Source organism: Leucoraja erinacea, chromosome 11 (genome assembly GCF_028641065.1).
Source record: "Leucoraja erinacea ecotype New England chromosome 11, Leri_hhj_1, whole genome shotgun sequence".
NCBI lineage: Eukaryota > Metazoa > Chordata > Chondrichthyes > Rajiformes > Rajidae > Leucoraja > Leucoraja erinaceus.
Window position 1 is genome coordinate 7446398 of NC_073387.1, and position 72089 is coordinate 7518486.

The following is a 72089-nucleotide window of genomic DNA, read 5'->3' on the forward strand; positions in this document are numbered from 1 at the left end:
GCTAAGGTTTTAATTTCTGTGTTAAAATATTATTTCCTTTTTAACTGCCGGTTATGCCTTGGGCTTACATGCCGAGTCAGCGCAATTGAGTGGTAGACCGCACACAAAGCTGCAAGGCATTCATAATGCAACTGGCTTAACCTGAAAGTTAATCTAGTGCTGGCTTTGAGCTAAAGACACACCCACATCTTTCGTCACCTTCTTGGTTAGTCCCTTGGATCCAGAGCCATTCTGGATTATCCATTTTGTCCAGTGAAGAGAGGTCACGGTCTCCGAGAGGAATCTAATGTTACTGGAACGGTCCGCAAAGGCCGCACAGGGGCCAAGACCGGCACTCAAAGTCGGTCTCGGAAGTCGGCTATGGGAATGTTTCTGCCGGCTGTGGCTGGGCCGGAGTTCCAGAGCCCTTGCCGCATGGGACAAATGTAACCCACAGACTGGAACGGAAGTCCCGATGAGGTAGAGATTGGCCGCCTCACACAGCCTAGGTGCCACATGTTCGGGGGGAACTTCCAGGGGGCGAGATTTCAAGGGCACTCTAGTAACTTTATTTGGATTAAAGCAGGTGTCAGATCACCAATTTAGTTTAGATTAGATTAGAGATACAGCTCGGAAACATACCTTTCGGCCCACCGGGACCACGCCGACCAGCGATCCCCACACATTAATGCTATCCTGCACACACCAGGGACAATTTTTACAATTACCAAGCCAATCAACCTGCAAACCTGTACGACTTTGGAGTGTGGAAGGAAACCGAAGATCTCAGAGAAAACTCACGCAGGTCACGGGGAGAACGTACAAACTCCATACAAACAGCACCGTAGGTGGGATCGAACCCGGGTCTCTGGTGCTGCAAGCGCTGTAAGGCTGCAACTTTAGCGCTGTGCTAACAAGCCACCACCGTTGCCGGAAAATCGGTGGTAAACCTATACCATTTAACTTTGGAACTGTGCAAAGGAATTTCCCAGCCCTGATCCGAGTCAGCATGGATTTACAAAGGGGAAATCATGCTTGACTAATCTTCTGGAATTTTTTGAAGAGGTAACTCGGAAAATGGACAAGGGAGAGCCAGTGGATGTAGTGTACCTGGACTTTCAGAAAGCATTTGATAAGGTCCCACATAGGAGATTAGTGGGCAAAATTAGGCCACATGGTATTGGGGGTAGAGTGCTGACATGGATAGAGAAGTGGTTGGCACACAGGAAACAAGGAGTAGGGATTAACGGGTCCCTTTCAGAATGGCAGGCAGTGACTAGTGGGGTACCGCAAGGCTCGGTGCAGCTATTTACAATATACATCAATGATTTGGATGGATTCAAAGTAACATTAGCAAATTTGCAGATGACACAAAGCTGGTTGGCAGTGTAAACTATGAGGAGGATGCTATGAGAATGCAGGGTGACTTGGACAGGTTGGGGGAGTGGGCAGATGCATGGCAGATACAGTTTAATGCGGATAAATGTGAGGTTATCCATTTTGGTAGCAAAAATAGGAAGGCAGATTACTATCTAAATGGCATCAAGTTGGGAAAAGGGGAAGTACAACGGGATCTGGGGGTCCTTGTACATCAGTCTATGAAAGTAAGCATGCAGGTACAGCAGGTAGTGAAGAAAGCTAATGGCATGTTGGCCTTTATAACACAAGGAATCGATTATAGGAGCAAAGAGATCCTTCTGCAGTTATACAGAGCCCTAGTGAGATCACACCTGGAGTATTGTGTGCAGTTTGGTCCCCTCATTTGAGGAAGGACATTCTTGCTATTGAGGGAGTGCAGTGTAGGTTTACAAGGTTAATTCCCGGGATGGCGGGACTGTCATATGCTGAGAGAATAGAAACATAGAAACATAGAAATTAGGTGCAGGAGTAGGCCAGTCGGCCCTTCGAGCCTGCACCGCCATTCAATATGATCATGGCTGATCTTCCAACTCAGTATCCTGTACCTGCCTTCTCTCCATACCCCCTGATCCCCTTAGCCACAAGGGCCACATCTAAATCCCTCTTAAATATAGCCAATGAACTGGCATCAACTACCTTCTGTGGCAGAGAATTCCAGAAATTCACCACCCTCTGTGTGGAAAATGTTTTTCTCATCTCGGTCCTAAAAGATTTCCCCCTTATCCTTAAACTGTGACCCCTTGTTCTGGACTTCCCCAACATCTGGAACAATCTTTCTGCATCTAGCCTGTCCAACCCCTTAAGAATTTTGTAAGTTTCTATAAGATCCCCCCTCAATCTTCTAAATTCTAGCGAGTACAAGCCGAATGGAGCAGCTGGGCTTGTACACTCTGGAGTTTAGAAGGATGAGAGGAGATCTCATTGAAAAATATAAGATTGTTAAGGGCTTGGACACACAAGAGGCAGAGGGACTCTATGTTGGGGGACTCCAGAACCAAATGAAAATGTTTCATTTTCTGTGTTAAAATATTATTTCCTTGTTAACTGCCGGTTTTGCCTTGGGCTTACATGGTGAGACAGAGCAATGGAGTGATAGACCATGGCCACGGCTGCACGACACATTCATGATGCAACTAATCTGAAAGTTATTTTCTGTGCTGGCACTGAGCTAAAGACACACCCACATCTTTCGTCACCTTCTTGATTACATCACTTCATAACACTTCCTGGATGCATAGGTGTATTTGTGTGCTAGCCAGTCCTTAATCTTTTCCTTTCGGTTTCTAATCAAAACATTATCAATTGAATTGACACTCCAATGAGACCTTTCTGTATTTCCATGAATATGCCAATCTAAATGTTTAGTTTAGTGTAGAGACACAGCGAGGAAACAGGCCATTTGGCCCATCGATTCCTGGTTTCATTCCTAAGAGGTTAAGATCCAATTTTAAGAATATTTTTTCTTACCCTTGAGGAAATAACACACTTGTATTAATCAAAGCCTTAATCAATGTAAGTAATTCTATTAGATCACTCCGAGGTCTTCCAAAATCAACGTATTCAAGCAAAGTTTCTACAAGATACGAGGAACTGCAAGTGCTGGTTTACAAAAAAGGCACAAAGTGCTGGATTAACTCAGTGGGTCAGGCAGCATCCCTGGAGAACATGGGTATGTGATGTTTTGGGGTGGGACCTTAAGGATCCTAAGTCCCATGAGGGCCCTGACCCATGACATGGTCTAGCCATGTTCTCCAGGAATGCTCCCTGACCTCCAGCACTTTGTGTCAACATTTTGCAATCTCCCCTCGGAATTTGCTAACAGGAATTCGGTAAGAGATTTGGGAATTTTTTAGTGATAACATTTGACGTCTTCATTAAGTATTCAATTTTTCCATAGATTTAACAGTTATTGTGCAATCACGGTGACAATCCATCAAATGCGTGTTGACATGTTATTGAAATTAGCTTTGCTGGTGAACTAGCTAATTTAGTTACAACTCATTCATCAATTAACTTCCTGCTTTGCAACATTCTTGCTGTTAACCTGTAATCTAACACTGCTCAAGCCTCCCCAGTGTGCATGGCATATATGTGTGGGGAAAGAAAAGTTGTGTAATTTGAAAAAAATATATAGAAAAGTGAGCTATTGATTAAATATGAGAGACTGAAAAGTGTTGCTGTTCAGAGGGATCTGTGTGACTTTATATATGAATCACTTAAAGTTAGCGTGCAGGCGATTAGATGGTGCTTATTGCAAAAAGTGTAAGAACAAAAATAATGTCTTATTTTAATTATATGTGGGCATGGTCTGTCTCTGTAATATTATTTACGGTAATGGCTACTCGGGGCTCTCGTGGACATTTTTCATCATGTTGAAAAATCTTCATGAGTCTTCCTGTGCTTACCTGCCATTAGCGAGTCTTCCCAAGTACCTGCCGTTAGCGCTAAGAGATGTCCCCGAGTTCTGACGTACCAGCTACGTTCATTCTCTGTGCTTACCATGAATTTGATTTTTTTTTAACTCGGGAGAGCTCTTGGAATAAACTCGTACTGTGGGACAGGGCTTTTACTTTGAGACTGTAATCCCTGGTCTCAATCCATTCCCTTCAATCAAGGAAAACATCAACCCAACATTTAATCAGTCAAGTCCCATATGAGCTGACTGTGTTTCTCAACATTTTAAAAACCTCTATCAAGTCCCCCCTTAACCTTCTGCGCTCCAGAGAATAAAGCCCTAACTTGTTCAACCTTCCTCTGTAACTTAGTTCTGAAACCCAGGCAACATTCTAGTAAATCTCCTCTGTACTCTCTCTATTTTTGTTTCCTTCCTACTGACCATCGATCCAGTCTGCTTAAATTTTGCTTGTGGGAAATCAACGTGATCACCTCTCATTTTTCTCTTTTCTACTGACCATCGATCCAGTCTGCTTAAATTTTGCTTGTGGGAGAAATCCCCAATTCCAAGTATGAATCTGAATGAATGAATAAACACTTTATTGTCACATGTGATGGGTCACAGTGAAACTCTTTGTTTTGTCTACCCAAGGTATACAAGAGTTGCTACATAAAGGGCATCGACAAAGTTACAAACTATCCTGCGGCAAGTCCTCCTTTGTTCCCCCCCCCCACCCAATTTGACTAGGCAAGGGATGATATCAGGAATCTGGAAAACTGTTAACATGATATGGTTGACTCTGCTTGATCCAGTCACAAAGCGACATCAGAGGTGGTAAAATTACAGTATACCCTCACAATAACAGACCTCTATATAGCGGATTTTGGTTACAGCATACCGAGGATCTTGCTGCCACCCACACGCCCCCCCCACCCCCTACACATCCGCCAGTTACTCCATGAGGTGACGTCACGTGACGTGCTTCCAGTTGCGGGAGCAGAGAGAGCGAGCAGCAGGAAGGAGAACATGAAAGATGCACTGTAGAGAAAGAGCTTTGGAGGCCTTGCTGATTTCCCTGGTGAAGTTGAGAATTTCTCTGTACTAAGTGGAGTGGGAATCAGTTTGCCACAAGTCCATTAGCCCATCCTGGATTTCTTTTATTAACATTTAATATAATGATTAATAATTAGTGCTGGTATTTTTACTCAGTAATATTTGAAAACACATTGAGACAGTTTAAAACCCACGCTCTTGGAGATCAGCAATATTTTAAAAGGTCGGATAGAAATGAAAAGACCTTGTTTTGGTGACACCCAGGTTGAATTTCTTGCTAAAATGAAAATAAGCCTGAGGTAGACGGTGCATCCCAGCATGAAACACGTGAAGCAATGTGAGGTAGTTTGGAAGAAAGGGGAGGTACGTTTTGTTGCAACAGAATATTAGTGCAGGGATTCTACATAATTTATGCAATGGCATATTTTGAGTGTGTTAGGTACAGATTAGGTACAACTGCCTGCAAAAAAACAAACCTCCTGCTGAATGAAAAGATTGCAGATGCTAGAATATTGAGCAAAACACAAAGTGCTGAGGAACTCAATTGGTCAGGCGGCATCTGTGGAGGGAATAGACAAATGACGTTTCGGGTCAGGACCCTTCTTCAGACAGTTAGGAGTAGGGTAGAGAAAGCGGGAAAAGTGAGGTGGGAGTGGGACAAATCCTGGCAAGTGATAAATGGATACAGGTAGACGGGGTGGGTAGATGGGTGAAGTAAGTGACCAAAGCTGAAGGTGATTAAGGCACAAAGGTCTACTAGATAATGAGACAAGAGAAGTAAAGCTGGTGGAAGGGATATGAATGGAACGTGGTGGTGGAAGGGGACAGCAGGGGAGATAAATAGGAAATGTGGGAATCATGGAAAAGGGTTGAATGTGTGAAAGAGGGGAGTGGAAAGGAGCATTGTGACTGGAGGAGTAGGTGAAATTGGGAGAGATATGTGTGCACCTGGATGAGGGGGGTGGGGGGGGGGGGTGTAGAGGGGGGTTTTGGAGGGTTATTATTTGAAATTGGAGAATTCAATGTCCATACAGTTGGGTTGCAAGCCACCCAAGTGGTATATGAGCTTTGCGTGTGGCCTCACTTGTGCAATGAGGAGGCACAGGACAGAAGGTTGGAATGGGAATTAGAAAGGGAGTTACAATGGCTAGCAACTGGGAGCTCGATTTGATCACTGCTCTACCCAAGACTGCAAGGAAGGGACCAAGTAGAGCATCCCTTGTAGCCAAGGTCCGGAGGGCAGCGTAGGGGGAGGAGCGGCTTTGCTGTCAGCGACCGGAGGACTGGTGATGGGATTTAGGGAGTGGGTGGGGCCGAAGATGTCCTGGTTGGGTTGCTCTTAGTCCTGGCCAAGCTGGCCATCTGCAAATCACGACGCCAGGCGGAAGAGGGCCTTGCGCCAGGGTGGTGTTAGATAGGGACATAGTTGTATAGTAGTTATTTAGTACATTTGTAAGGATTGAATATTTAGTGTGGAGGCAATTTGCTGATTTTGTAACATGGTGGTGGGTGTGTTATCACGGTTTTATTTTGTATTGTAGTCATAATTAAACAAATTATTTTTGATTAAAAAAAAAGACTGCCAGGAATTGCAGAGAGTTGTGGATGAAGTCTAGTCCATCACATAAATCAACCTCTCCCCCACTGCGTCCATCCACACTTCCCTCAGGCTTGGGGAAAGCAGCATTCAGGAGCACTCACATCTCCTGTCGAGCAGAAGTTAAAAATAAAACGTGAAAGCATGTGCCACCAGTTTCAAGAACCACCTCTTGTTCACAATACTAAAATGAATCTTTCACAAGCTAAGGATGTATTCCCAAACTCCCATTCTACCTCATAGCGGCCCTTAAAAATCACTATAAATAGAAAAAAGTGACAATGTAAAGAGGAATAATGAGATGAATTCTGGAAAAGTGTCCAACAACACTTTGCAGGACAATGGGTTTCCAGCCCAATGAGGAACAAAGTTGTGGTGGATGAAATAAATGGTGCTGTATTATTCAATGGGAAAACAATACCATTATCAATATGATTGGTAGGGATACTGAGAAGGGTTAAGAAGAATAAGGCCAATCAAATGGAGGACAGACAATAGACAATAGACAATAGACAATAGACAATAGGTGCAGGAGTAGGCCATTCGGCTCTTCGAGCCAGCACCGCCATTCAATGTGATCATGGCTGATCATCCCCAATCAGTACCCCGTTCCTGCCTTCTCCCCGTATCCCCTGACTCTGCTACCTTTAAGAGCCCTATCTACCTCTCTCTTGCAAGTATCCAGAGAACCAGCCTCCACTGCCCTCTGAGGCAGAGAATTCCACAGACTCACCACTCACTGTGAGAAAACGTGTTTCCTCATCTCTGTTCTGAATGGCTAAACCCTTATTCTTAAACTATGGCCCCTGGTTCTAGATTCCCCCAACATCGGGAACATGTTTCCTGCCTCTAGCGTGTCCAAACCCTTAATAATCTTGTATGTTTCAATAAGATCCCTCTCATCCTTCTAAACTCCAGAGTATACAAGCCCAGCCGCTCCATTCTCTCAGCATATGACAGTCCCGCCATCCCGGGAATTAACCTAGTAAACCTGCGCTGCACTCCCTCAATAGCAAGAATGTCCTACCTAAAAAGTAGGGGACCAAAACTGCACACAATACTCCAGGTGTGGTCTCACTCGTGCCCTGTACAACTGCAGAAGGACCTCTTTGCTCCTATACTCAACTGCTCTTGTTATAAAGGCCAACATGCCATTCGCTTTCTTCACTGCCTGCTGTACCTGCATGCTTAGTTTCATTGACTGATGAACAAGGACCCCTCAGATCCCGTTGTACTTCCCCTTTTCCCCAACTTGACACCATTTAGATAGTAATCTGCTAGTGTCACAGAGTTGAAAAAATGTCTGGACCAGGTAGACTGGAATCAAGGGAGGGCTTTGAAATAGAATGGGACTTTCAATGAGGCTAGTCACATTCCCACAGTGGAGAAAAGTAGACATCCAATGTTAGATGTCCCTAACATTAAAATTTATAGAATTAAAAATAAAACAGGATATGCTGCTTATAATCATTGCTGGACTACTGATGCAGGAAATGAAGGTGAATACAGGAAATAAGGGGGGTGGGGGTGGGGAGGGCAGTGAAATTAATGGATATAAAATCTCAAAGATTTTGATTGGTAAGTAATTGAATATTCTCTCCTAAACATGCAAATGTCATAAAAGGTGAGAGTAATATAACCAGATTAGTAACCAAAGAACAAATTTTTGAGTGTTTCTGAAACACATCATGAATACTTTGCAGCTGCCTTCACTAAAGCGGAAGTGAAGAAATTTGGTAGCTTAAAAATAGGCAAGGGGTGTTGAAAATGCAGCAATATTTAAGGTATGAAAGTTGTCAGTCCTAAACTCAGATAGACAAAATACTAGAGTAACTCAGTGGGACAGGCAGCATCCCTGGAGAGAAGGAATGGGTGATATTTTGGATCGAGACCCTTCAGTCTGAGACTCAGGGGGGAGGGAGGCACAGAGACATGGAAGGGTAGTGTGTGAAAACAAGACAAAAGGGAATAGGTGACGCTTCAGGTCGAGACTCTGCTTCAGACAGGTTCTGTCTGTATATAGTCTGTCTTTGGATAGCATGGATTAAAGCTGCAGAAACATTGACCACATTCCTCCTTCAATGAAGATATGCCAAAGGATAGGAGGACACAAAGGGAGTGGGATGAATGTGATGCGTACAGTCTAATCTCTTCGCACTCCATGTGGGGGATGTTTGCGACAAATTTAATTGGCAAGTCATTAAAAATGCAAAGTCAAATCCTCGCTGACTTGATAAATTCTCTGAAGAAGAGTTGATGAGGGAATTGTGGATTTTGAAAAATGTATCCAGCAGAGGAATGTGTGATTTGCAGACTGTGCAATCAATTAATTGCCCTGAAACAAAAATCAAGCTGCTGAAGGAAAGCAGCAGATGAGGCAGACTTCCTCATCCCTCTGGAGGCAGAGAGATGGTCATTGTTTTGGGTTGAGACCTTACATTCATTACTCCAGCATCTATATAGTCTCTTGTGTCTCCATTTAATTACCCATCCCTAATACTTGTTGAGAAGGTGGTGGGTGAGTTGCCTTCCTGAACCTCTGAGGTCCTTGAAGTGCTGATAGACACACAATGTGGGGGGTGGGGGGGGGTGGGGGGGGGGGGGGGGGGGGGGGGGGGGGGGGGGGGGGGGGGGACTTCCAGGATTTTTACTCAATAATGATGAAGGAACAGTGATCTATTTCCAAATCAAGATGGTATGGAAGGTACTTGGAAGGTAACTTCTGCATTCCCTTACTGCTGTGGCCCATGTCCTTCTCACTAGAGGAGCTTGTAGGTTCGGAAGATGCTGCCCAAGGAGTCTTGGCGAGTTGCTGCAGTGTGTCTGTAGATGGTACAAATTACTGCTAGCTTGGAGTGAGTAGATGGTTGTGCATGGGGTGCCTAACAAGTGGGTTACTATCTCTTGTGTGGTGTCCACCAATCTGAGTGCATTGAAGCTGCCTTCACCCATCTATTTATATTGACTTTCAAGTGTTCGAATACAGCTATATCAATGTGCACTGCTCTAGCTCACATGGTCCAGTTCAGTTCAGTTTAGTTTATTGTCACATGCACAGAGGTACAGTGAAAATCTTTTGTTGCGTGCTAACCAGTCAGCAGAAAGACAATACATAATTACAATTGGGCCATTCACAGTGTACAGATACATGATAAGGAAATAACATTTAGTGCAAGGTAAAGCCAGTACCATCCGAATGAAGATAGTCCAAGGGTCACCAATGAGGTAGATAGTAGTTCAGGACTGTGTTGAATGGAACGGCAGATGCTGGTTTAAACCGAAGATAGGTACAAAAAGCTGGAGTAACTCAGCCGGTCAGACAGCTTCTCTTGAGAAAAGAAATAGGTGACGTTTCGGGTCGAGACCCTTCTTCAGGACTGTTTTCTGGTTGAGGTAGGCTAATTCAGTGGCCTGATAACAGCTGGGAAGAAGCTGTCTCTGAACCTGGAGGTTTGTGGGGACGCTGCAATGGCGGCAGCCCTGTCAGCAGCGCGTTAGTTTTTTTTTTTTTTTTTTTTTTTTTTTTTTTTTAGTATGTTTTAAAGTTGTTTTTGTGTTTCTTTGTGTGTTTTGTGTGGGGGGTGGGGGGGGGGGGGTGAGGGGGAAACCGTTTCGGCCGCCTCCTCCATGGAGAGGCGACTTTTTCCAGGTCGCCTCCCCCGTGGCCTAACAGCAAGGATCGGTGCGGCCTTTCCCGGAGACGCGCCCGGGGCTTCAGCGGCGGGCGCAGTGTGGACTCTCGGCGTGGAGCGAGTGAGCCCTCGCTGGGGCTCGCTGGAGGGGAGCGCTCCGTTTTGTTGGCCCGGGGAAGCCGCGCGCGGTCTGCACAGCTCCAGCTGGCGCGGCGTCTACAGCCCGGGATCCCTCATGGGGGACCCGGGGGAAGAAGAAGCCATCACTGCCGGCCCGCGGCCAACTTCTACCGTGGGCGCGGTGGCGACTTACCATCACCCCTGGAGGGGAGCTTCGACCGCCGGCCCTGCGGTCTGCGGTGCTTCTGGCTGCGGCGCGGCGGGAACTTTAAACTTTAAATCTCGACCGCCGGCCTGCGGCCTACACCAACTTAAAGCCGCGGTCTCCGGTGGGGAAGAGCCGATCCTGGACTTACCTGGACTTGTACCTTGTCCTTTTACCATCTGGACGCCCGCAGCAACGGCTGCGGAGGGTTGAGGTCCCGACCACGGGGGAAAATGGAGGAGGACTGGCCAAATTGTGTGCCTTCCACCACAGTGATGAATGCTGTGCTGGATGTTTATGTTAAATTTTTATTGTGTTTTTGTGTGTGTTCTTTATCATTGTACCGCTGCTGACATATTCATTTCACTTGCACTTTATGTGCAATGTGACAAATAAACCGTATTGTATTGTATTGTATTGTACTTTCACACTACTAGACCTTTTTCCCAATGGGAGAGGGGAGAAGAGGGATTGGCCAGGGTGCGACTCGTCCTTGATTATGCTGCTGGCCTTGCCGAAGCAGCGTAAGGGATAAAATTAATTGATGGAAGGGAGGTTGGTTCATTTGATGGCCTGGGTTGCGTCCAAAGTTAGCTGCGATTTCCTGCGGTCTTGTATGGAGCTGTACCCAAACTGAGCTGCGATGCATCCCGATGTGGTCTTTGAGCCAATTCCGGTCCATGCACTGGTTCCACGTGGCCCATCTGTATAGTGATGCAAGAGGCCCAGTCCTTGTCTGTTCAGTGTTAATTAATTAGGACAAAGATTTTGTATGGTGCGACCAACAATTAACAAGCAGGAATTGGGACCGTGTGGAACCATGAGTGCGGGCAATAAGGTGTGTACTACAGTCTTTGAAACTCTGAATGGTAGGGATTTCATCTGAGAGATCTACTACAAATAAAACACAATGAGTGTGCAACAGTGGTGTGCAAAATCTGATTTACTCTGATGGCTTGGTGAGATATTCGTGCCCATCCACAGAATTGATCATCATGGCCAGGCTTAAGGGCCTTAAAGATTAATGAAATACTGGACTAGGGAAACATTGAAGAAGCACAAAGGCTAAAGAGGCAGCAAAGTCTGGTGGAATGGAAGGCATGAAAAGGGCAGAGGGATTTTGGGATGCTGGGAATTATGGCAAAAATAACTGGAAGAGCGCACTGCAATTTTCAGAAGCATTGAAAAATACAATTTAAAAATAATAATACATGGTTTAAAGAAGTAGACCATCAAGTGTTTCAATTTGTCTCTTCAAAGCACAAAAAAATAGTCTGGTCTGTGCTGAATAGTGAACTCAGTAATATTGAAACTTGTGGAAGCAGGACGACTAAACTGGCTGAACAGAGAGAAAGAGTGCAGTGGCTCCTGGCAATTCCTGGACCATGACTTCTTAAGTGGAGAAGGAGCATTCTGAATGGTTGAAGGAACTTGGAAGCCACCAGATGTCCTCTGCAAGTGGCAACAGAAACACAGCACTCTCTGAACCATTACAGGGTAATATCTTTACATATCTGTTGTGCTGCTTCAAGTAAGAGTTTCATTGTTCTGTTTTGGGACATGTGACAATAAAACACTCTTGACTCTTGACACCAGCCCCTCCCTCGGCCCCCTCCTGCCTCGTTTGCTGTAGAGTTTTTGGGTCCCACATCAGCTCATCAGAAACCATTGAACAAGAAGTAAATGAATCCTTGAACTCCAGGTACCACTTCAGGGAGATTTTACTTCGGAGTCACGTGAGTGACTACGTGAAGAACCCACCCAGCGCGCAGGTGCGGCATTACGTCAGCAGTGCAACAGCGGCAGCAGCTGGAGCCAGCTGCAGCATAAAGACAAGACCTCAGGTAAGTGCCTTTTTTGTTACAGAGTCGCTCCAGTGAGAATTATGGCCTCTCGGAAGCGACCAGCCAGGAGGACTGCCTGCCCAACTCCACCCGAGGACGGGTCCATAGCTGGACGGCAGCCTCTCACAGCGGAGGAGCCTTTTCAACGCTCCCGCTCACCCGACACCGAGCCGCCCCCAGTGCTGCAGATTTCAACGCCTCGCACAGGGAGGAAGGCGACTCATAAGACCGACCGGCCGGTGTCCTCCGATGAATCGGAGGAACGGGAACACTCTCCCCCACCGAAAAGGGGAGACGCTCGGATCAGCTGCATGAGGCAGCTCCTAGAGCGAATGATCAACGAGGAGATGCGGCATCTCCCAGGAGGACGGGCTTTGGCCTCCTCCTCTCCACACCCTTCTGTACCCTCTATGTTCGAGGGCAGTAAGGGAGGCCAGGACTGGGCTGGCCTATCCCAAGGGCAGGCGGAGGATACCATCAGCATGCCGGGCGTGCCAGAAGAAGAGCTACTGGGTGTAGTGGGGCGATATGCAGCGCCCCCAACAACTGGGATGGTGTTGCCACCCAGAATGGCGGCCACCATAAACAGGCTGTCCAACAACCCGCTGCAGGACAAGGCCGTCCAGCAGGCCCTTGAAAATTACACAGCGCCAGAGAATTGCGAGGCGCTGAGGGTCAAAACGGTCAATGGGCAGATCTGGAACCAGCTGGGGCAGCAAATCAGGGCTCAGGAAGTCAAGATGCAGCGAGTCCTGAAGCTCCACTCAGCAGCCGTCACCGCCTTTGCTCGGTCCGTTGGGAATGAAGACCTGACCATACCCCAGCAGGATGCCCTCGCACTGATGTGCGGCACCACCTATGAGCTGAATAGCCTACGGCGGGACAACATCAGGCCGGCCCTCAACCCAACATATGCCGGCCTCTGTAAAGCTCCAGCGCCCGAACGAGAGGCGCTGCTATTTGGTGCGGATCTGGCCAAAAGGCTGAAGGAGTTGGAAGAGGCGGCAAAACCAGTAGGCCTCATGAGGGCAGGGCCAGGACCGAGCAGGGTGAAGACACCCAGTTGGCCGCACGCCTCGGCAGCCGCCAGCAGATACCGAGCTGGTGAAAGCCTGGTGACCGCCTCCCACTACCCCCAGAGCTCTTTTTTAGAGCGGGGCCCAGGGCGGAGCCGTGGGAAGATGCGCCCGCCCCACCGCAGCACCAACACGGACAACCTTGGGCCAGACCCACCGAAAACGACCCCACAAGTAAACATGGAGGTAGGTGGGTCTGGTTCCTGTGGGGGAGGAGTGTTAGCCAATCAATATTGGAGCCTACTACTAACATGGATTACCTAGGCTTCACTATTGACACGATTCACATGACTGTCACTCTGCCCAGAGACAAAACAGTTTCACTCATTGAAGCTTGTAACCATTTAATAGCTACACCGCAACCTAGAATACGGCATGTAGCCAGAGTTATTGGCTCTATAGTAGCAGCATTCCCGGCTGCCCAACATGGGCCCTTGCATTATCAAAATCTACAAAGAGCAAGGACGCATGCATTACGCCTTCATAGGGGGCATTATGATCGCAAAATGGATTTACCCACTGAAGCCAAATCAGAACTTCAGTGGTGGGTTGATAATATTTGGCACAGTCACAGTCCTATCGCCGTAACCAATCCTAACATAACCATTGCAACGGATGCCAGTGCTTTAGGCTGGGGAGCTACTAACTCCATAGACAGCACAGGTGGCAGATGGACTAACTCAGAGGCATCGCTACTACAATCACTGGGCATTAACTTTTTGGAAATGCTCGCCGCCTTTTATGGGCTAAAAGCATATGCATCTGATATGCGGCACGTGCATGTTAGGATTATGATCGACAACACTACGGCAGTATCTTATATTCAGCACATGGGTGGCATAAAATCAGTATCATGCGACAAATTAACTGCTATAATCTGGCAATGGTGTGTCGAGAGACATATTTGGCTATCAGCTGCCTATTTACCAGGCAAGCTAAATTTAGTGGCGGACACCAGGTCACGAAAATTCAACGACAACATCGAATGGATGTTGGACCCAAAATTATTTGCTAAAATTGTTAAGCAATATGGTACGCCAGATATAGATTTGTTTGCGTCTAGGTTAAATCACCAACTACCCATGTATGTGGCTTGGGAACCAGACCCAGAGGCAGCAGCGGTAGATGCCTTCACGCTGGATTGGGGAAATTTCTTTTTCTATGCTTTCCCTCCCTTCTGCCTCATCAGTCGGGTACTCCAGAAAATTCAGGCTGACTCAGCCACTGGCATTCTGGTCGTGCCCGACTGGCCTACCCAACCATGGTTCCCAATGTTCCACGACATGGTGGTAGAGACACCTATGGTCCTTCATAGCCACCCCCAATTATTGACGCACCCGGTAACTGGCATTAGCCATCCATGCCACCAAAAATTGAAACTCCTGGTTTCCAGATTTTGAACAGGCCTTACCGGGGATTGGGGTTATCAGACAGAACAATCACCACCATGTCGGCATCTCTGCGAGTTTCCACCAAAAAACAGTACCTGACCTTCATCAGGAAATGGGAACAGTACTGTCTGGACGCAGGGACATCCTACAAGACGGCTTCGATCTCGGATGTGCTGGAGTTCCTGGCCCACCTGCACCATGACCTCAAGATGAGCTACAGTGCCATCAATACGGCTCGGAGCGCACTGTCCGCATACCTCATGCCGATAGGACAGCATAGTGTGGGATCCCACCCTCTGGTCATCAGACTCCTTAAGGGGATCTTTAACACCAAACCCCCTACACCTAGATACACCCACATGTGGGATGTGAGTGTAGTTCTGACACACCTTCGAGGTTGGCCTCCGGTGGAATCCCTGAGCCTGGAACAGTCCACTTATAAGACCCTTATGCTCATGGCGCTTGTCTCAGCTCAAAGGGTTCAGTCGCTCCATCAGCTAAATCTGAACTACATGGTGACCACCCCAGATACCATTACTTTCACCATGCCGGGGTTGGTAAAACAAAGTAGACCAGGTACATCAAACTCCCCGTTGATCTTCCGGGCTTACCCTCCAGAACCTAGGCTGTGTGTGGTTACCCACCTTCATCATTATTTAGACACTACCCAAACGCTTAGAGGGGGAGAGAAAGCCTTATGGGTTAGCCACAGAAAGCCTTTTGGACGGGTTACCAGCCAGACATTATCCAGATGGTTGAAACAGGTCCTCAACATGGCAGGGATTAACACAAATGTTTTTAAATCCCATTCAACCAGGGCAGCGTCCACCTCAGCGGCGGATAGGATGCAGGTTCCCCTAGACCACATCCTCAGAGCAGCGGGATGGTCAAGGGAATCGACATTCCAACGATTCTACAGGAAACCGCTGATGGAACAGGACGTCTTTGCGGATAGCATTTTAGAAACCGCAAAGTTATGATTTAAAGCCCATGGGAGCTACTTTTTGTTATAGTTAATAAACATTTCTTTTATAACTAAACAAACTTGTTGGTCTTTAGATACCACTTCCTCCCTCGATGATCTTTCGGCAGTGAGTGATATAACTGTTACACGGTTTGAAATCACAGACCTTTGAAGTCTTCACGTAGTCACTCACGTGACTCCGAAGTAAAATAGTAAGATTAAACGAGTACTTACCAGTACGAAGTTTGATCTGTATTTTATGAGGAGTTACGATGAGGGATTACGTGCCCTCCGCTCCCACCCTCATTATATAGATCAAATTCGGACTAATGTCTCGTTGGTCTTTACTATCTTTACTTCAACTAGTGTCTATCTGTGATTCCACACCGCTGCTTGGAAGTATGCCGCGCCTGCGCGCTGGGTGGGTTCTTCACGTAATCCCTCATCGTAACTCCTCATAAAATACAGATCAAACTTCGTACTGGTAAGTACTCGTTTAATCTTACTATTAAAGTTGCTGAGTGAACAGCAAGTTGAGAATTTTATGGAGTGAAAGAATGTTTAATGTCTTGACTCCAGCATGAAAGGTATAGGACAGCAAATTTCCTTTTGGTGCATAACAGTGATTCGAACTTGGGTCAAAATTTCAATGTTTGTAGATAAAATAAAACTCAGAAATACAGTGAAGAGAGCAGTAAAATACATCAGGAAGAAAGAATGTTTTAAAGGGCTGTTAGGTGACAGGTAACATTTATTGCTGATAATGTCATGATTAATTTTGGAAGATAGCATGGTGCAGGTGCAGACTGACCTAGGCACATATATGTTTTATTGAAGGTGACAGAAGTTGAAAAGTCTTTTGGGGATCTGTGTATATTTCCAAAAATGGTATGTATTTCAAAAGCTAACAGGTCATGCTAAACCTTCATAAAACCGACCTCTATATATATCACCTGCAGTACCCATCCTCGGAGTCATATTAGGATTAATATTAGAAGGGCTGCAGAGGAGAGTTATTAGTATTTTGTCATGAGATGATGGAGTGAAGATCCCATTTTGACTACCTTCCCAATTCAGCGCCCACATTTCCCTCCTTAAGGCATCTCTCTACTTACCCTGTTGCTCATTTAAAGTCAATGTTCTCCAGCACCAACCCCAACCCAAGAACAGGAAGAATGTTCTGAGAAATATCTACACTCTTTTACAGCTCACTCTCTCTCCACTCTCTTCTCATTCTCAATCTTTTCAACCTACATCTCTGTTGGTTTTGCTCTGAGTTCTTCTTGTTATCGAGTCCACACACAAGATTAGAAGTTATAACCATATAATAACCATATAACAATTACAGCACGGAAACAGGCCATCTCGACCCTTCTAGTCCGTGCCGAACACATAATCTCCCCTAGTCCCATATACCTGCGCTCAGACCATAACCCTCCATTCCCTTCCCATCTGCATTCCCTTCCCACCTCCATTCCCTTCCCATCTGAACAAGTTGTTCAGCCAGAGCTGACACACTTCTCGGCATCTCCACACAATGTTGTCTGTCTTGTGCTTCTTGTGCATGGTGGTGGAAAGATTGGTGAAAACAGGGCCGTGATGTGAACGCACTTTCCTTGACCCTGCTCTCTGAGTTCTTCCTCTTGAATTCACCCCAAACATGTAAAATCCCCAAACTACACCCTTAGTTACCATTTGACGTTACTGTCCCACAAGATCTCATGATGCACAATGTCTCAATCACAGCAAGTTTCTGATTACTTTCTTGCATTATTGCATTTCCCTCCTGTCTCTACTTCCTATTGTATCTTCCAAAGTGCTTACATCGGCATTTTCAAAAACTCAGTCGTGTGAACTTTGGCCTATTTTAGGCATTGCCTCTTGGATTACCGAACAACTGCCAAATCCTTGGTCGGAAAGGAACTGCAGATGCTGGTTTACACCGAAGATAGACACAAAATGCCGGATTAACTCAGCAGGACAGGAAGCATCTCTGGAGAGGAATGGGACATTTCGGGTCGAGACCCTTCTTCAGACTGAGAATCAGGGGAGAGGGGGACACAGAGATAAGGAAGGGTAAGGTATAAAAACAAGACATCAAAAGGGATGCAGATCAAGGAAAATGTAGAATCGATCATTGTTAGCTAGGAGAAGGTGACAACAAAACAAACAAGGTTAAAATGTAATTGGGGACAGTCAGACTGGTTAGAGGCCTGGGAAGGGGAAGGATGGAGAGCGAGGGAAAGCAAGAGTTACATGATGTTAGAGAAGTCAATGTCCACACCGCTGGCATATAAGCTGCGCAAGTGAAATATGAGGTGCTGTTCCTCCAATTTGCGCTGGGCCTCACTCTGACACTGGAGGAGGCCCAGGATAGAAATGTCAGTTTAGGAATGGGAGGGGGAGTTACGGTGTTTAGTAACAGGGGGATCAGGAAAGTTATGCGGATTGAGCGGAGGTGTTCAGCGAAATGATCCTCGAGCCTGCGCTTGGTCTTCAAATCCTTGTCTTTAGTTAGTTCCCATTATAACCATGGTGGTCCCTTACTTTGGCTGCTCTCTTAATGCCATTTATTTAAGTTCAATGTACCTAGGCTTGAATAGATGTGGTTGGTAATTCGTCAACCATTCATCAACTCATTTGCACATAAAACAAAATTGCAAAAAATGTTGTCTACACAAAGTAAAATAATTGTAATGCAAGGATCTTCCTGGACTGCCAAGTCATCATCTTGATTTGGTGAGCCTTCTTCAGACTAATGTCAGGGGAGGGGGTAGGACAAAGAAAGAATGTAGGCGGAGACAGTGGGACTAGTGGGAGAACTGGGAAGTATATAAAGAGAGAAGGCAAGGGCTACCTGAAATTATTCCCTCCCCCTTCCCAGTTCTCCCACTAGTTCCACTGTCTCCACCTACATTCTCTCTTTATCTTACCCTCTCCCCTGACATCAGTCTGAAGAAGCGTCTCGACATGAAACATCGCCAATTCCTTCTCTCCATAGATGCCGCCTCACCCGCTGAGTTTTTCCTGCATTTTGTGTCTACCTTCTATTTTACCAGCATCTGCAGTTCTTTCTTAAACATATCCTCTGGATTTGTTTCTCTACTAGAAACCATCTACTTAACTCTCTCTTCCTACCATCTCCAATAACAAATGCAAGAGAGTTAGGTCATGGGTTTGTTTGGTACCAAGATTGAAACCACCTGTATACCACATCTGCCACTTCCCTCCTTCTTTAACTGACTGGGTGAACCATTTAATTGCTCTCCTAACCTGAGGTTTGAATTTCCTTCCCACCAGCTTGCATGCCAACTAATTCATCCTCATCAGATGCCTCACCTGCAGCTTTCTTGGTCCTATTGATAATATTGGCCAAATAAATGTGTCACAAAATGGAGGATCTCTGCATTTGCAAAGCCTGCTTGTCATTTTTCTGTGAAAAGCTGCAAAGCCATGTTGGGTGATGTCCAGATGCCCCCTCTATTGTTAATATGTATGAGGGTTTTGCAGAAAGAGCTGAGATGGGTTGCAAATGCATGATCAGGATTGGTTATCGAATGGGGTGTTGTAAAAGTATTGTTAATTATTTTGCAGAGTCTTTGTGCTGTTATCTTGAGATTGATCAAAGTATGGAGCCTTATTCAAATTGTTTATACTACTTGGGGAAATGTTTCTTTACTTTGGTGAACTGTCTTCCAACTGTAGAAACAATGTACACAAAATTGCTGGAGAAACTCAGCGGGTGCAGCAGCATCTATGGAGCGAAGGAAATAGGTGATGTTTCGGACCAAAACCCTTCTTCAGACTGATGGGGGGGGGTGGGGGGGGGGGAAGAAGGAAGGAAAAAGGGGAGGAGGAGGAGCTCGAGGGCGGGGGGATGGGAGGAGACAGCTCGAGGGTTAAGGAAGGGCAGGAGACAGCAAGGGCTAGCAAAATTGGGAGAATTCAACGTTAATGCCATCAGGACGCAAGCTACCCAGGCGGAATATGAGGTGCTGTTCCTCCAATTTCCGGTGTTGTTCACTCTGGCAATGGAGGAAACAATGTAATGGGATACTTTGTGATTGGGTTAGGGAACTGTCAATAAATGTATTATATGACTTTTATTTGTGATTCGCTCCCTTCACAGTTCTCCCACTAGTCCCACTGTCTCCGCCTACATTCTTTCTTTGGCCCTCCCCCCTTGTATTTTCGGGCCACGGATCCGATACAGTATAAAAGAGGAGACACCACAAGGATCAAGGTCGATCATCTGGAAGTGCACTCGGGACTAGGTTGACTGTCTGGAGGTGTCTATTCGCACGAGGCTGAAGGGCGTGGACGAGCAGAGACAAGGATCGGACCCGCGGTGTTGGTTTGGTATTGCATAGGAAGTTTGTTTGTGAGTGAGAATAAAGAGTTAGTTGATCCAGTGATTGACTCAGTGTTTTACTGAACTAGACTAATGGGGTAAGATTTAGGAGCATAATACAATACAATAACAATACAATATTTATTACATGACATTTGAACCTCAGTGAGGCTAAAACGAAACTCCGTTAACACAGCCATACAAACAAAGACAATTCCTACAAGACATATAAACAATTCAATTCACACAAACATCCATCACAGTGAATCTCCTCCTCACTGTGATGGAAGGCAAAGTATTTTCTCTCCCCTGCACCATTTTTCTCCCGATGCTGAAGCCCCAGGCGGGCGTTGGAATGTCCCGCGGCCACTAAAGCCACGCTGGGCGATGTACGGCCCCGCTCCGGTTCGTCCCAATCCCACGACACGGCCAGGAGAAGTTGTGTTGAGGGAGCTCCGGAAAGCGGTCTCCACCCGGAACCGCGAGCTCCCGATGTCTCAGTCCACAGGTCTGCAGCTGGACCTTCCGAGCTCTTGAGTCGGGCCGCAGGAGCAAGCTACCACAACTCCCCACACTCCGAGGCCGGCCAGCCCCACGATGGGAAGCCCGCAGCTCCGCGACTGGACAGGTCATTCCGGCTGGAGGCCGCTCCGCGGTGCTAGGCGCAACGACAACGGAGACCCGACAGTGAAAAGGTCGGGTCTCCCGTGCAGGGAAGAGATTTTATAATGTCCCCCCCCCCCCCCCACATATACACAGTTAAAAACAGTATTAAAAAACAGGAACAACTACATTTAACTGGACAAAAAAATTAAAAAGACAGACAGGCAGTAGGGGCCGCAGCAACGTGAATCGCACCGCCACAGGAACACTACAATTACACTATGCCCATTAAATCACCACCTGACCAACTCCCCTTCCTGTCGTCTGATATTATTAATAAATCATCCTCCACTCAAAGCCTGCTATCATCAACTCTCTCCCCAGAAAAATGACCTTTTAGCTTTTTATCGTTACTGGTTTCCTTTCAATCTCTTTATCCTCTCCAAATGCTTTAAATATATTTTACTTTCCAAAGTCTTTGCCCACTTGTAACTCCACTTCGAAAATTGAACATATTTCACACCATCAAACAGCTCTGATCAAAGGCATGGATAAATTCCCATGGGATGTGTCCTGTATTACAGATCTGCAGTCTTTGCAGAGTTCTACTCATATCTATCCATCTACAGCCAATAGTCAACAAACAATCACTTTCCATATCCACATCATCACTTCTTGCTCCCTTGCATTTATCTGCCAAATGCCGGTTCTTGCAACATCACCTCATAGCAGCATAAGTTTTTTGCAAATTTGGGAATGCCACCGAGCTTTACCTGATCATCATCTCTCTTGATCAGTTCCAAATTACCAGTCCGCACTCAACTGAAAGACATTCAATTAAAGTTTAGTTCAATTATAGTTCAATACAAGTTTAAAAGACCAAAAACATGGTTCTCTGGACTTATCATAAACTCTTCTTTCTAACAGATGCTCCAATATTTTCCTAACAGCCTGAAACTGAGCTGGACTGTTAAAACCTTGTTGTCACGTTTTAGTTCTAGACCTCTCATCTAATAGACTTTACTTTAGATTTCAGAGATACAGCGCGGAACCAGGCCTCTTACCCCACCGATTCCACGCCAACCAGAGATCACCCTGTATTAAAATGTAAAGAAATATCAAATACAAAAATGCTGGAAATCCACAGCTGGTAAGATTGTGGGAGAGAAAGAGTTAACTCTTCACCAGACCTGGATAAGTTAGAAAACTGTAATCTTCTTGGTTACAGAGGGAAGAGTAATTGGAGTCCAAATGTAACCTCTTTTAATCTAGTGTATCGAATTTAATGCTCACTATCTGTTCTCAAGAGAAACTACATTTAATTTTATTTAGTTTAGTTTAGTTTATTATTGTCACGTGTACCGAAGTACAGTGGAAAGCTTTTGTTTTCATGTAATCCAGTCAAAGAAAAGGCTAAACATGAATCCAATCACGTTGTCCACAGTGCACAGATAAAGGTAAAAATGTACAAAATGTAATGGAAGATAAAGACTGATAAAGTCCAATTAAAGATAGTTTAAAGGTCTCCAGTTATGTAGTTGGGAGGTCTAGAGCATGAGAGGAATGTTTAATTGCCTGATAACATAAAGTCATAAGGTCATAAGTGATAGAAGCAGAACAAAGACATTCAGCCCATCAAGTCTACTCCACCATTCAATCATGGCTGATCCACCTCTCCCATTTAACCCAATTCTCCTGCCTTCTCCCCATAACCCCAGACACCCGTACTAATCAAGAATCAATCTATCTCTGCTTTAAAAATATCCATGACTTAGCCTCCACAGCTCTCTGTGGCAAATAATTCCACCCTCTGCCTAAAGAAATTAATTCTTATATCCCCCATTTAAAGGAATGTCCTTTAATTCTGAGTCGTATACTCTAGTTGTATACTCTCCCACTAGTGGAAACATCCTCTCCACATCTACTCTATCCAAGACTTTCACTATTTGGTAAGTTTCAAATAGTAAAATAGTGAATTGGTAGTGAGAAGGTGTCAAACAGTTATTTCCCTCAGTAATGATGAGTTTTTCAATCTCATTATTTCTTACCTGAGGGTGTCATGGTGGTGCAGCAGTAGAGCCGTTGCCTCACAGTGCCAGAGACCCAGGTTCACTCCCGACAATGGGTCATAAGTGATAGGACCCATCGAGTCTACTCCGCCATTCAATCGTGGCTGATCTATCTGTTCCTCCTAACCTCATTCTCCAGCCTTCTCCCCATACCTCTAATGCCTGCACTAATCAAAAATCTATCTTTCTCTGCCTTAAAATATCCACTGACTTGGTCTCAACAACCTTCTGTGGCAAAGAATTAGTCCTAAAAGAACATCCTTTATTTTAACATCTGGGAAGAAACCATCCATGAATCAGAAGGTAGCATTTTCAAACTTCTGTACCTCTTGTCTGATGGGAGATGGGAGAGGGGAGAAGAGGGAGTGACCAGAGTAAGTCTGATTATGCTGCCAACTTTGCCAAGGCATTGTGAAGTTCAGATAGAGTCAATGGAAGGGAGGTTGATTTGCATATTGGTCTGGGCCATGTCCACAACTGCAATTTCCTACAGTCTTGTATGGAGCTGTTCCCAAACCAAGTTATGACCCTGATAAAGGAAGCGAGCGGGCAAGGAAGATGATCTTGCCAGGAAGCGAGCGGGCAAGATCATCTCTGATCCCTCTCACCCTGGCCACAAAGCCTTTGAATCACTTCCCTCTGGAAGGCGACTCCGGATTGTCAAAGCTGTCACAGCCAGACATAAAAACAGTTTTTATCCACGAGTAGTTGCTCTACTCAACAGCCAAAAATCTGTAGCCTTCCTTTGATCTGGTATTTTGTTGGTTCACATGCTTGATCAATGGTGTTTTATCATTAACGTTTTATTATTACTAATGTTTAGTGTTTTCTGAGTCATTCTTAACTGTCACTGTATGTGGGCGGAGCACCAAGGCAAATTCCTTGTATGTGAATACTTGGCCAATAAACTTACTTACTTACTTAAAACGTTTTCCACGGCACATCTGTAGAAGTTGGTGAGGGTTTTTGGGTTCAAGGAAGGAGAGGGGTTGATGTGCTCTCTTAGCCACAACTTCGATGTGGCTGGTCCAGAACAAATTACCAGTGATAAATATTCCTCGGATTTTGAAGCTTTTGACCATCTCTACGTCTGTGCTATCGATGTATACTGGGTGAACTGCTTTACTTCCTGCAAACAATTACAATCTCCTTTGTTTTGCTGCTATTGAATGGAACATTGTTGTCTTGGCATCAAGTTACAAGGTTCTCAATCTCTTTTCTGTACTCTGTCTCATCAGATGTTTTTAGTGCATCTTATGTGGGGGTGATGAGGGGGAATAGGGGGAAGCCATTTCCCAGTCACTTACCTGGATGGAGATGCGTCTTTTCTCCGTGTCGCATCTTCGCCCCCACCTCTCAGCCTATCAACTGGATTGGCGCGGCCTTTCCTACCGGAGACAGGCCAGAGCTTCAGCAATGGCGCAACACTGACTTAACATGGCAGAGTGGGATGATGCCTTGCTGGGGATCAACTCTGAGTGTTGAACCTGCTAACTTTAACACCATGGCGCTGTGGTTTGCGGAGCTTCTAGCCGCAGGTGCGGCGCTGACTATAACATCGTGGAGGCCTGGGATCTTTTCCTGGGGATCGCCAGTGTTGGAGCTCCGCCTGTGGTCTTCGGAAGCCGCGGTCTCCGGTAAGAAGCGGCCGATTCGGAAACCACAAGTCGCAAGTGTGTTCCTCCACTCCGACGACGGAGTTCAGATCATCCCGGCGAGAAGGCCTAAACATCGGGCCGTCCGTAGCAGCGACTGCGGGAGGTTCAAAGGTCCCGACCACGGGTGAACAAAGAGGAAGAGTGACTGAACGTTATTGCCTTCCATCACAGTGGGAAACGTTGATTCCGCTGCGGTGGATGTTAATGTTAAACTCAATCATGGATTGTGTCCTATTTGTTTGTATGGCTGTACGGTAACTCAAATATCACTGTACAATTGGTGCATGTGACGACAAATGTGAACTTAAACTTGAACTCATTATTTGATATCCAGCCCACTAGAGTGATGTCGTCTGGGAGCTTGCAGATTGAGTTAGATTGGTATTTGGCTGCAGTCATGAGTGTATATGGAGTGTAGTAGGTGACTAAGAACGCATCCTTATCGGGCACCAGTGTTGAGAATTATCATAGAGGAGGATTTGTCCCCTATCCTGACTCATTGTGGCCTGTTGGTCAGGAAGTCGAATATCCTGTTGCAGAGGGGAGTGTTGACACCAAGTTCCATGAGTTTCAACATGAGCTTGAAGATGAGGTTGGGTGGGATAATGGTATTGAAAGCAGAGCTAGAGTCGATGAGAAGTAATCTGACATAGGTGTTCTTCTTATCCAGGTGTTCCAGGGATGAGTGTAGGACCAGGGTGGAGGCATCAGCCATGAACCTGTTGTACCGGTAGGTGAACTGCAATGGTGACACCTTCACAGAATCATTCTACTCTGTCCACAAAGAATTACTTAACAACCAGTCCCCCGTCTTTGTGGGGAACTCAAGAGGGAGCAGAAGGGGATCACCCACTTGGCATTTCTGTCCGAAATGCTTTAATGCATTAGCCTTATTATCTGCACTGAGATGCAAGATGGGCATGTTCTTCCTGTTAGGTGTATAATTGTCCACCAACATCTGCAAACACTTATGGTAGTAAGTGCACCTGCTGTGTTGTTTAATCTTGGTTGTCAGATGTATGTACCTGCCTTCTCTCCATAGCATGGTCCCTTGCCACAAGGGTACTTAAATATAAAATGAACTGGAGAACTACCCTCTGTGGCAGATAATTCCAGAGATTCACCACTCTCTGTGTGAAAAAAGTTCTTCTCATCTCAGTTTTAAAGGATTTCCCCCTTATCCTTAAGCTGTGACCCCTTGTCCTGGACTTCCCCAACATCGGGAGCAATCTTCCTGCATCTAGCCTGTCCAACCCCTTAAGAATTTTGCAAGTTTCTATAAGATCCCCTCTCGGTCTCCTAAATTCTAGAGAGTATAAACCAAGTTTATCCAGTCTTTCTTCATAAGACAGTCCTGACATCCCAGGAATCAGTCTGGTGAACTTTCTCTGCACTCTCTATGGCAAGAATGTCCTTCCTCAGATTTGGAGACCAAAACTGTACGCATCTATGGAGCGAAGGAAATAGGCAACGCTTTGGGCCGAAACCCTTCTTCCCACCCTGCTTCCTGTAAGGACTCCATCCCCTACTCCCAATTCCTCCGTCTACGCCACATCTGCTCCCAGGATGAGGGGTTCAACATCAGGGCATCTGAAATGTCCTAATTCTTCAGGGAACGGGGGTTCCCCTCCTCCACCATAGATGAGGCACGCACCAGGGTCTCTTCCATACCCCGCAACACTGCTCTCTCTCCCCATCCCTCCACTTGCAACAAAGGCAGAATCCCCCTAGTCCTTGCCTTTCACCCCACCAGCCATCACATACAACAAGTAATCCTCCATCAGTTTCGCCACCTCCAACATGACCCCACCACTCGCCACATCTTCCCATCTCCCCCCATGTCTGCCTTCCGCAAAGACCGCTCCCTCCGTAACTCCCTTGTCAATTCTTCCCTTCCCTCCCGTACCACCCCCTCCCCGGGCACTTTCCATTGCAACCGCAAGAGATGCAACACTTGTCCCTTTACCTCCCCCTTCGACTCCATTTAAGGACCCAAGCAGTCGTTCCAAGTGCGACAGAGGTTCACCTGTATCTCCTCCAACCTCATCTATTGCATCCGCTGCTCTAGATGTCGGCTGATCTACATCGGTGAGATTAAGCAGAGGCTGGGCGATCATTTTGCCGAACACCTCCGCTCGGTCCACAAGAATCTACCTGACCTTTTTGTGTACCTTCGATTTTCCCGCATCTGCAGTTCCTTCTTAAACACATGGTCTATTGCACATTGCTTTTGTTCTTTATCAACATGTTTGATATCTCATCTGTAGATATACCTGATGCTCTTGCCAGCATATCCTCCTGAACTCCTCACTGGTTGATCCCTGGCTCCACAGTAATGGCAGAGTGAGGGACATGCCAGAGTACACGGTTACAGATGGTGGTAGGATCACATTTCAGCTGGTGTTTTTGGTCCACAGTGCCTCATGGATACTTAGCTTTGAGTTTTCACATTTGTAATGACTCTCCCTCTTTCTCTCTCCCCCACCGTGCCACCGTGCCACCGTGCCACCGTGCCACCATGCCACCGTGCTGCCAAAGTAAAAGCAATGCTGGAGATGCCGGGGATTGAACCCGGGACCTCACACATGCGAAGCGTGCGCTCTACCACTGAGCTACATCCCCAGGCACTTGAAGTTGGATTATATGCCTTGTATTTTGATCTGATCAAGGTTTCTAAATTAGGTTGATTTCTAAGATTAAACCTGGGTTGCCCATAGAACAAATGATGTGATTTTTCCTAGTGCAACAGAAAGCGGGAACAATTGGAACTTGCAGGACTGAGATGAATAGATTTTTGTTGGATGTGGGGAATGAGTGATAAAGAGATCAGGAGGCAGTTCATGGTCTATGGTATAGAACCAATGGGTGGTGGAATGGTGCAGCTGGCGGAGCTGCTGCCTCACATCTCCAGCAACCGGGTTCGATCCTGACCTTGGGTGCAGGCCCTGTGAAGTTTACACAGTTCCCCTCTCTCTGCGTGGGTTTCCTCCGGGCACACTGTTTTCCTCCCAAATATGTCCTGTTTGATAGATTAACATAGAAACATAGAAAATAGGTGCAGGAGGAGGCCATTCGGCCCTTCGAGCCAGCACCACCATTCATTGTGATCATGGCTAATCGTCCCCAATCAATAATTGGTGCCTGCCTTCTCACCATATCCCTTGATTCATCTAGCCCCTAGAGCTCTATCTAACTCTCTCTTCAATCCATCTAGTGAGTGATTTGGCCTCCACTGCTCTCTGTGGCAGGGAATTCCACAAATTCACAACCCTCTGGGTGAAAAAAAAAATCTCACCTCAGTCTTAAATGGCCTCCACTTTTTTCTAAGACTGTGGCCCCTGGTTCTGGACTTGCCCAACATTGGGAACATTTTCCTGCATCTAGCTTGTCCAGTCCTTTTATAATTGCATATGTTTCTATAAGATTCCCCCTCACCTTCTATACTTCAGTGAATACAAGCCTAGTCTTTTCAATATATCATCATATGACAGTCCCGCCATCCCAGGGATCAATCTCGTGAACCTACGCTGCACTGCCTCAATCACAAGGATGTCCTTCCTCAAATTAGGAGACCGAAACTGTACACAATACTCCAGATGTGGTCTTACCAGAGCCCTATACAACTAGCCAATGTACTGTATAATGCCCTCTTAGTGTGTAGGTGAGTGGTTAAATCTGGTTTAGTTAATGAGAATACGTGAAGAATAAAATAGGATTGGTGTAACTGGGTAATAGATGGTCAACACATACTCGGTGAGCTGAGGCCTGTTTCTGTGTTGTAGGATTCTATAACTATAAATTCATATTTCATAACAGGGAGGTATGGTTGAAGTATGGCTAGGAAATGTTTGGAGGGACATGGGCCAAATGTAGACACATGGGGGACTAGCTCAGATGGGCATTTTGGTTGGCCAAAGGGCCTGTTTATATGCTGTATGTCTCAATGACTCAACAACTCTGTATACCATTTATGTTGTCAATCTTTGCAATAACTCTTGACAACAACATACAGTGCATTGAGAAAGTATTCAGACCCCTTCACTTTTTCCACATTTAGTTACATTACAGCCTTATTCTAAAATTGATTAAATTATTTTTTTTTTATCAGCAATCTACACACAATAGCCCACAATAGAAAAAAGTGAAAACAGGCGTTTAGAAATGTTTGCAAAATAATTAAAAATAAATAACTGTAATATCACATTTACATAAGTATTCAGACCCTTTACTCAGTACTTTATTGAGGCACCTTTGGCAGAGATTACAGCCTCAAGTTTTCTTGGGTATGACGCTACAAGTTTGGCACACCTGTGTTTGGATAATTTCTCTCATTCTTCTCTGCAGATCCTCTCAAGCTCTGTCAGGTTGGATGGGGAGTGTTGATTGATGCACAGCTATTTTCAGGTCCCTCCAGAGATATTCGATCGGGTTTAAGTCCGGGCTCTGGCGGGGCCACTTAAGGACATTCACAGACTTGTCACAAAGCCACTCCTGCGTTGTCTTGGCTGTGAGCTTTGGGTCGTTGTCCTGTTGGAAGGTGAACCTCTGCCCCAGTCTGAGGTCCTGAACGCTCTGGAGCAGGTTTTCATCAAGGATCTTTCTGTACTTTGCTCCGTTCATCTTTCCCTCAACCCTGACTAGTCTCCCAGTTCCTGCCGCTGAAAAACATCCCCACAGCATGATGCTGCCACCACCATGCTTCACCGTAGGTATGGTATTGGCCAGGTGTTGAGCGGTGCCTGGTTTCCTCCAGACGTGACACTTGGCATTCAGGCCAAAGAGTTCAATCTTGGTTTCATCTGGCCAGGGAATCTTGTTTAGGTGCCTTTTGGCAAACTCCAAGCGGGCTGTCATGTGCCTTTTACTGAGGTGTGGCTTCCATCTGGCCACTCTACAATAAAGGCCTGATTGGTGGAGTGCTGCAGATATAGTTGTCCTTCTGGAAGTTTCTCCCATCTCCACAGAGGAACTCTGGAGCTCTGTCAGAGTGACCATCGGGTTCTTGGTCACCTCCCTGACCAAGGTCCTTCTCCCCTAATTGCTCATTTTGGCCAGGCGGCCAGCTCTATGAAGAGTCCTGATGGTTTCAAAGTTCTTCTATTTAAGAATGACGGAGGCCACTGTGCTCTTCGGGACCTGCAATGCTGCAAAAAATGTTTTATACCCTTCCACAGATCTGTGTCTCAACACAATCCTGTCTCGGAGGTCTACAGACATTCCCTTCGTCTTCATGGCTTGGTTTTTGCTCTGGCATGCACTGTCAACTGTGGGACCATATATAGACAGGTGTGTGCCTTTCCAAATCATGTACAATCAATTTAATTTACTGCTTGTTGACTCCAATCAAGTTGTAGAAACATCTCAAGGATAATCAATGGAAACATGATGCACCAAAGCTCAATTTTGAGAGTCACAGCAAAGGGTCTGAATACTTATGTAAATGGGATATTTCAGTTATTTCTTTTTAATTACTTTGCAAAAATTTCTAAACACCTGTTTGTAGTATTGTGTGTAGATTGATGGTAACAAAAGAAGAAATATAATCCATTTTAGAATAAGGCTGTAATGTAACAATATGTGTAAAAAGTGAAGGGTTCTGAATACTTTCTGAATGCACTGTTGGCTTTATACAACACTTTAGCAGTGCGTGAGGCTGTAGCTTATCTAGATGGGATGGCTTTCACCCATCGGGAGAATCTGTCTACTATGAACAAAGCTTCAGAGTACCCTTGGCAGTGAGGATGGGAAATATAATCACCTTGTAAATGCTTGAAAGGTCACACCAGGGCAGGAGCTTGTAGTGGGGGAGGTCCGTATTTGAACCTGCTTTCGCTTTTATATTGTGAGGTATTGTGCGTAGTTTGATGATTAACAAAATGACTGTAATCAATTTTAGAATAAGGCTGTAATGTACAAAAATGTGGAAAAAGTGAAGGGGTCTGAATACTTTCTCAATGAACTGTACGTCACTTCCAATTACAAATCATTGTTACGAAACTGAGAAAGGAAAAGAGACAGCTTTAACTGGAAATAGCAGCTACTCAAAGATTATAATATGCTCCCTCATCCAATTCATACTCCTGGTAGACTGGGCTTCATAATGTCACTGGATAAATCAGAGAGACTTCAAGATTTAAAATTCATGCCATTTAGTCCAAGAATCCATGCTGCCCAAAGATTTTAAAATTCATGCCATTTAGTCCAAGACTCCATGCTTCTCTCTCTCTCTCTCTCTCTTTCTCTCTCTCTCACTGTGACTCCATGCCACCGTGCCACTATGCTGCCAAAAGCAAAGCAATGCTGGAGATGCCGGGGATTGAACCCGGGACCTCACACATGCGAAGCGTGCGCTCTACCACTGAGCTACATCCCCAGGCAATTGAAGTTGGATTATAATGCCTTGTATTTTGATCTGGGGCCTGTCCCACTTTGGGCGTCATTTGCGCGTCATTTGTGCGACATCATTTACACGTTATGACGCACGACGTGTGATGCATGCATGGCGTGCATTATGCACGCATGGTGACGTAGGCAGTAACGTTACGTGGGCAATGAATGATAAAGAGATCAAGAGGCAGTTCATGGTCTATGGTGTAGAACTAATGGGTGGTGGAATGGTGCAGCTGGCAGAGCTGCTGCCTCACATCTCCTGCAACTCGGGTTCGATCCTGACCTTGGGTGCAGACCCTGTGAAGTTTACATAGTCCCCTCTCTCTGCGTGGGTTTCCACCGAGCACTCTGTCTTCCTCCCAAATAAGTCCTGTTTGATAGATTAACTGGCCAATGTGCTATATATTGCCCTCTAGTGTGCAGGTGAGTGGTTAAATCTGGGTTTAGAATAATGAGAATGTGTGAAGAATACAATAGGATTGGTGTAACTGGGTACTAGATGGTCAAGACATACTCGGTGAGCTGAGGCCCTGTTTCTGTGTTGTATGATTCTATCACTATAAATTAATATTTCATAACAGGGAGATGAAGATGTACGGCTAGGAAAGGTTTGGAGGAACATGGGCCAAACGCAGACACATGGGGGACTAGCTCAGATGGGCATTTTGGTTGGCCAAAAGGCCTGTTTATATGCTGTATGTCTCAATGACTCGATGACTCTGTATACCATTTATGTTGTCAATCTTGACAACAACATACGTCACTTCCAATTACAAATCATTGTAACAAAACAGAGAAAGGAAAAGAGACAGCTTTAACCGGAAATAGTAGCTGAAAGATTATAATATGCTGCATTAAATTTTAAAATCAATGTACATCCCTCATCCAATTCATACTCCTGATAGACTGGTCTTCATAATATCACTGGATAAATCAGAGAGACTTCAACATTCAAAATTCATGCCATTTAGTCCAAGAATCCATGCTGCCCAAATATTCATGTGCAGGTTGAACACCAATTTTCCAGTAATGGATGGAGCACCCACCTCTATAATCTAGATTATATCAAAATTATGAAAACTCAGTTGAAATGTCATGTGTGGCCACAGGTGGTGCTGTAAGTGTTGAGTGATGGCTTGATTGTAATCATGTATTGTCTTTTCACTGACTGGGTGGCACGCAACAAAAGCCTTTCATTTTGTACCTCGGTACACGTGACAATAAACTAAACTACTAAACTAAAATAGTTACCTCACAGCTTCAGTGACTTGAGTTCAATCCCAATTTTGGATCAAGACTCAAGACTGTTTTATTGTCATATGTCCCAGATAGAACAATGAAATTCTTACTTGGAGCAGCACAACAGAATATGTAAACATAGTACACTTTAAACAATATAATAAACAAGAAAGAAAGTTCAGTGTGTGTATATATACACATACTCACAAATAAACACACATACACACACACACACATATATATATGTATACTAGACTAAGTGAGACCCGTTGGGTCCCATGTTGACACGGGAGGGCTGGTCCCCTGACGCAATATTCCACCTCTCCACCAATTCCACCTCTCCACCAATTACTTCAACCCAAACAACTATTTGCAGTGCATTTTTACTTCAACCCAAACAACCATTTGTAATGCATTTTTACTTCAAACCAACCATATTTTCATTTTCAAACCACATTAAGGGCACTCACAGTTGAGTAGACATGTGTTCAGTGTTATTCAGAGCTCAGAGAGACATGACCCTCTGAGTTCCTCCATCTTACAGAGACTGAGTGAGACACACCACTTCCTGGTTTTATAGTCCCTCCCCCTCCCTCCAGCAGGGGCAGCAGGGAGAATGGCAAATTATTTTAAAACATTAATATCTCTCTGATTTTTCATCGATGGGAAAAATCCTCCAGTCCCGGAAGGCAGGGAGGGGCTCTGAGCGAAGTGGCCAAAGATGACGGTCGTAGGTTGCGCCGTTCTCTCGGAAATAGCAGCACAGCGAGCCAAAAGCAGTCAAGATCAGACTTTTAGTAATATAGACACACACACACGCACACACGCACACACACACACACGCACACACACACACACACACACACACAAAAACCCAAACACACACACACAACACCAATAATAGTTGAATAATAACAATAATAGTCTATTGTGGTTTAGAGCTTACTTGGGCCTGATTGGTGGGCCTGATCTCACACAACGATGAGAAGGCCTACCGGGAGGAGGTGGCTGATCTAGCACTCTGGTACCATGACAACAGCCTCCTCTTGAACATCAAAAAAACTAAGGAGCTGATCGTGGACTTTAGGAGGGCACATCATCCGAGGACGTACACTCCATTGAGGATAAACGGGGATACTGTGGATAGGGTGAACTATTTTAAATATCTGGGAGTCCACATTTCTGAGGATATGACATGGACATTTCACGTTGCAGCACTCGTGAGTAAGGCAAGGCAGCGCCTTTACGACCTCAGGCAATTGAGGAAATTCAGAGTGTTTCCGAGGATCCTCCAGTGCTTCTACGCAGCGGCTGTGGAAAGCATCTTGTCCGGAAATATTACCATCTGGTTTGGGAATTGCGCTGCCCAGGACAAGAAGGCTCTGCAGAGAGTAGTGCATTCGGCCGAATGCACTATGGGAACTTCACTCGCTCCCCTGCAGGAACTAAACACCAGGAGGTGCAATTCCAAAGCCAATAAAATCATGGGAGACCCCTTCCACCCCTGCAACGGACTGTTCCAGCTGCTACGGTCAGGCAAACCCCTCTGTTGCCATGCTGTGAGAACGGAGAGGTTGAGAAGGAGTTTCTTCCCAGAGGCCATTCGGACTGTAAACTCCTATCTCACCAGGGACTAACTTTACTGAACGTTGTTTCCTTCCAATATTTAATATGTGAAAGAATATGTGTGTGTTTATGATTGTGTTTATACAGGTGCACAACCTTTTATCCGAAAGCCTTGGAACCAGACACTTGTCGGATTTCGGACATTTTCGGATTTCCGAATGGAAGATTTTTAGCGTAGATTAGGTAGGTAGCGCGGGCGGCTTGAAAAGTCTGGAGCGGCTGCCTCCTCCCCGGGGAATCATTGTAAATCATTGCATAAATGTTAGTCAGTTAGTTTGGAGGGATTTTATGGGGTGGTGGTGGGGTGTGAAGGGGGAAACTTTAATTCTTAGTCCCCTACCTGGTCTGCGACTCCCAACATCGCAGAGCTGGGAGCTCCGTCCGGCCGCGGGCGGCGCCGGTTGTAGCTCCGACCCTGGCAACTCTACCCCTGGCTGCGAAGCGCTCTAAATCCAGCGCCGCCCACGGCCAGACGCCCGCAGCGCCAGCTCCGCGAATGTTGGGAGTCGGCGGCCACAGCGCTCCGGAGCTTACCGCACGGTGACCCGGTAAGGCATTGCCCGCTCCCCGCTGGTATCCCAGCGCTGCGACGCTGCCGACTCCCAACATTCGCGGAGCTGGGGCTGCGGGCGTCCGGCCGCGGGCGGCGGTGGATTTGGAGCGCCTCGCAGCCAGGGGTAGAGTTGCCGGGGTCGGAGCTACAACCGGCGCCGCCCGCGGCCGAACACCCGCACCCCCAGCTGGGAGTTGGCGGCCACAGCGCTGCGGAGCTTACTGCACGGCGCGACCCGGTAAGGCATTGACCGCTCCCCGCCTCTCCGACCAGGTAGGGGACTAAGAATTAAAGTTTACCCACTTCACCCCCCCCCCCCCCCCCCCCCCTTCACATAAAAGCCCTCCAAACTAACTGACTAACATTTAAGCAATGATTACAGATGTTTAAGTGTCTCCCCGGTCTCCAGGGAGGAGGCAGCCGTGACAGTAGTACAGACCTGGGTTGACCTTGGGTCGTTTCAGGTCAAGTTTGGCGTCAAACGCGAGCTTTGGTGTGCAGACGACATCCTGGGGAAAAATGGCCGGTTTTCGGAGTTTTTCGGTTTCCGGAACTCCTGATAAAAGGTTGCGCACCTGTAGTTTGTTTGGTTGTTTGTTGTTTGTCTTTTTGCACAAAGTCCACGAGCATTGCCACTTTTCATTTCACTGCACATTTCGTATGTGTATGTGACGAATAAACTTGACATGACTAGACTTTTTGAGGTTGTAGTGTTTAATAGCCAGATAGCTGTAGGGAAGAAGCTGTTCCTGAACCTGGATGTTACGGTTTTCAGGCTCCTGCACCTTCTTCCCATTGGGTGCATGGCCAGGGTGGTGTTGGTCTCTGAAGATGCTGGCTGCCTTTTTGAGGCAGCTACTCGGGTAAATCCCTTCGATGGTGGGGAGGTCAGAGCCGCTGATGGACTGGCAGTGTTCACAACTTTTTGCTGTTTTTTTCGCTCCTGGGTATTCAAGTTGCCGAATGCAACCGGTCCATATGCTCTCTGCTGTACACCTGTAGAAGTTCAAGAGAATCCTCTCTGACATACCGAATCTCTGTAATTTTCTCGAGAAGTAGAGGCGATGCTGTCCACATGGAGATATTCTGTTCTCTCTGTAACCACATGAGTTTCTCCTGCATACCAAGGACATGCAGATTTGGTTGGTATATCAGCCATTACAAATTGGCCCCAGTGTGTGGATGGGTAATGGAATATGTGAGCTGATGGTATTGACGATATGTGGAGGTTTTAGTGTAGGTTGATGCTTGATGCTCATCACAGATTTGGTGGGAAGAAAATACTGTTTTCATGCCATATTAATCAAAAACAATTGGGAGTTGTTTTTTTTCTTTTAAAAGGATGATATTTGTTCTGACTCCTCACCGAGTCTTCCTTAAGCACCCCCCACTTTTTTTGACAATGATTTACATCTAAGAAGCTGATCTTCTTTACTAAGTATGTGTCTGGCAAAGTTACTTGCCCATACCCCAACATAAATCATTTGGTTTAATTTTGTTTAGTTTAGAGAGGCAGCGCAGTCTGCACTGACCAATGATTCTCACACACTAACACTATCCATTTATACCAAGCCAATTAACCTACAAACCTGTACACCTTTTGAGTGCGGGAGGAAACCAAAGATCTCGGAGAAAATCCATGCGGTCACAGGGAGAACGTACAAACTCTGTACAGACAAGCACCCTTAGTCGGGATCGAACCGGGGTCTCCGGCGCTGCGAGCACTGTAAGGCAGCAACTCCAGCGCTGCGCATCCATGCCACTCCTGCTCTATCTTTGCCCCTTTTCTATATCGATTTAAAACCCAGCTGAATTATGATTGGTGTCTCCCAAATGCTCTCCTGCTGCTGCCTTTTCACTTGTCTGTGTTCTTTCTTTAAAACACTCCAACACCACTCCTCTCCTGTTGGGCTTACTAGACACAAAGTTTAAAAAAAAAGATATATTTCAAGAACCCTGCACTTTCTGTACTTTCTCTAGGCTCAGGACTCAGGGTTTTCGTAAGTAGCAGAGCAGCTACCTCGTAGGTCAGGTCGGGGGAAGTTCCCCCCGCCACGGGAACAATGCAATCACGTGCTACCTGCTCCATGGTCAGATAGTCGGTGACTAACTCGTCTCCTCCACCTGGTTTGCCAGGTGAGGAGGGGGCTGTGGACCCCCAGCAGGACCAAAAACAAGTCCTGTCAAATGGTGGAGGAGCTCCTAGCGAGCCAACGGCCATTCACACTTCAGTGAAAGTTGCGATCACTGTCATACACAGCATTGTAAGGTACCGTGCCCATTGATGTTTTCAACAATGAGTATGATGATCTATCCTTTATGCTGTGACTGTCTCAGTGATGGCAGAATAGCTAACATTCCAATACTACAGTAAAACTCAAATAATTTGGTACCTTTTGGACTTTGGTGAGACTCGACCTGCTGACTTACCAGAGAATTGGACATTACAATTAATATCCCAAATTAGTTTAAATCTTGCAGCCTCTTGTGTCTCGAGTTTTAATTAGCTTCTTTAAATATTACACAGTCGAGTATTAAATGTTTCATGGAAACAGGAACAACCGAGCCAAATGCCAAACCATTGGGCTTTCTGAATAATAAATTATTAGAATTTTATTATTTTACAGTTTGTTTGGACTTCTCCGAAACATACACACATATTTTCTCATCTATTTCCCTCTGACTGTTGGCTCTTCAACAGTACACCTCACAAGGTGATTGCCATGAAAACAGAAAATGCTGAAAACCTCAACAGGTCAGGCAGAAAAAGAAGGGTCGCGACCCGAAAATGTCACCTATTCCTTTGCTCCATAGATGCTGCCTCACCTGCTGAGTTTTTCCTGCATTTTTGTCTACCTTCGATTTTTCCAGCATCTGCAGTTCTTTCTTAAACGCATTAGAACCTTACAAGTCAGCTGTAAATATTATTTGCAGCGTCTCCTGCCTCTGTCCTGAATTCCCACACTGGCCAACTTTGTGACCATCAACGATAATCATAGTGTGTAGGAAGGAACTACAGACACTGGTTGAAACCGAAAACAGACACAAAAAGGCTGGAGTAACTCAACGGGTCAGGCAGCACCTATGGAGAAAAGGAATAGGTGACATTTCGGGTCGAGATCTTTCTTCAGACAGAGTCAGTGGAAAGGGAAGCCCTGACTCTCAGTCTGAAGAAGGGTCTCGACCCGAAACGTCACCTATTCCTTTTCTCCATAGATGCTGCCTGACCAGCTGAGTTACTCCAGCATGTTGTGTCTGTCCAATGCTTACCATAGCTTGTGTACATTTAGATTGGGTTGTTCTGTTTAAAGTTTTCAGTTGACTGTTAAGCATGCGTGCTTTTTATTCTATCAGACTGAGGGAACTAAAGCTGATGATTTTACAAGCTTCAGCGAAGGTTAACTAATTGACAATTATTTGAATATCACAAGTGTTACAAGTAACAAATCCAGCATGATATTGCAGGAGCATAAAATAGACTAGGGGCAGGAACAGGCCATCTAGCCCTTCAAGCCAACCACTATTCATCAAGATCAAACTTTGCTATCATTTTCATGCCCTATCTCCATACTCCTTGATTCCCTCTATAAAATTACCTTTGTCACTATTCATAAATATTCAGCGGCAGAGGTGAAAATTAAGCTGTAACCTCCATTGATTTCTTGGCTGACCCTTGATATCTGGTTTATAACCGCGCTCTGTGTGGAAAACAGCAAGCAAACAAAAGTGCAAAAAATTAACAAGGTATGTTAATCAAAGGCACGTTATTTCACCATAATTTTCTGGGATATTTATGGATGTTTTATTTCAAACCTGCAGCAAATGTTGGGTCATCCTGCATGCACAACATCCCAATGAATCTTACAACTGATAAGTCAATCAGTAAAATGCAGTCATTATAAAAATCGTCAAATACAGCAAACTACTCCCACAGAAGGAATCCCAGGCATCCCTGATGATCATGGATCGGTGACGTTTCAGGTCAGGACCCTACTTCGGACTGATTGTGGGGGAGGTGGAAAAAAGCTGGACGAGAGGAGAGGCAAACAAAGCATAGCGGGTAATAGACACAAAATGCTGGTGTCACTCAACGGGTGAGGCAGCTTCTCTGGAGGGAAGGAGTGGGCGACCTTTTGGATCGAGACCCTTCGTCTGCCTCACCCGCTGAGTTAATCCAGCATTTTTGTGTCTACCTTCAATTTAAAACAGCATCTGCAGTTCTTTCTTACACGTAGCTGATAATAGATGGACACAGACGAGAGGGGGAGAGGGGTTGATAGGAAGATTGCACAAAGGCCAGAGATTAGGACGGAAGGTGAGACAAACAGGTTGAAGAGTTGTGAATTGTGAAGCGAGAGAAAAGAGTGTCGGAGGCGGGTGTGTAGTGAAATTGTTGCGAGTAGAGAAGGGTAGGTGTGAGGGAGAAAGAGGAGGGGGGTGAGGTTTGTTAGAGATTATCTAATATCAGGGAATTCAATGCTCATACTGTTGGATTGTAAATTACCCAAACAAAACATGAGGTGTTATTCCTCCAGTTTGCTTGTGGTCTCACTCTGACAATACAGGAGGCCCAGGACAGGAAGGTCAGTATAGGAATGGGAAGAGGAGTTAAAATGATTAGCAACAGGAAGATCCAGAAGGCCTTGGTGAATCGAACGCAAATGTCCGCCAAAACGGTCACCGAGTCTAATCTGAAAGGACTGTTGCAGAGGTTCACTTGCACCTCCTCCAACCTCATCTACTGTATCCATTGTTCAAGGTGTGGACTTCATACATTGGCGAGACCAAACGTAGACTCGCCGATCGCTTCGCTGAACACCTTCGCTCAGTCTGCCTGGACCTACCTGATCTCCCGGTTGACAAATATTTTAATTCCCCTTCCTATTCACACACAGACCTATCTGTCCTGAAAAAGGGTCTCGACCCAAAACATCACCTATTCCATTTCTCCAGAGATGCTGCCTGACCCGCTGAGTTACTCCAGCTTTTTGTGTCTATCTTTTGTTTATGATCAAGTAGGTTCTGCATGGGGTTAGGAATATTTTGTAAGACTTCGATGGTCTGCTCATTTAATAAGGAAAAAGTAAGACTTGGATGGTCTGCTCATTTCATTTAATAAGGAAAAAGTCTTACGCTTGATCTAAATTGAATGCAGCATAGCAAACTAATCTATTTGGTGTTGTTTGGCACCTGCTGGCGACCTATGCTAGAGATTCAGCTTCCGTGTAGCTTGAGAGTAGGATTTGGTGGAATATGCGGAGGAGACCAGCATTTGGCGGTCCAACGGGTAGGAAGGTGGACCCAGCAAAGCGTTGTGGAGCAAAATTAGGGCACAATGTTCACACAGAACACTGGTGGCCATCCACAGCATCCTGACCTATTGCCAGCCGTCTTGTCTATGTCTTGCCACTGGATCCAATAGTCCGGGACGAGAGAGTGAGGCTGACGATTTGTGCAACTCTCCCTCACTTGAATCCAAGTCAAGCGCAAGTCATGACTTCAGGACCCGTACCGCCCAACTGGGTGAAGCAAGATCACCACAGGAGCGCGTGCAGGTGAGAAGGAGCGCACCACAGAAGCTCAGAGAAAACGCGCCACGTGCAAGGCTCGAGCCACTTCAACTTCTACTGCAGCAACCCACCCAACTGTGTCCCATATGCGGGCGAGCTTTCCGGGCCCGGATCGGTCTCGCCAGTCACCTTCATACCCACAAACAAAAACACTGAAGTCATGGTCTTCTTCGACTACGAAGGACAAACAACAACAACAACAACAGCATTGGAGTAGGATAATTGGCTCTGTGTCAAATAATGTGGTTGCAGTGAATGCCAAAACAACGGGAGCAGTTTGAGCCACCTGTCCAAAATAACTATTCCATCCATTTTTTTACTTTTATCAATGGCAGAATAGCACGGAGTAGCCACCCAGATGCTTATGAAAATAAAAGGTAATATTTACCCGTCAAAGTCCAATTATCATCCTGAACCACATGACATAAACTGACCGTATGATCAGAGTTGGAGGCGTGTCGATTTGGGCTCAGGTTCGGACTTGGGAGAATAAACCAAGCTAGCATTGATCTGATGCATTGCAACATAATACCTTTCACTTGACATATTTAATGGTTCAGGTCTCATGTTACTGCACAAAGTAGAACAGAGGAGCTTCTGTGCCTATCCCAACTTCAATTGCAGAAGATTAGTCATTAATTCATTTCTTGCACCTGGGACTTTGTTTTGTGCCAATTGCCTGTTGTGTTCGTCTTTGCAACAATGACAACTGAAGTGAGTCACTATTTCTAACGTTTAATGGGACATGTTAAGGCAGTGTATAAGTACAATTTTTTGTCAAGTTTGCTAGTTTTTAACAGTTTCAAACTAAAGTATTCTTAGGTAGACAAAAGTGCTGGAGAAACTCAGCAAGGAAATAGGCAATGTTTCGGGCCGAAACCCTTCTTCAGACCCTATTCTTAGCACCATTCTACACCAGATGGTTAATTGTTGCCATTGATTATGGGTCTGACAAGTGCTGACCTGACTAATAAACCATTTAAACTAACAATATCTCTATGTACACTAGACTATCGAGAAATACAGTGTGAATAAATGATGCAACATTTGTGTTTACACAATTTTGTCAGTAAAGTGATAATAATTTTTTCCCTTACTCCAGGAAATGTGTCAGTGTGAAATGACACGATTGTTTAATTACACATGCACTTTACTTACCAATAAGTTCCACTGGTTAAAGAGCACAAAGTGCTGGAGTAACTCAGCAGGTCAGGCAGAGGTGACATTTTGGGTCCAGTCTATTTTCCAGACTGATTGTGGTGGGGAAGAAGAGAGCTGGAAAAGAGGTGAGGTAGGAAAAAGTGTGGCAGGTAATAGGTGAACACAATAGACAATAGACAATAGGTGCAGGAGTAGGCCATTTGGCCCTTCGAGCCAGCACCGCCATTCAATGTGATCATGGCTGATCATCCCCAATCAGTACCCCGTTCGTGCCTTCTCCCCATATCCCCTGACTACGCTATTTTTAAGAGCCCTATCTAGCTCTCTCTTGAAAGCATCCAGAGAACCTGGCTCCACCGCCCTCTGAGGCAGAGAATTCCACAGACTCACCGCTCTCTGTGAGAAAAAGTGTTTCCTCGTCTCCGTTCTAAATGGCTTACTCCTTATTATTTCATCCTTCTAAACTCCAGAGTGTACAAGCCCAGTTGCTCCATTTTTCTCAGCATATGACAGTCCCGCCATCCCGGGAATTAACCTTGTAATCCTACCCTGCACTCCCTCAATAGCAAGAATGTCCTTCCTCAAATTAGGGGACCAAAACTGCACCCAATACTCCAGGTGTGGTCGCACCAGGGCTCTGTACAACTGCAGAAGGACCTCTTTGCTCCTATATTCGATTCCTCTTGTCATAAAGGCCAACATGCCATCACTTTCTTCAGTGCCTGCTGTACCAGCATGCTTACTTTCAAAGATCGATGAACAAGGACCCCCAGATCCCGTTGTACTTACCCTTTTCCCAACTTGACGCCATTTCAATAGTAATCTGCCTTCCTGTTTTTGCTACCAAAGTGGATAACCTCACATTTATCCGCATTAAACTTCATCTGCCGTGCATCTGCGCACTCTCCCAACCTGCAAAAAGGGGAAGGAAGGGGTGAAGAATGGAGGGGGCGTGAGGTGGGGCCATGAGGGTTAGCTAAAATTGGACAATACAATGTTAATACAATTGGGTTATAAACTGGCATATAAGGTGTTGTTCCCCCAGTTTGCGTGTGACCTCACTCTAGCAATGGAGGAGGCACTGGACAGAAAGGTCAGTGTGGGAATGGGAAGCAGATTTAAAATGGTTAGCAACCTGGATATCCAGCAGTCCTTGGCAGACTGAGCACAAGTGTTCACCCTTTAGTTTTTCCCCCATCCCTGGGAAAAAGCCCACCCACCCTATCGATGCCTATATAGAAACAAGGAACTGCAGATGCTGGTGTGCACAAAAGGATGCAAAGTGCTGGAGTAACCAGAGGATCAGATAGAATCTCGGGTAAACGTGGATGAGCAACATTTCGGGTTGGGAACCTTCTTCAGACTGATTGTGAATGCCTAACCTGCTGAGTTACTCCAGCACATTGTGTTCTTTGATCTACGCCCCAGATAATTTTATGCGCTGGATATTGCTTGTGGTGCTGTCTGGCCTGCAAAATATTTACGTGATGCTCTATTTTTTGCGTCAATAAGTGTTACAGCAGCTTTATTTGAGGCTGAAGAGAAAGAGGCCGGGGAATGAATAACAGAAATGAAAGACCCATTCTGCAGCCAAGTGTCTCCAGACAAATGAAAGGAATAACACAGGTTACATCAGAGCATTCAGATCATCAGGATGACATATAAAACTTTACAGGCATGGAATTACATCATGAGATGTAGTCTGTGTTGTTACATCAACTACATGACACATTGTAATTGCACAACTGCAGTGATGTGGGCACCAAGTCATTTGTCTCCATGACGTTAGCTGAAGGGTGGATGTCGTCCAAGTGTGAGCTCAGATGCTCTTTCTCTGCACAAATGTTGACTGAGATTCAGGAGTTCTGCAAGTTTAGTTTAGTTTAGTTTAGTTTTTTAGTTTAGTTTAGAGATACAGCGCGGAAACAGGCCCTTCGGCCCACCGGGTCCGTGCCGACCAGCGATCCCTGCACATTAACACTACCCGACACCCACTTGGGACAATTTTTACATTTACCAAGTCAATTAACCTACAAACCTCTACGTCTTTGGAGGAAACCTACGCAGGTCACGGGGAGAATGTACATACTCCACACAGACAGCACCTGTAGTCAGGATCGAACCTGGGTATCCAGCGCTGCATTCGCTGTAAGGCAGCAACTCTACCGCTGCACCACCGTGACCGCCCTGTCGTTACACTGACTGATTCCCCAACGTCCTCTCTGTTACCTCCTTACTAACCATCCTGTGACTATTATTCAACAAAAAGAAATAAAGGCTGGACGACAATTTGCGCATATGTCAACATTGACAATTAAAATTGAATCTGAATCTGAATCTGAATCTGACAATAAAACACTCTTGACTCTCTTGATATTGCCAGTATAACTCTTTCAGGACAATAGCTCATGTTCAAATAGCTGTGATCAACATGAGGTCTCAAATGGTGCATTATAAACACAAGGTTATTTTCTTTCTTTCTAAAGGTATTAGTTTATAATTGTCATGTGTACTGAGATACAGTGAACAACTTTGTGTCCATGCTACCCAGTTGAATCGTACTGTACCTGAGTATAATCAAACTGTACAGAAATACAACTGGTAGAGCAAAGAAGAAGATATGCAAATGCAGAATACAGTGACCCAGTGGTATTAGTGACAAAGTCGACCCTTTAATAAGACTCAAGGGCTCTTATGATTAACCATCAGCAGTGAGTTTTACTTGCACAAGGGGAGAAGTGTCTCGGTCAAAGGCTGTGATCACATCTCCAAAGTTAAGTCAGTACCACAGAACATTTATACACCAAAAATATGACAACTGAGGAAGTACAGGTGTGAGGTAGATTGCTACGTTAATGACAGGAATTGTGCTGTACTCTTACTTTGTACAAAAGTCGTGACTTCTCAGTTCCGAATGAAAAAAGGTACAAAGGTAAGCATACCTTCGTTAATAATTTGACACTGGATCATGACTTTTTGGGTCTTGGCTTAACAGGGTACACAGATAGGGAAGTAAATGTGTTTTATAGCAGATACCAGCTGGTGGCTTGTGAGTGCTGCATCTGTCAAGGTAAAGACAATGAATATATTGACAAATTATACTAGCTGGTGTCCTTTAAACTTTATAATGCAGTGGAGTTCAAAGGTGGGGACATCAAATGTGTTAGTGGCAAGTCTGTGTGTACTGGAGGTATAATGGAAATACCAATGAGCATGTTAAATGGTCGATACCAGCTATCGACTTCTGAAGCCGCATGGAGCGGAGTTCAAAGGTAGGGAAAATGAATATGTTAAACAACAGATACCAACTGGCAGCTTATTTTAATGTATTGATGAATTGTACACATCAAACAGCTTTTGGGACTTCCACATTAGAGAAAGGGCAAATTTTTTTAAATGCCTGGTCGGCAACAAGAAAGGTTGGGAGATCGGGTCAGCAACCTAGTTTATGGTAGGACCACTCAAAGTCTGATAACAGCAGGGAAGATGGTCAAGTCAAGTCACTTTTATTTCTATACAACATTTAAAAAACAACTCTTGTTGGCTAAAGTGCGTTACATTGGTGGAGGTACTAATGTTATACAACATTAAGTTCATAGATTAAGTACATACATAAATACATACATATAGCCCTCCCTCAGAGGACGTCAAGAAAGGCTTGAGAGTAAAGATGAGTTTTAAGTCTCGACTTAAGAGTCGATGGAGGGGGGAGTTCTGATTGGAAGAGGGATACTGAATCCACTAGTACATGCTTTCAAGCCTTTGTATTATCGACTTGATAGGAGATGGGAGAAGATATGTCCAGGGTGGAAAAGGTCCTTCATTATGTTGGCAGCTTTCCTAAAGCAACAGGAAATGTGGATGAAGTTGATGGAGGGATGGATAGGGGGACATGGTGGGTTAGCTGGTTTGTGTGATGGGTTACATCCACAACTCTCTGCAATTTCCTGCACTGTTGGGCAGAACTGTGTCAAAACTAAGTTGCTACTTGATAGAATGTTTCACCTGCCATATGTATTAATGCACTTCTTCTCCCATCTAATGGAATGATGAAATTCTTAGTTACAGCTGCAAACAGTCCTGTAAACAGTTCCATTTCTCTGGAGATGCTGCCTGACCCGCTGAGTTACTCCAGCATTTTGTCCATCTCAGGTCTGTAAACACAGCAGTCGTATTTAACACACTAAACAAAGAAAATCCAAATAAATTAAAACCCCCTATATTAAAACCAAAAAGCCCAGAGTGCAACCAATAGAGTTTGTGGTTCGTAGTTTAGTTAGTGTTTGTAGTATTCAAGTTGTTGATGGTTGCTGAGAAGAAGCTGTTCCTAGAGGTCACATTTTTAAAATAACCACACACTTTATCTACGCCCCTGTCAAAACAAGAAATCAGATAATTTTAAGGGATTTTAATTATTCACAGTACTTTTCAGCCTGTTACTTCCTGAGGAGGCTCAAGAAAGCCCACCTGTCCCCCCGGATCCTGACCAACTTTTACCGCTGTACCATAGAGAGTATCCTGACCACCTGCTTCACGGTATGGTACAGCAGCTGCACTGCTGCGGACAGGAAAGCACTACAACGGGTGGTGAAAACCGTGCAGCACATCATCGGTGCCCCGCTCTCTGCCATGGATGCCCTCCACCGAAAACGGCGTCTGAGACGGGCTGGGAAGATCATCAAAGACCCCTCACACCCCAACCATGGACTGTTTGCCCTCCTCCCATCAGGGAGGCGGTACAGGAACCTCAGGTCACGTACTAGTAGGATGAGGAACAGCTTCTACAACAATACAATCACATTGCTGAACTCGGAGTCCCGCCGATAGATTTCTCTGGTCCCTCCGTCCCCATTGTTTAATTATTCTGTATTTCTTGATTATTCTGTATCTTCTCTCTTTCTATTTTTTTTTTTTTTTCTTTATGTACAACTACTACGGACTGACGCAAAACTGCATTTTGTTGTACTCATACTTGTATTTGTGCGATGACATTAAAGTTGAATTGAATTGAATTGAATTGAATACACCACCTGTTCTTTGTCACTGTGTTCCGCAGACTAAATAAACTAAAACCATCAATTCTAAACTAAACCCACCAATTCTCTGCAAAGCACGTATCCCATCAATTCTACAAAAGCCCCTACAACCCCCCCCCCTTTGATTAATTGATCACTACCAGGGAAAATGAATCACCTAAGTAAGAATTTTAAGGAAAGGTAGCACAAACACACATCATTAGATATATGTAATGGCCTCCATATTTTAAAGAGAGCCTATGATGGGTAAGCCTAAGTTTCTCTAAATATACGAAGTGTTATTGTAGTGAGAGGCATGGCAGCTAAAAGCCTGAAGGGACCCTATATTAACTGAGGTTTCTACCACTTGTTTGTAACTATGCTTAGTAAGTATCAAAACACCAAAGCAACCGAAAAGGACAAAAATAAACATGATCAAGTGTATGCCATGGTGGTCCCCATTGAGCCCAGCCATTCCGTGACTCCACTCCGCCAGGTGGAGGCAGGAGTTGGCTGAATCAGAAACATTCAAGGGTGTAGGCATTAAGGAAGTCCCCTCCATCGGGTGAATGGGTCGTGCGCACACATCCAGCAGCTGGAAAGATTTTTTTTTTCGACATACGAGTAGGACACGAACTTTAAGGTGTTGACATGTAACTCTCTGGACATGTGCCAAAGGCCGGGAGCTTGGCTTGTGGGACTCATAAAATGTGATTAGAACACAAGATAAAATAAAGAACGGTCATTGTTACAAAAATAAATTCAGTTCTTGTAAAGGAGTCCAGTCTGACACACTGTGACCTTTACTGAGTATTTTATTAAAGCACATGTCACACACGTCCCAGCACGGACTGCATCTAGCCTTCAGGCGTACTGAAACCAAAAGGGAGGAACAAGGGGAGGATATCACAGTTATACTGATATGGCTGGGCGTGGTTAGTGGTGTTGAGGTAGCTACATTATAGGTTGCATGCATAAACCATCTACATCCTTTCCCTTAGAAATTAAAAATTGAAGTTATGACATTGGCAGGGTGGTTATACAAAACCTGCAAATCTAAACGAAATCACCGTAACGGACTGGAGGTTCAACAATCTGACCCGAGCGAGTGCGCATGGCACCCTCACCCTCCCCACCCGAAAGAAGAGGAGGAGGAGCAGGAACAGCCGGGAAGGAGAAAGCGGGCTGAGACCCAGCTGGGAATGTGGAAGGAGACCCGACCGGCACAGGCGAGCCAGGGGAAGGAGACGGGGTAGAAGGAACAGATGCCGGTGGAGAAAGAGGAGAGCGGGCAGGGGAGGAGCGGGCAGGGGTGGAGAACCCCGGAAGGGCAGAGGGAGGAGACCGCGGCAAGCGGACTGGCCGGGGCATGCAGCGAGCTGAGGGGTAGTTAGTAATGGGAGGCTCGACACGCAACGGAGGAGTATATGGAACCGCAGGAGGAGGCTTAGGCTCGTTAACGGCCAACAGGTGCTGGCGGCTACGGCGGTAGATAGTTCCCTCAAAGGCCACCAGATTCAGATTCAGATTCAGATTCAGATTCAATTTAATTGTCATTGTCAGTGTACAGTACAGAGACAACGAAATGCATTTAGCACCAAGTAGGACCGCGGTGAACTGTCCACCCCAACCACAGTTGCGAGTCGGGAGAATCCGGTGGCTGTCTGCATGCGGACGACAGGGCCAGGCAGTAGTGGTGATAGAGGGCGGCAGGACTTGTCGTGAGAGCGGCGCTGGAGGACCTTGGGCACTAGGGATTGCTGAGCGATCGGCATCGGTGGGTGAAGAACGCGGGACATCAGACGTTGGGCAGGGGATCGCATGGTAGTGTCCCTGGAAATGTTACGAAGGTTTAACAGACCCTGGTAGAAGTCACCATTGGAGAGACGAGACTGCTCGAGCAAGTTCTTGGCACTGCGGACAGCACGTTCAGCCAGGCCATTGCTCTGCGGGTATTCAGGGCTGCTGGTGTAGTGGGTGAAGTTCCACTTCACAGTGAAAGCTTTAAATTCTGCACTGGTGAATTGACGGCCGTTGTCGGTCTGCAAAGTGTTGGCGCAGCTTACTGATGACCATTTCAGAGGTGATAGCATGGAGAAGGTCCACTTCGAACCAGTTCGAGTAGGAATCGACCAACACTAGGTACTGCTTGCCTCGCCATTCAAATATGTCCGCAGCCAACGATGACCAGGGCATGGCAGGGGCAGGTTGCTGCAGAAGCGGCTGGCGCTGCTGATGTGGGGCAAGAGAGTTGCAATCAGAACAAGAGGTTACTCAGGCCTTAATGTACTTTGCCATCTCAGGCCAGTAGTATTGTTCTTGGGCATGTGAGACAGTGGCATCGGCTCCGGGATGCCCCATGTGGGCAGCATTGTAATACAAGTCGTACAGGGAGGCGGGGACGACCACCTTGTGACCCTTGATGATTATTCCGTCCCGGAGCACCAGTTCATCACGAACCAGAAAGAAAGGGTGGACACCAGCAGGCAATGAAGTCCGTTTGCTTGGCCACCCGCGCTGGATGACAGCTGTGAGCTGTTGCAGGTCGGGGTCATTGGCAGTGTGCTCAACCAGGCACTGAAGCTGCTTAGAAGGAACAAAGTTAACGTTGAGTACCTGCAGGTCCTCCTGTTTGTAGGGATGTCTGTCACAGGAGGACCGGGGGGCCCTGGACAGCGCGTCAGCCACATGCATCTCAGTGCCCCTCTTGTATACGATTTGAAAGTCGAACCGCTGGAGCTGCAGCATCATTCGCTGTAGTCTGGCTGGAGCGATGTGGATGGGCTTGTTGAGGATCGTCACCAAGGGTTGATGATACGTCTCGACAGTGAACCTGGTACCGAAAAGGAAGTCCTTGAACTTGGAGCAGGCGAACACAACCGCCAGAGCTCCTTCTCTATTTGTGCATAGCGCTGCTCAGTGTCCATCATGGGTCGCGAGGCATAGGAAATGGGCTGCAGCGAGCCATCATCATAGAGCTGCAGGCAGGCAGCACCTAGTCCAAAACGGGAAGCGTCGCACATAACCACAATTGGACGCTGTAAATCGAAGAATCTAAGAGTCGGCGTGCTGATCAGCTTCTTTTTGAGGAAATCGAAAGCCTGCTGGTGGTGCGGAAACCAGGACCAGGCAATGTCTTTTTTCGTCAGTTGCCTCAGGGGTGCGCTCAACTCGCTGAGGTTGGGGATAAACTTGCCCAAATAGTTGACCATGCCCAGGAAACGCTGCAGGCTGGTAACATCTGTCGGTGCAGGCAGCTCGGAGATGGCGTTGGTCTTCTGCGGATCAGGTTTTAGCCCGTGGGCCGTGAAAACGTGGCCAACATATAGTACCTCAGTTACCCGGAACCTGCATTTCGACGGGTTAAGCTTTAAGTTGATCTGGCGAGCGCGGTCTAGAATCCGTCGGAGGTGGCGATCATGCTCAGCAGCATCCCTCCCATAAACAAGAATGTCATCCAAAATAATGGCACATGGCAGGCCCGCAAACAGTTGCTCCATAGAGCGCTGAAACACTTCGCTAGCGGAGTTGATACCTAACGGCATCCGCAAAAATTTAAATCTGCCTAAGGGTGTGCCGAAAGTGGTTAAATCCGAGGAGCGTTTGTCCAGGGGTATTTGCCAGAACGAGCTCCTGGCATCGAGGACGGAAAACACCGTGGCCTGGCCGACCGGGGCAGCAACATCTTCTACAGTCCTCATAGGGTAGTGGGGGCGTTTAATTGCCAGATTCAAATCCTTGTTGTTGATGCATACCCGTATTTTGTTCTTACCCTTCTTCATGGTGGCGACCATGGTGGAGACCCACTCGGTGGGATCGCTGACGGCTTCCAGCACTCCCATGTCAACCATGTTTTTCTGCATGGCTTCCACCTTGCCCTTCATGGGAAACGACACTCTGTGTGGGGCATGGATAACAGACACTACCGAGGGGTCAGCTACGATCTTGTACACAAGCGGCAGCTTCCCCAACTTATTGTCAAATAGGTCAGGGTACTCGGAGAGTGGATTCAGCATCACCCACACTTCGTGGACCGTACGGTCGAAATACACTAGACCGAGATCCTGGCAGGCTTGATTGCTCAATAGAGTTACACAGTCACAGTCCAGAATGAAGAACGACAGGTCACGGGATGATTTCTGCAGCACACAATGGAAGGTGGCCCTCCCCACAGGTGTTAGCTCCTCTCCTCCATAAGCACGCAATACAGAGTGATCAGCAGTCAACAGCTCATTATTTCTTATCTGGTTGAACAGGGATGTTGACATAACATTCACTTTCGCCCCCGTATCCAGCTTCGCGGAGAAGGGTTTGTTGTTCACAGTAATGAGCACAGAGGGATCGGGGAGGCGAGATCGGCTATGAAGGAGAGTGTAAACACTGGTATCTCCCATGGAAATACTGGGCTCAGAGTCGGGGGCAGTGTCGACGGAAGACTGGGAATCGAGTTCACTATCAACCTGCTGAAGGTTGTTTAAGAATTGTCTAGGAGCTGCGGGAACGCTCCCACGGGAGTGACAGGCAGCTGCAAATTGGTTCATTTTCCTACAGAAATTGCAAGCTTTGCCAAATGCTGCGCACTGGGACTGCATGGAGTAGACATAATTGCAATTGGGACACTTCTTGGCAAACGGACCCCGAGGTGCATGAATGGGCCGCGGCGGAGGGCGAATGTTGTCTTGCTTGCGACGTGGCGTGGCAACGCCAGTCAGATTTATAGCTCGGTTGTCAGATCCCCGCTGCCCATGTAGCGGGGCAACCACTTCAGCAATGTGGCATGCATGCATTGCCTGAGTCAGGGTGAGGTCAGGCCTTTGCAGTAAATCAGCACGTAGCTTCTGATCGAGCATACCGGTGACAAGGATATCCCTGGTGAGCTGGTCATGCATGGTCTCGAAACAGCACCACTGAGCAAGGTAGCGCAGGTCAGCGATAAAACATTCAACAGGCTCATCAGGCTGCTGCTTCCGTGTAAAAAACCGAGCCCTCTCCAATATGCGGTTGGATGGCAAGTCACAAATCTCCGCAAATTTGCGCAAGAGACATACCGGGTCATTGACAGATTTGGCCGGCTCGACGACCTGGTCATTGTCATCCAGGACCGCTGGATCGGAGATAAAAGCCTGAGCTCTTATCATGGAATCGGGACCGGCAAGGTTCAGCAGTAGGGAAGCTTTGAGGGCATCTGGGTCATTCCGGTGCACAATGTTGACAAAGTGGTTGTAGTCCATCACGAAAGTAGCCCATCGCTCCGCAATGTCAGCGTCAAAGACAAGGGGAGAGGGTTTTCGGCATGAGGATGCCATATCAAAAGGGAATTAAACACTAGTTACACTAGGGACAAATAAAAACCGATAAACAGGAGGCGCGTGTTTAACTTGCTGACACCATGTAAAAGAGTCCAGTCTGACACACTGTGACCTTTACTGAGTCTTTTATTAAAGCACATGTCACACACGTCCCAGCACTGACTGCATCTAGCCTTCAGGCGTTCTGGAACCAAAAGGGAGGAACAAGGGGAGGACATCACAGTTATACTGATATGGCTGGGCGTGGTTAGTGGTGTTGAGGTAGCTACATTATAAGTTGCATGCATAAACCACCTACAGTTCTCTTTCATTATCGAGTGGCCCTTCTAGCGTGGGAGGCGTATATCCGGCTTTCTTCCCATGAACCTGAACTTGAGTTGTCAGTGGCACCTGGAAAAGACTGGGTTGCCTAGGACTATATGGCGGCTTCCCTCTGGTCAGTCACCCCACACAGCCGATACCTGTTGGGAGGCAGAACTGATAGGTTTCATCAGGCTCACATAGTATTCTAAAATAGTGTCACTCGTTAGATGACATCCAGCTTTTTACAAGTCTAAGGTTCCTGGCAGTGACGTAGTGATAACTTTAAAAGGGGTCCGACATGTTGTTCGATTGGGAGTGGCCCTAACACTACATAGGACAATGGGGAGGGCCTGTGGCCAAGGCATTCCCCCTTGGTGATATTTACTCTGGAGATCGTTAATAGTGTGATTCATGCGTTCAAGCAGACCAGAGGATTGTGGATGATGGGGATAGTGTACATCCCTGGAAATGTTCAGGAGTCTGCAGACGTCCTTATAAATGGTACAGGTAAAGTGTGTGCCCTGATCTGAGTCATTGCTTGAGGGGCCACCTCCAACTTGGGTTACACAGTGCATTCAGAAAGTATTCAGTCCCCTTCACTTTTTCCACATTTTGTTACATTACAGCCTTATTCTCAAATTGATTCAATTCATTTTTTAATCTTCAATCTACACATAATATCCCATAATAAAAAAGTGAAAACAGGTGTTTAGAACTTTTTGCAAAGTAATTAAAAAAAAACAAATATCACATTTACATGAGTATTCAGACCCTTTACTCAGTACTTTATTGAGGCACCTTTGGCAGTGATTACAGCCTCAAGTCTTCTTGGGTATGACGCTACAAGCTTGGCACACCTGTATATGGGTAATTTCTCTCATTCTTCTCTGCAGATCCTCTCAAGCTCTGTCAAGTTGGATGGGGAGTGTCGATGCACAGATATTTTCAGGTCCCTCCAGAGACTATCGATCAGGTTCAAGACCGGGCTCTGGCTGGGCCACTCAAGGACATTCACAGACTTGTCATGAAGCCACTACTGCATTTTCTTGGCTGTGTGCTTCGAGTCGTTGTCCTGTTGGAAGGTGAACCTCCACCCCAGTCTGAGGTCCTGAACGCTCTGGAACAGGTTTTCATCAAGGATCTTTCTGTACTTTGCTCCGTTCATCTTTCCCCTCAATCCTGACTAGTCTCCCAGTTCCTGCTGCTGAAAAACATCCCCACAGCACGATGCTGCTACCACCATGCAAGAGTCAAGAGTCAAGAGTCAATTTAATTGTCATTTGGACCCCTGGAGGTCCAAACGAAATGCCGTTTCTGCAGCCATACATTACACACAAATAGACCCCAGACACAACATAATTACATTTTACATAAACATCCATCACATAGCTGTGATGGAAGGCCAAAAAAACTTATCTCTCCACTGCACTCTCCCCCCCCCGATGTCAGAGTCAAAGTCAAAGCCCCCGGCTGGCGATGGCGATTGTCCCGCGGCCATTGAAGCCACGCCGGGTGGTGCGAGGTCGCACACCGGGTCTTGGTGTTAGAGCCCCCGGTGTGCGCTCGCAAAGTCCCGCGGCCATTCCAGCCGCGCGGGGCGGTGGTGTCAGGCCCCGCTCCAGGAGCTCTTCGACCCCGCAACACGGGCGGGAGAATTCGCCGTTGCAGGAGCCCCGAAAAGCGGTCTCCCTCCAGGGATCCGCGGGCTCCCGGTGCCGCCGTCCGCAGACCCGCAGTAGCAGCCTCCGACTCAGCAGCAGCAGCGGCATCGGCAGCAGCAGCGGCATCGGCAGCAGCGGCAGCAGCAGCAGCAGCGCTCCTCCACCGCTCCACCCGCTCCGGTCTCGGCCAGCTCCGCGACGACAACGGTGAGACGGCACCAGAGTCCCCGGCTTCTTCCCGTTGGAGGCCGCTCCTCGTTGCGGCCCCAACGACACCTGAGACCCGACGAGAAAAGGTCGGGTCTCCAGTGCAGGGAGAGATTCAAAAGTTTCCCCCCCCCCCTCCCACCCCACCCCCATCCCCCCACACACACACCCCAACATAAAATAACAAAAACTACATGAAAACACAGACAAAAAATAATAAAAACGCGGACAGGCTGCAGAGGCCGCTGCTGGCCAGAGCCGCGCCGCCTACCGGAGGTATGCTTCACCGTAGGTATGATATTGGCCAGGTGATGAGCGGTGCCTGGTTTCCTCCTGACGTGACGCTAGGCATTCAGGCCAAAGAGTTCAATCTTGGTTTCATCAGACTCGAGAATCTTGTTTAGGTGCCTTTTGGCAAACTCCAAGCGGGCTGTATGTGCCTTTTACTGATGAGTGGTTTCTGTCTGGCCACTCTACCATAAAGGCCTGATTGGTGGAGTACTGCAGATATAGTTGTCGTTCTGGAAGTTTCTCCCATCTCCACAGAGGAACTCTGAAGCTCTGTCAGAGTGACCATCGGGTTCTTGATCACCTCCGTGACCAAGGTCCTTTCCCCCCCGATTGCTCAGTTTGGCCAGGTGGCCAACTCTATGAAGAGTCCTGGTGGTTTCAAAGTTCTTCCATGCCACTGTGCTCTTCAGGACCTGCAATGCTCCTGTTTTATACCCTTGCCCAGATCTGTGTCTTGACAAAATCCTGTCTCGGAGGTCTACAGACAATTCCTTCGTCTTCATGGCTTGGTTTTTGCTCTGACATGTGTTGTCAACTGTGGGGCGTTATATAGACAGGTGTGTGCCTTTCTAAATCATGTCCAATCAATTTAATTTACCACTTGTGGACTCCAATCAAGTTGTAGAAATATCTCAAGGATAATCAATGGAATCAGGATGAATCTAAGCTCAATTTTGAGTGTCATAGCAAATGGTCTGAATACTTATGTACTGTAAATGTGATATTTCAGTTATTTATTTTTAATTACTTTGCAATCATTTCTAAACACCTGTTTTTGCTTTTTTTTATTATGGGGTATTGTGTGTAGATTGATGATTAAAAAAAGAAGAAATATAATCCATTTTAGAATAAGGCTGTAAAGGGGCGACAGATAGCACAATGGGCTAAGAGTTCGGCTGGCAACCGGAAGGTAGCCGGTTCAAATCCCGCTTGGAGTGCATACTGTCGTTGTGTCCTTGGGCAAGACACTTCACCCACCTTTGCCTGTAATGGAATGGCGGCAGGCGCGGGCACACCGCGACGCCCTGTGTCTCCCTTCCAAGGGAGATGCTAAAAATGCATTTCGTTGTCTCTGTACTGTACACTGACAATGACAATAAATTGAATCATTTCATTTCATTTTCATCATAATGTAACAATATGTGGAAAAAGTGAAGGGGTCTGAGTACTTTCTGAATGCACTGTTGGCTTTATACAACACTTTAGCAGTGCGTGAGGCTGTAGCTTATCTAGATGGGATGGCTTTCACCCATCGGGAAAATCTGCCTACTATGAACAAAGCTTCAGAGTACCCTTGGCAGTGAGGATGGGAAATATGATCACCTTGTAAATGCTTGAAAGGTCACACCAGGGCAGGAGCTTGTCGTGGGGGCAGGTCCGTATTTGATGCTGGGTCAGTCTTTGGCAAGTTACACAGAGGTCATAGATCTGCTGAGCATATTTTCAGAATTCATGTCCCCACCAGTTTTCTGGTGCCAGGTTATCATTTGTAATGGAACCAGTTGGCCCCAGGAAAGAGTTTGGTGATGCAAACGAGGCATTGATGCTTGTGGACTCACTGATCATGTGGCCTCTTCATGTCTGCACAAGCTACTGGAGTACACTTTGATACCCTCATGAATCCAAGGCCACCTTTTCTTCTTTCAGGCAGTTGTCTTGCATCTCTTTCAAGTCTCGACCTCTATCTGGAGTCTCAAGCTTGAAGAGGTGCATCTGATCGCCAGCAATGGCAAGTAAAGAGGCAGCTTCCCGAGCCATCTGATCTGCCATTGCATTTCCCCAGGCCTCTAGAGTATCGTTTTTCGTATGTGCCTTGCATTTAAGAATAGCAAATTCTTGTGGTCGGCAAAGAGCTTCCTGAAGACCCTGAGCTTCCATCCCACTTCGGATAGGTATCCCCTCTGCTGTGAGGAAACCTCTTTTCCGCTACAACTGTGCAAAGTTGTGGGCGATTCCAAGGCAGATATGGAATTGGTGTAGATGTTAGATGTTCTTCCTTCTGCCATCTGACATCCTTCAGCTAATGCTCATAATTCTGCTTGCTGAGCTGACGTACCTGCTGGTGGTGTAGGAAGAAATTACAGATGCTGGTTTAAACCGACAATAGACACAAAATGCTCGAGTAACAGGCAGCATCTCTGGAGAGAAGGAATAGGTGACATTTGGGTCTGAAGAAAGGTCTCGACCTGAATCGTCACCCATTCCTTCTCTCCTGAAATGCTGCTCGTACTCGATGGCAAACTACTTGTTGCTGTTATCTCATGCTAACTTTAACTGCCCAGCCTGGTTTGCCAACACCATGATTCACGAGCATCAGTATAGAGAATCAGGTCGTGATTTTCCAGCTGCAAGGTTGGATACTTCCATTTCTTTCAAAATGTTAACACAGTCATGCTCCCCCCCCCTTATGCTCCTCAGGAAGCAGGAGCATTGTTGAGGGGTTGGCACAAACAAAGTTGAGGTTTGGGGCTTCCATCTTGCCCGTCTGGCAGCAGTCACCTGTGAGGCAAAATGTGTGCAGAGTGTCAGCACTCCACAATTCATATCTGATCCAGTACCAGACTGCAAAGAGCTGCCAGAGGAGGTAGCTGAGGCAGGGACTATCCCAATGCATAACAGCATCTGCAATCCTTCCAATACATTAGATTTTAATTTGTGTTACTGGGTGCTGTATACAAATGCTTTTTTTGTAAATTAAATCATATATAGATGGATAAAATCCCCTTGTGTCCTGCACTCATCTTACTCATAAAACAACCTGGAAATCTGAAGTTTTGTGTGTATGTTAGGTCCAACATTAATAATGTACACTACCCTCTTTCCAAAACCCCCATCAGAGTCCCTCTGCAGTATAAAGGGGAGGACTAAATTTAATTTTCCACATTGAAACTTGATGAAATTTTGTTCAGGTCTGTATACTAAATAATAATAATAACTTTATTTATATAGCTCTTTTCATACAGTGGAATGCAACCCTAAGTGCTTTCCACAAAAACACAGGTCGAAACAAAAGTACAATTTAAAACAATATGTACATATGCAATTAAAAGCACAGATTTATATTAAAATATAAAATTGAGAGTGTAAAAGGACAAAGGAAGTCAGTTAAAAGCTTGATGTGATATTTCAGTTATTTCTTTAAAATATATAAGTTTTTAGCTGCCGTTTAAAAATGCCAACTGAGTAGGCGTCTCTCATAGCCCTGGGTAAGGTATTCCACAGTTGGGGGAATACTCAGACGGTCCTAACCTAAGGACTGCCTGAACCACAAAGATAAATTAAAATGTGTGTTCTGTGGGCGATCAGTTACCTGTCAGATTAATATATCCAAGAGAAAGAACCAAGTTTAGTCAGATATTAAAGGAATGCCTGAGATAATATTACAGAGGATCCTCAAAATGACCAAGGAAATGTTTTTTTTTGGCACAGTGTCAAAATGACTTCCTGAAAGGGAGCCAGGCATCAGGAGGACATATTTAATGTGTGGGAAGGAACTGCAGATGCTGGCTTACATCACAGCTTGCTTTGGGAACAGCTCTACCTAATACCGTACGAAATTGAGAGAGTTGTAGGCATAGACCACACCATCACTTCGACCGGTCTCTCTACCATTGACTCTATCTACACTTCACGCTGCCTCGAGAAAACAGCCAACAAAATCAAAGAACGTTTTGATCCTAGTCATTCCATCTTCACCCTGCTCCCACTGGGCAGAAGAAACAAAAGCTTGAAAGCAGAACCATCAGATTGTGGAACAGTTTCTTCCCCTCTGTTACCAGACTTCTGAATGGTTCTCCCATAAGCCAGTGTGTGGTCTCAATCTTCCAACCTACCTCATTGTGGACATTCAACTTTTTCCTCAGGAACTCAGCATGGCAATGGTGGAGGCATTGCCTTACAGCGCCAGAGACACACGTTTGAGCCTGTCCACTGGTGTTGTCTGTACAGAGTTTGTACGTTCTCCCTGTGACTGCATGAGTTTTCTCTGGGTGCTCCTGCTTTCTCCCACATTCAAAAGACATGCAGGTTTGTACGTTAATTGTCCGTAAATTATCCCCGGTGAGTAGGATCGAACGGGTTGACAGGTGATTGCTGGTCGACATGGACTCAATAGGCTGAAGGGCCTATTTCCATGCTATATCCCTAAATCATAATCATACTTTATTAGCCAAGTATTTGCAACATACGAGGACTAAACTAAACCAAACTATACCACTACAATGCTAAAACGTATTTTCTACACTCTTGTATTTTTCTCTTTGCTCTGACTGTTGTACATCTGTACGATGTATAATAGTAAGATTAAATGAGAACTTACCAGTTTGAAGTTTGATCTGTATTTTATGAGGAGTTACGATGAGGGATTACGTGAAGAACCCGCTCAGCATGCATGCGCGACATACTTCAAAGCAGCGGTGTGGAATCACAGATAGACAGTTATTGAAGTAAACATAGTAAAGACAAGGAGACATAAGTTTATCAGTTTGATCCATATTATTGAGGGTGGGAGCGGAGGGCACGTAATCCCTCATCGTAACTCCTCATAAAATACAGATCAAACTTCAAACTGGTAAGTTCTCGTTTAATCTTACTATTTTACTTCGGAGTCACGTGAGTGATTCCGTGAAGACTTCAAAGCTCTGTGATTTCAAACCGTGTAACAGTTCATACTTCACTCGCTGCCGAAGTCATTCGAGGGAGGAAGTATGTTATCGTAATCAACCATGAATCTGTTTGTAAAAACAATAATGGTGTTATTAACAACAACAAGGCCAAATGCTCCCCCGGGCTTAAATTATATATTTTTTGCAGATTCTTTTTCTGCAAACGATACAGGTTCTGTCAGTGATTTGTTATAAAAGTTTGGAACGAATACTCCCTAGACCACCCTGCAGTAGCCAGGATGTGGTCCATAGGCTCGTCCATCCTCTTAGTTACTGACGTGGGAGCCGTCCTGGTGGAATAAGATTTATACACGTTATTATTTACTCCAGCAACTCCCAGTACCTGCTTGAGCCACTAGAGATAGTTTAGCTCGTCACCCGACCATGAGGTTTCCTGTGGCTGACCCATAAGGCTTTTTCCTCTCCCTCGGTATTCCTTATTGTGTCGATGTAGATCTCTAAGTGGGTCATGGCACATAAAACGTGGTTCAGGTGGGTATGCCCGGAATTTCATGACTGGACCTGATGTTCCTGGTCTGTTCTGTTTGGCCAGCCCTTGAATGGGAAATGTGACACTATCTGGTGTTATAACCATGTTGTCCAATCGCAGTAGATGGGAGAACTGGCTCTTTGTGTTGAGGTAAGGCCACCAGCATGTCCATCTTCAGGGTAGGCTGTTCCAGGGTGAGTGACCTGGCTGGTGATCATCCCCTAAGGTATGTCAGGATTTCACTGACATCCCAATTTGCGTGTACCTATTTCTGGGGAATGGATTGAATATACCTCTCCTGTATCTGATCACCAGTGAGTGGTACCCTTTAGCCTGTTGTTGTGGTACCCATGTTGAGTAGGCTGACAGAACATTTCCTTCATTGTGGTGAAGACCTGCCAGGAGCTCCAGTACAGTTTTTTGTTGTAGTTGAATGTATAGTTCCTGTTTTGGAACAGTGTCCCATTTCTTGATGGTTCTCAGGTATGTTTCCTAGGATATGCGACGGAATGCTGTCATCATGTTGATAGTGCTGCTGATCCAAGCATAGCAGTGGTCTTCCCAATTCTGCAATTCTTTTAATGACCATGTCGAGGACCACTGGGAACCATGCCTGTGGACTTAGTCCACTGTAATTTGCGTAGTACCCGACTGATGAAGCCGTAGTACCTATTGAAGAGGTAGAAGGAAGGGAGAACATAGAGATTAGATTCCCCCCACCCCTCAATATGCGGGAATGTATCCATCGCCGCTGCCTTGAGATTGGTTTCATGTGACGTAGGTTAGTACGTGGTGATTTAATTGAATATAAGGAATCGATATCTGGTGTCCATATTGCTTAGTAGTTTCAGCAAATATTTTTGGTTTAAATGTATGTTTACAGTATTTAGCTCACCTGATAGGTAAGTTACTGATGGTCAAACATGTTTGACGACATACGGTTACCAATTGTTAATAAATTGTCACCTAATATCGATGTTCTCCACCCAAGTGGTTTGGTATATGCTGCCACTGTGATGTTGTTAACTTATAAACGAACATGCAAAATTGGTGGATTACTGAGCAAATGCTTCACTAGAAGTAAGTAAGTTAATATATAACACGTTTAAGTCAATTCACATTGGCACTAAGTATTACATGCTCAGTAACACATCAGGACACATAAGATGTTACTCAAAACAGGTGGAAGTGTACAAGCATAATCCTTCCTATGCCGATAATTCCATGATAACACTCAAGATTAGTCCATTTGCCCCCATATTACAGGTATGGAGATAGTTTGAACACTAGTACCTCAGCTCATAGGAAAGGTACAATGTTCAGTAGCTGGTAATGCTGCTACTGTCCCAGTTACTTTGCCACGTAGTTGATTGGTGGTTAAATGTTACCATAACTGATAGTCTTAATGAATACCAGATAGACCATGTTGTGGATGGTCAACGTAAATATCTGGATATATGACAGAGCCCGCTAAATAAGTTAGTAGCTAATGCAGCTAATAAGCTGTATCCAAGGATAGTCTGTCGTTAATATATATTCCATGACGGAATGTTTCTTAAGTGTCAGGGCTGATTGATTCTGGATAGCTTCGACTTAAATGCCAATCCAATACTCAAATCAAGTTTATTTGTCACATACCCACGCGAGATGTGCAGTGAATGAAATTAGCAATGCTCATCATGGTTACTCCATCCAGGTAATTGTGGTATATCCGAAACTTATATGAAAAGGTACTGAATAGTATGCATCTTCAAGGTCGATGTCTACCATAAAGTATCTTTGGATCCATGGTAGAAGTTACAATCTCATAAGTGGGTATACCTGGTGAAATACTCAAGTGGTTAATCAATGATGGTGCGACATTCACCATCGTGGGAGGGTAGACCCCTTGGGGTGCTTGCTGAATTGGTGGCAAGATATTAATTCTATTCCCCTTGTATTTATTTTTTGGTATATAACTACCAAGAGTGCTAGCTTCCTAACCAGGTGTGATTCACCCACCCCTTGTTAGTACAAACCCTTCACCTTTATGTGATGGTAGGAACCATACTTATCTGTCTTCATTGTTGTTTTCTTCGGTATCTGGTTCCTTGTTCTTGTAGGGACGATGTTTGTTGGGGGGTGGCGCATTTTCCATGGGGCCTGCTCTGGGCCGTGGCCTAAAAAGGCTTACGGGATTGGCATGCAGGCCCCGAGCTTTCACCAGTACCATGAGGTAGACGCCCCTAGTGGACGCGTAGAGGTACTGCTGTCTGGTTTAGTGTGGTGCTCATTCCAGACTCTGCCCTCTTATGCCGAATAGTTTGAACACTTCGTCCAGTTTTTTAGGACTGGTTTGGTAAGTGCCAGGTAGCTGGATCTGTGATTGTGAGGTCGGCGTTCTCATAGTCCTGTTAATTTCATAGATTGAGGGCAGGTTTGTGACTTCCCTTGAGAAGTTATGGGGTATACCGTTGAACAGTAGGGTCAGGTGTTTTGCCATACTACCCTGCCCTTCTGGAATGAGCAGGTGGACATGATAGCCAATGTCAGGGTATCAAATGCAATTTTAAGATATTTGGGTTAAATGCACTGCTCAATGTATCCCCCAATAATGGCGGGCACTTTGAATAAATGCAATTTAGGGGAGGCGTGATGAAACCAACGCCTCATGGCTACCTGTCTTGGAGAGGTTTTTTGGAAAAGACAGGTAGTAGGCTGGCCATCAGTTAAGACTGAAAGCCATCTTGCTCGTGGTGAAACCACGTAGTGGCCACACCCAGCAGCTCTTCCTGTTCCTGTACCTCATGCGTACTCCCGATGTTGTTCAGCCAGTGCCCCTCTTCTTGACCAGCCCAGCTCTGGTCGCTAAAGCTGTCCTCGGATGAGGAGGAAGCAATGGCCAGTGCATGAGGCACTGTGGAGGGAGTGCCTGAACTCCCTCTGCGAAACTGCTCCCCATAAGCAAGTCTCGCTGGAGCTTATGCTCCACAAGCCGCTCCATGCAGCTCAGGCGGCTGTCTCTGCCCTAAGCGGGCAGTGAGACATCCCCGTCCGCCGAATCGGATACCACCGGCCGGATGTCTTGACATCCAGTCCGCTGCTCAGGTGCTAGTGGAACTGGGCTCGGCTCGGTGTCGGGGATGGCGGAGCGCCGGGTTGGCGGTCCTACCGCCCTCTGTCCCCCACTGATGAGACGCCTGTCTGCTGGAGCCGAGCTGGCGACAGGTTTCTTGGAGAGTCTTGTTCTGTTCTTTTTTCTTGGCTGTTGGAACAAGCAAAGAACTCTCCTTTGCCAGTTAAACCGACCTCAGAGTAGACTTACCTGATGGTCCGTTTTTATAACTGTAGCGGGAGCGCCTGACTCCCGCTGTGCCTCTGAACTGGGCGCAGCTCCCTGTCTGTGGACCGCAGCGTGTGCAGTCCTGGTGGCGTCTCTCCCCCTTCCGTGAAACTTAACATTCCTTCCCCGGAGTCCAACGGGGACCGCTTGCGTCTGGTGCTTTGCTCCACCTGGAGCAACAAACAGACGCGAGTCGCTGGTTAACCAGCGACTTACCTAAAGCTTCCTATCATGCTTGTAGCGGGAGCGCCTAATTCCCGCCTGCCGCTGTTGCCTGCTGAAACGTAATGCCGCGCAAGCGTGCTGAGCGGGCTCTTCACGGAATCACTCACGTGACTCCAAAGTAAAATTATACTGATGGTGTGTATTATCTGATTTAATTGGATAGCATGCAAACAAAAGCTTTGCATTGTATCTCATGGCAATAATAAATCAAACCAAATGAAAACAAACCGAACACATCAGGACTTAACAGAATCGTATCAGAAGGTTGCAATCCGTAATTTTGGTTGTTTACTCTCATTAACACAAGGAGTAAATTGGCGACCACAGGCAAATTCAAGAGATGTATAGGTAAGAACTGCAGATGCTGGTTTAAATCGAAGGTAGACACATAATGCTGGAATAACTCAGCGGGACTGGCAGCATCTCTGGAGAGAAGGGATGCATGACGTTTCAGGTCGAGACCCTTCTTCAGCCTGGTGTCAGTCGGAGACAGTAAGCCTGATTGGAGGATTGGGAAGGGTAGGGGATGGAGAGAGAGGGAAAGCAACGGCTATTTGAAGTTAGAGAAGTCAATGTTCACACCGCTGGGGTGTGTATGCTACTTTTGCCACCTCTAACGGAATCCCATGACTGGCCACATCTTCCCATCTCCACCCCTTTCTGCTTTCCGCAGAGACTTGTGGTGACAAGATTCTCGTAAACTTTTTCTGTACACATTCCAGCTTAATGGCATTATTTCCTATGGCAGGATGGCTAAAACTGAACACAACACCACGTGCAGTCTTACTAATGTTATATACAACTGTAATATTGGATAGAAAATTGGTTGGCAGACAAAAAACAAAGAGTTGGGATTAATGGGTCCCTTTCATAATGGCAGGCAGTGACTAGTGGGGTACCGCAAAGTTTCGTGTTTACAGATATTTACAATATACATCAATGATTTAGATGAAGAGATTCAAAGTAACATTAGCAAATTTGCAGATGACACAAAGCTGGGTGGCAGTGTGAACTGTGAGGAGGATGCTATGAGAATGGAAGGTGACTTGGACAGGTTGGGTGAGTGGGCAGATGCATGGGAGATGCAGTTTATTGTGGATAAATGTGAGGTTATCCACTTTGGTAGCAAAAACAGGAAGGCAGATTATTATCTAAATTGTGTCAAGATGGGAAAAGGGGAAGTACAATGGGATCTGGCAGTCCTTGCTCATCAGTCAATGAAAGTAAGCATGCAGGTACAGCAGGCAATGAAGAAAGCGAATGGCATGTTGGCCTTCATAACAAGAGTAGTTGAGTATAGGAGCAAAGAGGTCCTTCTGCAGTTGTACAGGGCCCTAGACAGACCACACCTGGAGTATTGTGTGCAGTTTTGGTCCCCTAATTTGAGGAAGGACATTCTTCCTATTGAGGGGGTGCAGCGTAGGTTTACAAGGTTAATTCCCGGGATGGCGGGACTGTCATATGCTGAGAGAATGGAATGGCTGGGCTTGTATACTCTGGAATTTAGAAGGATGAGAGGATATCTTATCGAAACATATAAGATTATTAAGGGTGTGGACATGCTAGAGGCAGGAAACATGTACCCAATGTTGGGGGAGTCCAGAACCAGAGGCCACAGTTTAAGAATAAAGAGTAAGCCATTAAACCATTTAGAACGGAGATGAGGAAACTCTTTTTCACACAGAGAATTGTGAATCTGTGGAATTCTCTGCCTCAGAGGGCAGTGGAATGCAGGTTCTCGGGATACTTTCAAGAGAGAGCTAGATAATAGCGGAGTCAGGGGATATGGGGAGAAGGCAGGAACGGGGTACTGATTAGGGATGATCAGCCATGATCACATTGAATGGCGGTGCTGGCTTGATGGGCTGAATTGCCTACTCCTGCACCTTTTGTCTATTGTCTAGTTTACATAACATCCCAATTTGTGTACTCCATTTCCAATATGCCAAAAGCCTTGTTCACCAACCTATATACTTGAGGTGACAATTTTTAGGAAGCTGCGTATATACATGTATATTTAAATCCCTCGGCTCTCTGCAAGTCCTACTGCTCACTGTGAAGGCCTGCCCTGGTTTGATTTCTCAAAATGCAAAATATCACACTTATCTTAATTAAACACCATTAGCCCATTTGCCCAGTTGATCAATATCTCTCTGTAATTCTAGATGACCACATTCACTGTCTAAGACGCCACCTATTTTAGTGTCAACTGCAGACAGACACAAAACGCTGGAGTAATACAGTGGGACAGGCAGCATCTCTGGAGAGAAGGAATGGGTGACGTTTTGGCTCGGGACCCTTCTTCAGACCCGAAACATCACCCATTCCTTCTCTCCAGAGATGCTGCCTGTCCCGCTGAGTTACTCTAACTTGTTGTGTCTATCTTAGCTTTAGACCGGCATCTGCAGTTCTTTCTTACACATTAGTGTTAACTGCAAACTTACTCATCATTCTTTGTACATGTTTTAAATTGATGAGACCTGATAAGTCGTTAGGACAAAATATAACATCGAAAGAGTAATAATGTCTAACTTCTAGATTGGGGTTTTATAAGAAAGCTAAAAATAAATGTTTGCTTAATTTTCCTGGTTTACAGTATATATTTGTCATTCAAGAACATTTAACTTATTTCTGTATGGATCTTTAGAGAACATAAAACATCACATGAACTTCGGTCTACAATGTCTGTACCAACCTTGATACTATTTTAAACTAATCACAACTCCCTGCATATGGTCTGTACACCTCCATACCCTGTCGGTTCATGTGTCTGTCTAAATACGTCCTAAACGTTGCTATCATACCTCTTTTGTAATATTTTTTTTAATTGTCACAATATGCTATGAACGTTTGCTCTTTCACCTTAGAGTTATACCATTCTGTATTTGACATTTCCAACCTGAAAGAAAGAATGAGCAATCTATGCCTTCTTCCTCCTTGGATTATTGCAGTGCCAAGATCTGTACCTGTTTATACAAGGGACAGGTAATTTCATCCCCTCAGTATCACCATCTACAAGAGAAAGCAACCTTTCACAACACATTACAACCAGATTGAACTTTGAAATTTGATATTGTATGAAGTATCACTTGTCCCACGTGAAACTCACAATAGTCATTCACATATAACGCAAACAGAAAATGCTGGAATAACTCACTCATATCACATCTTGAGACTTAAAATATCATGTGTTGGTCAATGCTCTTGATCTCTTTCTTCAATAACACTGACTCACTCGGTATAGGAAGGAATTGCAGATGCTGGTTTAAACCAAAGATAGACACAAAAAGCTGGAGTAACTCAGCGAGGCAGGCAGCATCTCTGGAGAGAAGGAATGGGTGACGTTTTGGGTCGAGACCCTTCTTCAGACTCACTCTACATGAAATCGCTAATGGTCCACAGTTCTTTATTGTTCTGCATTCAGTATTGCAACAGATTACTTTTCCCTTCCTTTTAAATGTTAAAGATTACACTCTTCAATAGCTCTTAAATTCTAATATCCTCCCTTCTCTTCCCGCATAGACCCTTAAACTCTCCCGATCTCATTCTCTGACCCCAAAGGATCAGTTCTCAGTAGAGGTCTCAATTGTATATTGTGTTCTCATCTTAATGTATTCTGGGCCTGACATGATGATGAGATGTTGTGCTGCCACCACTTTCATGCCCATTTATTTGGGCAAAAGCTTTCACCCCATGCTTTATCCGTGCTTCAGAATCAAGTCGTTGATTTATAAGGAGAGTGAGCTAAAGGTACAGTGAAAATCTTGCTTGCAAATGCATCACAGGCACATAGACACAGAAAACCTAAATTACACATACAGTTCATAAGAAGGTGTAAAGAAAAAGTATGTGCAAAAGAAAACAAGATAATAGTGCAAAACACAATTAGAAGTCAACTCCATGGTGGTGCAAGAATGGGTCAGTAGTGTTCCATTGCTGAGGTAGAATTAGGATGAGCAGGTTGCTTCAAGAACCTGTGTAGCAAGGAACTGCAGATGCTGATTTAAACCGAAGATAGATACAAAAAGCTGGAATAACTCAATGAGTCAGGCAGCATTTCTGGAGAAAAGGAACAGGTGATGTTTTGGATTGGGACTCTTCTTCAGACTGAGAGTCAGGGGAAAGGGAAATGAGAGATATAAATGGTGATATAGAGTGATATATAACAATGAATTAAAAAAGTAACAATGATCCAAGAAAGGTGGAACCCACAATGGTCCATTGTTGGCTGTAGGCTAGTTGAGATCGAGTTATACAGACAGTGAAACTCAATAGGATGACAGTGAAACTAGTACAATGACTAGGGTGGGGAGTTTGGAGGGAAAGGGGATGCAAGGGTTACTTGAAGTTAGACAAATCAATATTCATGGAGTTGGGGTGTAAGCTGCCCAAGCGAAATATGAGGTGCTGCTCCTCCAATTTGAGGTCGATGAGGTTGAGATCGGCTGTGCCAATTATATCAATGGAGATTACTAAGCTAAAGAGGCTGGAGATTCAGACTCTCAATGATAAAGTTATTCCTTTTGCAGGATTTTCAAAAACAAAGGATTTTTAAATAATCCCACAGTTTATTTTTTTTACTGCAAGCTAAAGGCTGAATGTTACATTGCTGGATGGAGTGATTGCTTGTCAATTTCAATGGCCAGTGGTGGTGAAATTGATTGAATCTGCTCTTGGAAGACAATGCTGTCTACTTACTGCAGGGAGACTACTGCAAATTTTACTCAGACTGTTTTATTCTCAGACAGTTTTTTTTCTGCTGTCAATTTCCAAAATATCTTTTAAATGCATTAATTTTCTCTAATTTTCACTCGAAATTGTGCTATAACCATTTTGATCTACATTATACAAATAGCTTTTCCTAATTCATCAATCACATTGTATACAATTTGCCGGATGGAAGATTCAAGAGTGTTTTATTGTCATATATCCTGAAATGGAACAATGCGATTCTTACTTGCAGCAGCACAAATGGTATACAAACATAGTATTTAGTAGATAGCATTATAAGAACAAAAAGGTCAATGAATTAAAATATATATATAGTGCATAAACAAAAACAAAGCCCCTAGTCCGTAGTGCAGTTCATTGTTCGGAGTTTAGATGGAATTTGTAGTGTTCAATAAAATATTGGTTGTTGGGAAGAAGCTATTCTTGAACCTGGATGTTTCAGTTCCAGAAGAACTCTCTGCATTTTTTTTTGTTTCATTGATATGCTGTAGTCTCCTGTAACACTATGGAGTTGTAGAGTCATATAATATTGAAACAGATCCTTCAGTCCATCTGTTCCATGTCATTATCAAGTACCCATTGGTTACAAATCCCACTTGCCACTACTTGGTACTTAGATTTGTATGCTTTGAAGCATCTTAAATATTGTCTGAGAATACCTGCCATCACTCCACTCTGTGCGTTCCAACTTGTTTCCCGGCATGTGGCTCGCCGGGTGTATTCCAGCGAGTGGGACTAAGCCCTACAGCAGACCCGGCTCACCAGCCGCAGACTGAGGACTCGCTCAGCAATGACGGAGGACCCACCTGACAGGCGCAGCTCGCCCACTGCAGGCTCTGAACTCGGCCCCATGCCACCGGCGTCGACTGGACCCGCTCCGCCGAGAGAGAGGAGGGACCTGCAAGCAATTGCCGAGAGTGAGGGGACCTATGAAAATGAGGTGGTCCGCCCAGCGGTCGCCGAGAATGATGGGGAACTGTTCGGATAACCTTTGTAACTTTGTTGGCTCCAAAACATGGCAACACTTGGGTACAGCTAGGTGTGGTCTGCTACATAATTTACTGGGTGTATGCAAAACAAAGCCTTTCACTCCACCTAGTTACATGTGACAATAAAATATAATTGAAAGTATCATTGAAAATCCAACCATCCTCTTCATTTTAAAACTATCTTCTTTGCCTCCTCTTTAAACTCTTCACATTCTCTCAATAGGTTGCTCAATATGTTGTAAAGTGGATCTTTAACATTTCCATGTGCCCTGGATCGTAGCGTGTCACTCCAAACTTCAACTTTGAAGGCAGAAGATTCTCACTTTCCAAGTAGATGGTGTTTCAGCTTCAATTCCGTGTTGCGTTGAAATGAAGGTAAAATTTCCAATCAATTAAGTTCTATTGTTTAAGTCCCATTTTCATGGGTTGATATGCTGTGTGGGAAGTAGCCTATAACCTAATCAATAATTTAATATTGCTCAAAATGTGTAAAATTCTCAGTGATCTGATTAATTTAATAGCATGATAAAATAGACTGAAATCTTTCCCAAACACAGCCGGAACAATTTTGTTTTCTTTAGAGATTTTATCATAGAGATTGAAGAGAATAAATGCCACCTAAAATCTGATTTCTGTTTTAAATGCAGTCTTTTCTGATGCAGTACCGTATTGAGAGTTTTATCTTTACTATATTTGATAATTCAAGGTCCTTTCATCCTCTCCAGGCAAATACTGAGACCTTATGGCACTATTTTAAAGAAGCATAAGGGGTTTCTCCCAACGTCCTAGGACATATTTATTTGACAACCAATATCAGTGATAAACAGATTATCTGGTTGTTATCACATTGTTGCTTGCAAGAACCTGTCCAGTGCATTTTCCATACTGTAGTTACTCTACGTTAAAGTATCTTATTGAGTGCAAAATTTTTGAGGAATGCTAATCTCTATAATGACATTATATTAATCCACATTCTACTTTCTTTAACTTTACTACCAGCCAAAGTTGTGTTAGCCATCATACATAGCCAAACAATGAGAATGCAACAAAATAGTTTCAGCTCTTCCGGGCCAGGAAGCATCCAAAATTATCAATCATATATGCTAGAACATCTAAATGCTGAGGTTCAGTTTAGATAAAATATGACTATGATTTACACAATTAATATATGTGGGACAATTGAAAATAATTACTCATTTAATGCATATGGAAGTGGTGGACATTGCCCAATCCAGCATGGCCTACAGGATCTCCCAGTTGTTCAACATTTTAACTCCCCCTCCCATTCCCACACTGACCTTTCTGGCCAGGGCCTCCTCCGCTAACAGAGTGAGGCAACATGCAAATAGGAGGAACAGCACCTCATATTTTGCTTGGGCAGCTTACAGTATAGCCCAGGGGCATGAATATTGATTTCTCCAATTTTAAGTAACCCCTGCATTTCCTCCTCTCTACACCTCTGCCATCGTAGTTGTCCCACCAGTTCCACTGTTCCCATCCATAAACCCCTTCATTATCACCTCCTTCACAGCCAACAATGAACCAATGTGGGCTCCATCTTTCCATGGTCATCGGTGGCGGCTCTGCTTTGTCCTGAACCTTTTCATAGTTCTAGTTTCCCTCTCCCCTGACTCTCAGTTTGAAGAAGGGTTTCAACCCAAAACGTCACCTATTCCTTTTCTCCAGAGATACTGCCTGATCCACTGAGTTACTCCAGCATTCTGTGTCTATCTATGGGATTCAACATCTCCACTATTGAAAGGATCTACAGGAAATACGACCTCAAGAAGGCAGATACTATTCCAAAGATCCAAACAGCTATGGCAATACACTCACTGCAATCATCAAGGGGAAGGCACAGAAGTCTGAGAACCATTATCTCCAGGTTCAGGATCAGCTTCGGGGTCAACATTCAGGTTCTTTTGACCAAACTGCACAACCCTAACCGCAACTCTATCTCAGCAATAAACTACCATGGACTTTGTATAAGTTGCACTGTGTGCTTTGTTTGTAATATTATGGCTTGGTTACCTAGTGTTATTGATGTTATTGTATTATTGATTATTGTATATTTATTTGTCATGATATTGCATTGATGAGTGTAAAGCCGCAATGGGTCAGAATTTCACTATTCTGTTCTCGGTGCATATGACAATTAAACATTAATGTTTCAAATAAATATTTGAAATATTTGAGAGCTTTCCCTCTCGCTCCATCACCTCCCCCTTCCCAGTTCTCCCACAAGTCTTATTGTCTCCGAATATATTTTGTCTCTGTACCGCCCATTTCCCTAACTTCAGTCTGAAGAAGGGTCTAGACCTGAAATGTCACCCATTCCTTTTCTCCAGAGATGCTGCCTGTGCCGCTGAGTTACACCAGCAATTCGTGTCTATTATTGACAAATAACCATCCTTGACTCTTTTTGAAAACAAACAATATACTGGACATTGAACCAGATCCTATTCCTTCTCTCCGGAGATGCTGTCTGGTCTGCTGAGTTACTCATGCATTTTGTGTCTACCTTCAAAAAAATATCACTATCAGGAGCACTTTCAATGGCTTGTGACTGTGCCCACTCACAGGGGATGAAAAACAGTGTGATTTTGACAGCCATGGTTATTATTGTCTCTTGCGTTGAGACAGCTCTGTGTTTGTTGACAGAGGTTGAGCAGAGATCCTGGCAAGAGTCACAAGCAGGGACCTGAAACTGAGCATCTGTTCCCACTGGAGCACACATGGCCAAAAGCGCTTATTATTATCATGAGAAAGTGTAAATTGTTCGTTCTAAGCTTCCCCCCAGTCTAGTTTCAGTCAAAAAACACTGAATCAAGCACTTGAACACCTAATCTTTATTTTAACAAAGCACAATTATAATTCAACTGCTGTATCTATCCCACCGCAGGTTTGATCCTCATGTCTGCCTGATCAAGCCCACTAGGCCTCGCTCAAACAGAGACACTCCAGAAGGCCATTCAGTCCCAAGCACTCTCCAAGAAGATCGATCCTGCACCTCGTGGTAGCGGACTTTTATATGTCCCGGGACCTCGAGGGGCTGAACCACATGGGGGTGGTCTCTTAATCACCCAATTACAGATATCGATTAACCCCATACATAACAGGCATTTCCCTAACCCAATAATACAACAGCTCAATACATTGTATTCAAACCGGACTTCGTAAGGAAGCCACCTTAGAAACACTTACCTGATCTGCAAGAAACCCAGACAAGGCTCATACCTCATCCAATCAACACTCAGCAAAGTAGAACTCTGCAACATTATTTACAATTATTTACAAGCTGTATGTCTGGTTTACAGCCATCCAATCCATTCTATGCATTTTCTACCTAATTGACAGGGTTTGCAGATGTTCTTATTCTTCTCTTGCAACTTGTATCTCGGCTCTAGACACACTGGCACCTCTTTGGAGCTTGCCGCAGCTCTGCAGAGAGCAATTCCAAATCTCCCAGCAGCCCTGAAGCTTTTACCTTATTTTAAGGTCCTAGCCTCTCCAATTTGGCTAGGATTAACAAATGCATCTCAGTAGAGTGAGCATCTTTTATTTTTAGATACATAAAAACATAGAAAATAGGTGCAGGAGTAGATCATTAGTCCCTTTGAGTCTGCTCTGCCATTCAATATGATCATGGCTGATCATCCAGAATCAGTATCCCGTACCTGCCTTCTCCCCATATCCCTTGATTCGATTAGCCCTAAAAGCTAAATCCAACTCTCTCTTGAATACATTATTTTAATTAGTGACTAGACTAAGTGGGACCCATTGGGTCCTGTTCACATGGGAGACCTGGTCCCCCAACTTAACCCATTCCCCAATGCGATATTCCACCACTCACCCCTTTCCCCAACGGTGGGATTTCGGGGGCGGGGTGGTTGTGGGGGCAAAGGGGGTTGTGGGGGTGGGGGTTGAGGGGAAGAGGGTGTATGGGGTGGGGGGAAGTGTGTATGTGGACAGGGGGGGGAAGGAGGG

General features: G+C 45.4%; 2 non-coding genes across 2 annotated transcripts; both read right to left on the bottom strand.

Annotated features, from left to right (window-relative positions):
• Positions 1-26906: 26906 nt before the first annotated feature.
• Positions 26907-26978, bottom strand: trnaa-cgc (transfer RNA alanine (anticodon CGC)). The gene has a single exon. It is a non-coding gene; the product is annotated as a tRNA-Ala (tRNA).
• Positions 26979-30657: 3679 nt separating this feature from the next.
• trnaa-cgc (transfer RNA alanine (anticodon CGC)) lies at positions 30658-30729 on the bottom strand. The gene has a single exon. It is a non-coding gene; the product is annotated as a tRNA-Ala (tRNA).
• Between the last annotated feature and the right edge of the window lie 41360 nt (positions 30730-72089).